This window comes from Cibotium barometz, chromosome 5 (genome assembly GCF_041138505.1).
Source record: "Cibotium barometz isolate CiBa-2024 chromosome 5, ASM4113850v1, whole genome shotgun sequence".
NCBI lineage: Eukaryota > Viridiplantae > Streptophyta > Polypodiopsida > Cyatheales > Cibotiaceae > Cibotium > Cibotium barometz.
In genome coordinates, this window is record NC_141050.1 from 37,311,262 (window position 1) to 37,383,350 (window position 72,089).

A 72,089-nucleotide genomic window follows, 5' to 3' on the forward strand; every position below is an offset into this window, starting at 1 on the left:
GTCCCCCGTAATGATCAAGTCATCTACATAGATGACAACAAGCACAACCCCTCTATCACCATGTCTCACATACAATGAGAAATCTGCATTGGCTACATGAAAGCCAATAGTGACAAGGTATTCAGAAATCTTGTCAGACCATGCTCTTGGTGCTTGCTTTAAGCCATACAAGGCTTTCTTCAACCTGCAAACATACTCGGGGTGACCCGCATCCTCATATCCAGGTGGCTGCAACATATACACCTCTTCTTGCAAATCCCCATGCAAGAATGCATTCTTTACATCCATCTGATGTAAAGACCATTTCTTTGACGCAGCCACTGCTATCACAACTCTCACCGTTGCCATCTTGGCAACTGGGCTGAAAGTTTCCTCATAATCAATCCCATATGTCTGCGCATATCCTTTTGCTACCAATCTAGCCTTGTACCTGTTTACGCTTCCATCACTGTTATGTTTAACTTTGTATACCCACTTGCATCCAATGGCTTTCTTGCCTTCTGGCAATTGCACTAAATCCCAAGTTTCATTTCCATATAGTGCATCCATCTCCTCATCCATGGCTTTCTCCCAACACACATTTCCAACAGCCTCATCAATGCATGTGGGCTCAACAACCTGCACAACCTTTGCCATATATGCATAGTGATGTGCCACATAACCATCATATGTAAATCTCTGCACAGGGTTCTTCACTCTCCCTGATCTTCACAGCTTTTCATTCATGGCTTCCATAGCCTTCTTTACACCAGGTGTTCTCATAGCTGGGATCCCAAGCTCCTCATCAAGGCTCATATCTGAGCCACTAGACTCTCCATCAACATGAGAATGCCCTGCAGAAATGTCAGGCATACCAAGGGGCTCAACCACTTTCTCTTTTCCTTTTCGTGATGTACTAACCACATTTGCAGGGCTGGTATTATGACGCAGCCTGCCACTCCATGGTCTATCAATAGACCCACTAGAGTGACTCTCCTGGTCCACTCAAAGACTGTGATTGCTGACCTGCATTCTGTGCAACCACACTTCCACTCACATCAGCCCCAACAGCTTCTTTTTCAGCAGCATACCAGCTGCTCATCTCATCAAAGACAACATCCCTGCTTACCCTCAACTCACGTGTAGCAGGGTTATAACACCTGTACCCCTTTTGCTCAAGGGAATATCCAATAAACACACATTTTTCAGCTTTCGGATCCAGCTTAGTTCTCAGCTCATCTGGCACATGCACATATGCAATGCATCCAAAAACTTTCAGATGAGACAAATCTGGTTTTCTGCCAGTAAACCTCTCCTCTGGAGTTACATTATGTATGGCTGCAGTTGGAGTCCTGTTCATGATGTATATTGCTGTAGAAACAGCCTCAGCCCAATAGCAATGCGGCATATTCTTCTCTTCCATCAATGCCCGCGCAATCTCAGCAATGTGCCTGTTTTTCCGCTCAGCAACTCCATTTTGCTGCGGAGTGTATCTGCATGTATACTGTCTCCGAATACCATTCTTCTTCAAATATTCAGAGAACTCATTGGAGAAGTACTCTCCCCCTCCATCTGACCTTAGGCACTTTACATATTTCCCTGTTTGCTTTTCAACCAAAAATCTGAAATTCTGAAAGTGAGTGAACACCTCACTCTTCTCCTTCATGAAATATACCCACACTTTCCTTGTGTGGTCATCGATGAAAGTCACATAGTACCTGCAGCCTCCCATAGATATGGTCTTCGTAGGACCCCATACATCTGAATGCACAACATCTAGTGCATTTCTGCTTACATATCTGTTACGTGGAAACACATGCTTTGTTTGCTTCCCAAATTGGCATGCTTCACATATTTTCTGCATACCTTCCACTTTAAATTTTGGCAGCCCTGTCACAATTCCTTTTGTCTGCATAGACTTCAATCTCTGCACATTTACATGTCCAATTCTTTTATGCCATATGTCTGTGTCTGCAACAACTCCTGAACCATTTGCAAACATTGCAGCACTCATTTCAGGCATGTCTACATTCAACGTAAACATTCTGCCCACTCTGTTGCCTTTTGCAACCAACCTGCACTTGTCTTTAAAATCTTCAACATAACACCCATCAAGGTTAAATCGAACCTGCAAACCCTGCTCAATCATCTGGCCAACTGAAACAAGATTCTTTGTTATGTTCGGTACATGAAATGCATCTGCAAGGTACTTCACTTTGCCATCATGCATAGATAATGGCACATCTCCAACGTGGGCAATTGGATGAGCAGTGTCATCCCCTGTTTCCACAAAACCTGGTCTTTCCGGGTTTTTCATCTCCTTGAACCACTCCCCATGACTCGTCATGTGGTTCGAAGCGCCTGAATCCACATACCACACATTATCTTTTTGTGCTGCATCAACATTTTCAGACATGGCATTCACGACATGCTGCATAACAAACAACCTCTCATTATCCTCATTATTTCTGCTTGAAGATGCATAGTTGTTTTGCTGCACTTTCCCATTTTGCATGTCAGCCTGCTTTTTATAACATTCTGACTGCACATGTCCTGGCTTACCACAATAGTAGCATTCACGTGCATCATTATATTGCCTTTGCCAATTTCCACGGCCTCTTTGACTCCCCCTGTCTCTGAATTTGCCTCTTCCACCTACGTGTTGTTGTTGTTGTTGTTGATTCTGGGACTGTTGTTGTTGCTGCTGCTGCTGGCCATAATTCTGATTACCTGTTCGGCCACCTCCTTGACCGCGTCCACGGCCTCCTCTACCTCGTCCTCTTCCTGAACTCGTGTAGAAGGCCTGTTGCTCTGAACTGTTTTTGCTTTGTGAAGACTGTTGGTCTTCACCCAAGCTCTTCTCTTCGATAATCAGCATAGACACCAAATCTGTAAAATTGGGAATGTTTTCCCGAGTCTGAATGGACGTCTTGAACGCCTTGTATTGTGGCCCGAGACCACGTAGACAGACTTCCACCTTGTCATCATCATCTACTGACACACCAATAGATGCAAGGGATTCCACAATGCCCTTTATCTTCAACGCATAGTCATTCACAGACATGCTCTTTTTCTCCACAGTATGAAGTTCATTCTTCAACTGTATCTTACGTGCCTTGGTGTTTGTTTCATAAAGCTTTACCAAGGTGTCCCACGCCTCCTTGGGGGACTTGGCATCCTGAATGTGCCCAATCATGGTGTCCTGTATACTAATGGAAAGCCAATACATAACCTTCCTGGCTCCTTGGTTCTAGTCTTTAAACTCTTTCACATCTGCAGCAGTCGGATTTATATCCGGTATCTCCGGTGCCTCTTCATGCTCACCTTCTATGTAGTCCCAATAGCCTTTTCCCATCAGGAAATTAGTCAACCTGAACCTCCAAGCATGGAAGTTATTCTTATCCAGCTTCTCAGCCACAATCTGTGTTATGCCATCATTAGACATCTTGCCAAACACACAATTTTACCAGAAACTGTACTCTGGTTTTTCCTGCACAACTGCTGTATTTTCTGCACAGCGGTACTGCAGTCCACTCAAATGTCACAACCAGTGACCTCAATGCACATACATACACCCAATGGCAACTGTAGACCTCTTTGCAGCACCCACAGTGTCTGCACAGTCAATCTGTCTTTCTGCAGTACTTAAAACAGAGTTCTGCAGAGAATCGATGACTTACCCGTAGTGCTCGAAATCGCCTGCTTTCTGAAAAACGGAGGTCCAGACGCGCCCGAAACGCGATTTCGGCCTGAAAATCTCAGTCCGTAGGACTATATAGTTGCCCTATAACTTCACTCCCGCGAAGAAAGCTCCTCAATCGGAGATCGTTTGCCGGTGCCTCCCGTAGAGCTCCCGACAAGGGTGTAGTCACCAACACAATAGGGAAGAGTAGTTGAAATATATTAATGGATTTTTGTAATTTTTGGGTCAAAAAATATATTTTTAAAGGAATTTGAATGGTCATGGGCGCCCGAATGGACACACCACATGCCAAACACCAACCCCACATTTTTCCAAAATTTAAAATAACCTTTGTCTAATTTTTCACTAATTTTCAAGAATTTTTAAAAATTTTTAAATTACCCCGAACGCATTTAGAATACGAACGGTCAAAAAATTTCGGAATTCCAATGGTTTTCCCGGAATACGGAAAGCCAAAAGTTTTGGGAAAATGAAAAGACAAAAAAAATTCGGAATGTGAAAGGTCAAAGGTTTTCGGAATACGGAAGGTCAAAAGTTTTTCCGGAATTCGGAAAGCCAAAACGTTTCGGGAAAACGGAAAGCCAAAGGTGTTCCGGAAGTTGGAAAGCCAAGAAATTTTTAGAGAATTTTTTACCCAAATCCCAAATTTTTCAGTAATTTTCAGGCTTTTTTCCCAAGATTTTTTCTTAAAAAAGATCAAAAAGCTCTTTTTTTAATAAAAAACTCATTTTTTTTAAAAAAAATGGAAAAAAATAAGCTTTTTAGCTTATATAGGATTTTGATTTTTTTAAGGGGGGGGGGCGATTTTTTTCGCTCGGCTGCAGCGCAGCCCCCCCCGGTCGCCTGCGCGTGGAACCGTGAGAGAGATGTGAGAGAGAATCTCTTCTCTCCTCTCCACCCTCTCCACCCTCTCCAATAACTTTCTCTCCAATTCCATCTCTTCTCTCTCTCTGCTAATCAGGATTAACTTAATCCATGATTAAGATTTTTAATTAAACTTTCTTTTAATCATAATTATGATTAATTATGATTTATGCTTAAAAATCATTTTAAAGAGATTTTTCCACGGAAAAAAGAAGGAAATATCAGATTTGAGAGGTGGAGAGGACCCCACGCACACGGGAGAGCAATTTATGCATCAACACGCTGTCCCCTACTGAATTTCAGTAGCAAATTGACAGAAATTTGATCGCATTCCCGCGGAAAAAACCTGCAAAAATGTATAAAAATATATTTTTAATCATAAAAATGCTCAAAAAATTCCTAAAAAATTAGGAAAAAATTTCTAAAAATTCTAGAAATTCAGGGAATCCATCCTACAAGAATATCCACCATAAACTCTATGGTATTTTTGTAAAAAATTCCATTAATGCTCGATTTTAACCATTAAAAATAGAGAAAAATAGCATTAACTCACGAAATTTCCCCGCAACGTCGATTCGTCCATTGAATTGTAGTTACACATGTTCCAATCACCAAATCGATGATCCACGTGCAATTCATCAACACAAATCAACAAAAAATAACATTTTATTAGTAAATATTAAAATTTACTAAAAAAATCAACAACAATTAAATAGAGATTGCTCTGATACCACTGTTAAAACCCTAAGATCTCTCTAGATAACTATTATGCATAAACATGCATAAACCAGGCATAAACTCAACCACCCAACCACCCCCGAGCCCAAGGGATGCACACATGAATCATAAATAAAATACATCATACCTCTACCTTGATGTCCCATACCATCAAGAGGTATAACACAATCCAATAGCATATAGCTATAGTGTGAAATGGTAGGTGAGTAGATATGGACCTCTACACAAGAGACCATAGCATAAGCCTCCAAGCCTCCAAGCTTCCAATCCCCCTTGAGTGTGCCCCATGCCCCTATTATATAGGAGGGCCCTCAAGTGACTCTTGACTTTCCATTCCTCATGTGTGACCCTTGGATGCCTGACCCTAACCTTAACCCTTAAGGTTAGTCCTAACCCATGCTCCACTAGACCTTGTTCCCATGCTCCCATGCTCACAAGTCTAATGTGGGTTAGCCTCCTAGTATATGCACACATAATGTGTATATAACATAGCACACATAATGTACATATAACAAAAACCCCAACCCATATCTTAACAGCATCATGGATCACCTAGACCTCTACCTCATCAAGGGTTATCTGTAGGGAAAATTCAACCAATGGTCAATGGCATATCATAAAAGGGATCACCATGTGGTGGATACATAAGGCTTCCATCTAGAGTTGATCCCATCATGTATGACATCATGGGGGAGAAACCTATTGTTGGCGGCGGCAAAACCACCACGGAGGATACATAAGGCCACCATCTAGAGCTAATCCCATCATGCACATGACATCATGGGGGAGCAACCTATTGTTTTGGCAATGGGCAAAACCATACCTTCTTAAGTCCAAATTGTGGAAGGAATATTGTTATACTCCCCCGGTACCTTTGAGCCAATCCCATTTTCTTTCCCATAATCGAAACATCAATGGGCCTCTCGGATCTCTTTGATACAAAGTTAGAGAAGGAGAGGAGATGAACCCAATGTTACAATTCAACTTCCCATTGAAATCTCTTTGTCGACCACTCACCCTTCTTAATGAGGCATGAATTCTCCACATCATCCACCAATTTATCCAATATTATAACCAAGTGCCCAACCCTGACATTGTAATCACCATTTTCTTCTACACTCTTTTGGCGGAATTTCCATACTAACACAGTTTTGATGAATGTCCCCATAGCCTTTCCTTCAACATCAATAAAGGCCCAACACTCAACTACTACAAGAAAATATAATGGATGCAAGTGGTTACTTATCTTCAAAGGTATGCGTGAGATAGCCTACTAGACCTCCTACAAATCCTTCCATCGTACCACCTAGTATTCAAAGTATTCCTTTGACGTTTACTAGAACTATAGTGGCTTTTACCATGCTAACTCATCCCCCCACTATGTTTCACTGGAGATTCCAAGGGTGGAGCCATGATTAGGGAGGATGTATATTAACACATTGGTTAACATTACTTCAAACATGAGACAGACTTTTAAGCTATACTTTTTATACTGCACAGAGCATTTCATGTAAATGATCATGAAAAACCTTCAATCTTATGGCTTGCATAACGCCCAAAGATAGTCAAAATCAATCTTACAACTTGTATGATGGTGGCAGTATATACTTAGACTAGGAAATTAGCCCATACAAGTCTTGTATATAAGACTTTTTGACTACTGAGAAAATACATAATTCCATTCTCACAATGAGCTTGAGTTTTTCTTTCTCTTGTGATTGATGCTTTCTTATCTTCTCTCTTCTCTTTAATGCGTGCCTGTTTGAGGATTGTGTGTGTGAGTGATAGTGTGATGATGCTAGCTTTCCTCTCTCTCCTTCTCTCCCCTTCTCCCACATGCTCTCAATACCAAGTCATTGAGGTAGAGCTTGAGCTTTCCATAGCCCTCTCCCCCATTTCCAAGGGTTCCGTGTGGTGACAATGAGGAAGGCAAGGTTGAGGACCCCTAGCTCTCCACAAGAGAGGGTTGCTCTACCAAGAGTGGCTAGAGGTGCAAGACGACAAGACGACAAGACCCTTGCATTCTTCATATTCTTCTCTCCTTTGTGCAAGGCTCAAGGGTTCCCAAATTGGTGAACATATAGCCTTGAATCTTGTCCAAACTTTATCCATGTTCTACATTTAGTATCATGGACACCACCATGACTTCCCCACATGACAAATTTGAAAATTGTTATTTTTTGTAAGTGATTTAATTCTAGCCAAATTTTCTAGTTGAAAAGATGAATCCATGATGTTCCTTAAATTTTTTCTCAACCTAATCATTACCTACACTCACCAAAAACTAATCACTATCTACACTCACCAAAACTTGTTATTTTTAGGTAGTAATTGTAACCCTTTTATCATTGTTTACTATTGACAACAATAAATCTAGTTAATAAGATTGTTTATCATTGTTTATCATTGTTTACTATTGACAACAATAAATCTAGTTAATAAGATTGTATTTGTAGGTTGTTTTTATTGATCTAATAAATGTGTACCAAACCAAGAGAAAAGAAATACAATGTCATTAAGTACCTGGTGTTTGAATAATCTACCCAATCTAAGTCATAAAACACACCATTGACTAGCAATAACTAGGTTAATAAAACTAGGTTAATAAAAGTGTAATTGTAGGTTATTTTTATTGATTAGCAAAAGCTAGGTTAATAAGAGTGTAATTATAGGTTGTTTTTATTGCCTAAAAATGACTAGGTTAATAAGAGTGCAATTGTAGGTTATTTCTATTAATTAGCAATAGTGAGGTTAATAAGAGTGTAATTATAGGTTATTTTTATTGACTAAAAATGACTAGGTTAATAAGACTGCAATTGTAGGTTGTTTTTATTGACTAGAAATTACTATGTTAATAAGAGTGAAATTGTGTTATTTTATTGATCTAAGAAATTCCAAGAGAAAAGTAATAACAATACCATGTCATTAAACACCTGGTGTTTGAATAATCTACCCCATTCTAAGTCATAAAATCCACTAAGAATCTTACCCATAGAATAGATGAATATTCCTAAGTACCTTGATGTACACTAACATACCTCCTTAATACCAATGATTCTCCTTGTTATTATTAAAGATCCTATGTAGAGTTCCCTTACTTGTATTATATGTGATATCTAGAAAGAATAGCAAGGATGGAAAGGAACATTAGCATACAGAAATAGCTAAATATGGTGCTCCAACTTGTGATCAATTTGTATGCCATGGGGAAAAATGGAATCAATGGACCCTAAATGAGATGTTGTCCTTGACATACCCTTGACAAGGGTACACTTTTTACGTTACATTGTTGGTTAGAATGGTAGAGAAATTAGTGTACGAGTATGTGTGTTTTTATAAAATGAAACCTGATTGTGATGTTGAAGCAACATGTAAGAAAATAGAACAAGTTTTATATGAGATAAGAATGCAACAAGGCCAAGTGAAAATCTAGAAGGATGAGAAGAAGTCAGGAGTTAGTGGAATGAAATTTATCTATGTACCAAGAAATGCAAATGGTGACTTGGTAGTTTGACAACCAAAGAAGTATGATGAATGAAAGCAATTGTACATGACCATTCCTGATTGGAGAAATGGAGGAAGGATAGAGATAGCAAAGGCAAATGTGTGGATTAAACTTGACAAATTGGTGTAACTTTTAGAGAAGATGACATTTACGTTATATAATACTTTGATAATGCCAAAGAATTTAAGGAACTCGTGACTACATTTTTTACAATTTGAAGATAGAGGCTTGGAATTCAAGTAGCATCACAATTTATATGGTAAGACTTATCTTGAGGATACACATGTTACACATTATATAATACAAATGGTGACTTCCTAGTTTGACAGCCAAAGAAGTATGATGAATGAAAGAAATTGTACATGGCCATTTTCAATTGGATAAATGGAGGAAGGACGCACATAGCAAAGAAAAATGTGTGGATTGAACTTGACAAATTGGCATAACTTTTAGAGAAGATGACATTTATGTCGGATAATGCCAAAACAATTTATGGAAGTGGTCACTTTATTTTACAAGTCTATGAGACGGACTTCAAGTAGCATCATAATTTATATGGTAAGAGTTATCTTGAGGTTACATAGGCTACACATTATATAAGATAGTCTTGGACTTCAAGTCACATCACATTATATGGTAAGAGTTATCTTGAAGTTACACATGTTATTTGGAGTCTAAATATGGATATGTTGCTTATGATTGTAGAGCACATCTTGGAGGCTCGTGGTCCTTCCTTTGTAAACAAATAAAGTTTAGCAAATTCGTCAACACAAAGCATGGAGCAATCTCATTAACAAGCATGCCATAGTTTCCAAAAGCAAATAGTTCATGGAGGTCGAGTCCATGATGTTAATCCCATAAGACAATTACTCTAATGGTGGTAGGTAAGATAGAGATAAGGCCTAGAGGAAAAGATGTCCAAGTCCAATGGGACATAGGCAATTCAGAGGGCAATATGTCTTGTGAGAAAAACATAGTTTGAGAATTCAATAGCTAGATAACACCACTTAAATTGGTTGAGAACTCAAGTGAAAGATGGTAGCAAATGGAAAACATGAGAGCAATGTCATGATAGTAGTCTCTCAAATGTGCAAATGTCAATGGATAAAGCATGGAAGATTATATTGGTTATGTATAAAAGCATAAGTACTTATCATATATATATATATATACATGTATATGTATATATACATATATATGTAGATGTATATGTATATGTGTATATATATATATATGTATATATATATATATATATATATATATATATATGTATGTATGTATATGTATATGTAAATATATGTATATGTATATACATGTATATATATATGTATGTATGTATACATGTATGTATATATATATGTATGTATATATATATGTATATGTATATATATGTATATGTATATATATATATATATATGTATATATATGTATATGTATGTGTATATATATGTATATGTATATATATGTATATGTATATATATGTATATGTATATATATATATATATATATATGTATATGTATATGTATATGTATATGTATATGTATATGTATGTATGTGTATGTGTATGTATATGTATATGTATATGTATATGTATATGTATATGTATATGTATATGTGTATGTGTATGTGTATGTGTATGTATATGTATGTGTGTATATATATATATATATATATGTATGTATGTATGTATGTATGTATGTATGTATGTATGTATATGTATATGTGTGTGTGTGTGTGTGTAGATAAGCATATTATAGCTCATGTTTGGTAAGTTATCATAGTAGTAAGTTTTGATACGTGATCATAGATAAGTTATCATGCTGATGATTTATCATAATATTGAAAAGTTATCATACTCTTATATATAAATGTGAAGGTGTTGCTCTCATTTCCTTTTTTTAAACCACCTTTGTCTCATTTCTCTCCACTCTTCTAGATTGCTTTCATTTCCTTAACTGAAGTCATGGTGCGGCCCACAAAGCAAATAGTAATCCCAACAAGGTGACCAATCTCCAACAACTATACATCAACATAATTATTCCCATGACACAGGGTAGGCAATCCACCTCTACTAGGGATTATATGTGCGTTGAATCTCCTCCAAACCTGCCATGGCATTAAAAGCGAGATGGAGACCAAGCACATGGTGTTACTAGGGATGATATCTATGTTGAATCTCCTCCAACCCTTCCATGGCATAAAAAATGAGATGGAGACCAGACACCACTACTACTACTAGGGATGATATGCATGCTAAATCTCCTCTACCACTATCACTCTTTGAGAAAAGCAAAGATGTAAAGCAAGCACCATTGCTGCTACTAGGGATTATATGCATGCTGAACCTCCTCTACCACTATCGCTCTTTGAGAAGTAAGGAAGTATTAGATCTGCTCATATTGAGGGCACCCTTATCAAGGTTGGTGAGAGAGGTATTTCAAGACCTAAAGCAATAGTCTCTTACTATGGTTTTTTTGGAGCTGATAATGGCGTTAACAAGATTGAGGGATTGACAAGCCCAGCCTTCAAAAAGTAGCAAGCTGAAGCTTACTTGATTGATTTGTTACACACAACAGCAAATTGGTAGCCAGCCATGTTGGGTGCATCATTCTCAACAAGGACAAGGAATTTGAGGATTGTTGGAAGGCTTCACAATAATGGTGGTGCCTTTAGTTTGACCCACAACATTCTTTGAATAGCAAGGAGGATGCTTGTCATTAAGAAGTATGTGCTACTCGATTTGTGTGTGTGTTCTTGTGAATTATCATTTTTAGTGTGTAGTAATTCTATGTGTGTTGTATTCGATGTAAGATGTAATATACTAGGTTTAAAATTATCAATGTGAAAGCAATTGTAATGTTTGGTGCCATGCATGATCTTTATTTTGAATCAATCTTTTAATTTTCAATCAAGTACAAAACACAATCCAAGAACACTTTTTTAAAGTTTTAATTAAACAATAAAAACACAATGCAATCTTGAGTTCTATTTCTTATAGATAACTAGCATAGTGAATACAAGAACGTTCTATGTGCACTACAGTAACATTATAAATTGGGAGCTAAGTAAATATATTATGGATTTACAACTCTCCAACTTAATTGAAGATGAGGTTAGGAGGTTTTACTAGTGGAGTGAGCATGTGGCAAGAGAGAAATTGGAGAGAGAGTATGACAGGATGCATGAAATCAAGTTGGCATACAAAACCTTGTCTTGAGATAAGTGGGCTGAGATTTCCTGCCTCTAATCTTTATGTGTGGTCTCATATTTTCTATTTACTAAAACAAGAAGATGGGCCTTACAGTTTTGAGGAAACAATATAGTAAATTTTCAACACTACTCGGGAGGAATGACTGAACTAGCAAAAGTAGCTAATTAGACAATAGACATGTGGCACAAAATTGTGCACAAGCCATCAAGGAATGAAATTAGAAAATTAGTGACTCTAATAATTGAAATGCTCCACAGTAGCTTAGTTGCATAAATAAGAAATCCATATCAACCACCCTAAATAGGATAATCCATGGCCTTGACTAGGTTTGGGGGAGTTTCCAACCACCCCCTTGGCGGGGACCAAGGGGCTGCTTAAGGTGCTATGTGTTGTATTTGATTCAAGCCACTTATTAGATTTAAAATTATCAATATGAAAGTACTCGTAGTGTTTGATGCCATGCATGTGATCTTTACTTTAAAAAGCAACATGTCATCACATATACGAGCAAATAGTATGATGTAATCTCAATCTTTTAACTTTTAATTGAGCACAAAACACGATCCAAGTAGTCTTTTATATTTTTGATAGAAAAAAAAACACAATGCAATCTCATGCTTTAATTTCAAGAAACACTAAACACGATCCAAACACAATATTTTGAATTTTTGATTGAACATGAGACACTAAACACAATCCACGCATAATCTTTTAAATTTTTAATCAAACATGTGACATAATGTAAGCTTGATTTTTTTAAATTTAGATTGAGCATGAAATATAGCACAAGTACGATTTTTTTAAATTTTTGACTAATAAACACAAAATATGACAAAATTCTAAGTTTTTAGACTTTCTCAAAATGGCATGAAAATTGATGTAGGGGCTCACCACCATTAGAGGACCATGCAACAATTGTTTTTGGCCCATCTAAGCCCTATACGGTCGATTTGCCATCCTTTAGATGAGGGCCCTATGGAGCTCAAATGGGCCCCAAAAACTTTTGTGGTGCATGGTCCACTCAATGATGAGCCCTAGAATCAAGTTTCAAACTATTTGGAGTAACAAAAAATTTTGGGTAATTTTTTTTAGCAATCAGATAAAAATTTAAAAAAGTGAAAATGGTTAATTTTGGGGCTATAAATGTGAGTTTTGGCTCATTTCTCAAATCTCCTTTGTAAGACTATGGCTCACACCAAGAAAACCACCAAGACTACCCTAAAGACCATATCATACCACAAACAACTCCGATGCATCAAAAACCACAGTGGAAACCCTCGGCATCATGGCTCTCTGGTAAATAAAAGTATGAAAATATGATGAGCACCTACTTATCTCAAAGGTCGCATTCCCTCATCTCGTCCATGGACAATTCGAGTAACATGTGGTTATGAAGATTTTGGTGCCACTCCTGCTCGGTGGTCATCCCAAGATTTGGAAGCTTTATACCAAAAGTGTACATATTGGACATGTTTGGTGACACTGTGTACACTAATGTCCATGCAAAGATGGTAACCATGTGGAATATAATATTGGATCCCCAAATTAAAAAAATAGAGAGGTAAGATATACCTTGTGTTCCTCACTCACAAAAAGTCACAAGTAATACTAGTGGAATTGAGGTACTTTGTTAATGGGTGGTTGCAAGATCAGGGTGCCCAGTTTTGTCCACTCAGGCACCTTGTAAACAGTAAAAAAACAGGCATTTGTTTACCTTTAGTGGCTAATCTCTCCTAGTAAATGAAGGAATTCCGTTTCAAGTTCTTTTGTTGGAACATCATATTCAAAGTTGGAAATATAGTTGCATAATTTGATTAAGCATTAGATACTCAAAAGTCCTCATTTTCTTAGGTACAAAGTCAATGTATACACCCTGTCCTAAATTTGAACTGATTTCATAAAATGCTAATATCTTTTACACATAAACTCATATGAGATTCTCACTTTGTACCTTAAATCTTCACATAATATGGAGCTTAACTTGATTTTTTGAGAAAATTTTAAGATATTTGTCTATTTTCTTTAAATATTTCAAGGTCTTGAAAGTGTTATAATATAACCCACTTTTTGTACCCACAATAGCTACCACTTAAAATCCTCAATCTTGTAGATCAAAAGAGTGGGTAGATACTGAGACATTAGTAGAATGTGGTGGTTAGTAAAAATTGCAAATCCAATGGTTGGATTTTTAATGATCTCTTTTTCAAAATTCTTCCAGACTATCAGAAGGCCTGCAAATATTAATAATCTAATTAGTAAAATTACATTTTTGATGTGAATCATCTAAAACCTATAGGGACTAGTGTACTTGTAATGGTCCATCTATGGAAAAATAAATTGGATCACTGTAAGTATGGAAAGATCATTTGTTTATCATTTCATCATATTTTTGATTAATTTTGATTAATTAGACTAATTTATATTAATTGAAGTTATATTGGGTTAATTTAAGGGCAAGCATATTTTTTATTATTTGCTTGATCTCATTTTAAGTACCTTGCCCCCAAAAATTTGCTCTCCAAGCATTGTCCCAGTCCAATCCAGCATAAACTGGATAAAACTGGACACCCTGATCTTGCAACAACCCTAATCCCATGTTGGATTAACAAATATGCTCTATTTGAGGGAATTAATAAGTGTCATGCAAAGGCACTATAAAAGTTGTACATTATGAGATACTGGCCATCCAAGGCCTTAGTAAGTTTTGGGTGCCCAAGTGTGAATAAGGGCCAACTGTATGTAAAGTATTTTCTCATAAATGAATGGACACAATCCCCCTTTGTGCTATGAGAGCTCTTGTCTTGTAATTTGAGAGAGTGAGAGAGTGTACACTAGTGCATGTGCCTTATCTATGCATGCTTCTGTAGAGGAGTGAGAGAGAGATTGCCTTTCGTGGTGGTGTAAGCGACTCTACGGTGACAACGTAGAGGTGGAGCTTGGAGGACTGGAGCTTTCCGAAGTGAGCTTGGAGACCTCAAGGGACACAAGCTCAGAGAATTGGTAAGCTCCCAACGATGGTTATTGTCTATTGCTCCATCCAATGGCGAATGTTATAATTCTCTCTTTGGAGGTGTGGTAGTCCATAAAATATTTGGCACCGCTGTGGGGGAAACACCATTGTTTCTTTTGTTCTCCTTGAGTTTGAGCTCCCACTATACAAGTTTCATCATTGCCTTTACACTCAGGAAGTGCATTGTGTAAAGAATGAATGGATAAGGTTTAAGTGGAAGTGAAGATTTATTAGAAATTGTTTGTTTTTTGTGTGTGGGTGAGCACTTGGGTGATCCTAGAGGAAAGCTACACCATTTTTTCTTTTGATTTTATGTTTGTATCACCAAACTTGCTGGCGTGAATGAGCAGGTGTGATACTTTATTTTTTGTTTTTTAAAAAAATCACAAAATTCACAAAAATAAGGAGCCACTGGTGAACTTGCATTACACTCCTTTACTACTACTAGCACAACCATTTTGGAGCATCTGGATAGGTAACGTACAACCAATCTTCACTCTGACGATGGAGCTTAACACGTGAAATTGTAAAAAAATTGTTCATGATGTGAACCATTCCTTGCTATCTCAAGGTGTGAACTGCTTTCACCAATCAGCGTTGCAATTTGTAGGATTACCTTGCTAAAAATAGGGTACCTTATCATGACACCTCTGACACAATGGATCCTATGGAATCTTATCCCCTGAATTAGCAAAGAATTGTTCACGACGTGAATTGTCTACCTTTTCACGACGTGAACCATTTTTTATCTCATGACGTGAAACACCTGCCTTTTCATGGCGTGAACTATTCAACACTTCACGGCATGAACTATTCAAGACTTCACTATGTGAACTCTTTCTTACTACATAACGTGAACTCTTTCTTACTACATAACGTGAACTATCTTCTATGGTTTCATGGTGTGAACTATCAGTATAACGGATCAAATTCACGAACCAAGGATTGTCATAATAAATTTAGGAAAGTGCTTTTGTTATGTAAATTGAGACTAACCAGCTCAGATCAGGTCAATGCGGACCTGAATTTCAAAGTAACTTTGGAACACGTGAAAGTGCAGAAAATAGTTCACAACATGAACCATTCCCTGCTATCTCAAGGCATGAACTCCTACCTGCAGTCTCACGTCCTTAAAATTTGATTGACACAACTATTTGAAAATTCAATTGGGATAGTGAATTATCCTATCAAGTTATATTTCTCATGCACTTGAGGTCTGGTAAACTAATTGTAGACAACCTTACTCCCGAGATGATAGTGCATCAAACCACCCAGGATCTTCCTATCAAAAGAGTGTTGGTTCAGGCCACTCTGTGAGTTAATTGAGTGTTTCAGCTCAGAGAAATCTAACTACCATTGATACAAACTAATGAAGAGTCCATGGAAGAAGGGCTATGATTCTCTAGGATTGGGGAGGAAGATAAACCATCTTCCCCTACAAGATCCAATGGTATCTTTGACATAGCTACTAGGAGATTTTTTGGTCTCCAACCTAGTAATGATGATGAAGCGTAATCTACGGGTATAGGCCTGTCAACCAGCACCAAACAATCTCCAAGATTGGAAGCACCTACCCAACCTTTGAGTTCTAGGCTATCTAACACTGGAACCCCCAAGCTAAGGAGAGATAGAGAAAGTGAGGCTAGGACCAGTTAAGTCTTCTTCCCAACTTGAGAAGAAGTAGAATTGGACTTGAAGAGAGCTGAAGTAGAGCAACAAGTGTGAGTATTGAGCTTAAGAAAATAAGATCTTGATACTCGAAGAACAAGGGCTGAACAAAAAGAAATGGAAAATGTAAATCCATTTCAATCACGTGGGTAAGGAACCAAAAATATTTAGGAATGCCACTAATGGTATGGAAATGGGTATGTCTGAGAGAGCAATCCAAAATCTAGAACCCATTAATGAAGAGCCAAGAGCGGAGGAAGGATTTAATACTCAAGATGAAGGGGATAATTTACCTAGGGAAACTTTTGAAGTTGAGAACCGCCTATACACAAAGGAAGACATAGAGCAAATGATCAATCATCCCACGTTCTTGTATGACATGGAGCTCTTAATTCAACAAAAACGGGCAGAGGTTGCTAATAATAAGCCAGGTCATAATGAGTTGACAGGACCTACCCATCGACCCAAGATGCCTAGAAGAGGCAATGCAAGAAGAGGACAAGGTCCAAGCAGGGGGGAGTAAATTCTCAAAGACTAATGGCAGACCCAAACGTAGATCTTAATTTGGCCACAAGAGAAGATTTGCTTAATATGGTTGTGGAAATGGGCTGAGGAATGGTTAGGGAACTAGCCACTGCTCTAGGATCTAGAACATCACACATAAAGCCTCACATCATTTCCAAGCTTATACAAAAGTTCTTAGGGGATGGTGACTCGATCCAACACGTTGAGATTTTTGAATCCACATGTGAAACCTGTGGGCCAGTGAGTGATCCATGCCTTTTCATTGACCTTGGAAGGAAAGGCTCATCAATGGTTTCGAACATTAAAGCCATAAGATAAGATCAACTTCACTCGGCTCAAGAATGTGTTCATGCCAAGCTTTTTCCGAAGTGGTGACAGATGGAGTCCTGTGGCATAGCTGCATAATATCAAACAAAAAGAAAAATAAGTCTATGCGAGACTATGTATCCTAGCTCAAACACTTGAATTCAAGATGTAAGCTATGGGAGAGGCTAACTGATCAGTTATTACCCTGCTTCCGTAGAGGAGTTCGAGATCATAAAATGCATAATTATCTAGTCTTAGCCCGACCGGCCACTTTGGATGAATGCTGTCAATTGGAAATCGAATATGAAGACAATATGCTTGAATTTCCACAACCTATGTCAAGGCAGCTACTGCAGCAACAACATCACAAGTCTTGAGTCACTAAGACACAGGAACCCCAGAGCAAACAAGTTGGGAACATGATTGTGGACAAACTTAGTAATGCCATATTAGATAAAATAAAAGTCAAGGACGAAAGAGAAGCATTAGGGCATGGGCATGCTCATATCTGAGAGATCTAGTATAGTGTTCTATGTGCAAAATAAATCACACCACTACCAAATGCCCTCAATTAAGAGTAAGGTTGTTACTCTATTGTGCTGATTGTGTGAAATTAGGGAACCATGACACTTCCATGTGTAGGTATCGGAGATTCCAAATTGTAGCACATCTACCGGCACCCAGAATGCCACTAGCCTTACCAGCCCCACCAGTACAAATCACTGCGGATGCAGGCTAGTCAAACCCATCCTATTTACTTGGAGGGATGTTTCGGATACAAGACATGTCACCTCTACTACTACATGTTATGCCGCCACAACCACCATAGGCTTAAATTAACCAAGTATTTATTAAGGAGTCATCGGCTGGGAGAAAGAAGAAGAGTTGGCGAAGGATTACCCCCACTTTGCGAGATGAGGACATCTCGTGTTTTTCAAGTGGGAGAGGATGTAAGATTCCTCCTCAACCTAAATATCAAATAAGCCTCTACTTCAATCCCTTGTAATCATTCTATGTTTCTGAATACAAGAAAATATCATTTTTCCTTGTTTTGCTAGTGAGATAAAAATTTCTAGAGTGTGGTGAATCAAAATTGGGATATTTTTGGATAAATAAATTCTACAAATATCAAAAAAATGTTTCCCTGAGATAGAAAATCAAAATAGATTTTCCAAGGTGCAATTGGAATTAACTAAAATTGATTCAGAAGAAAGACCTTAGCCTAAGGGTCCAGATTTTTGAAATTTTTTTTATTATGGTCCAATTAAGGTTCCTATGGACCAATAAGATTAATCCAAGTGTTGGGATAAGATAAATCCAAAGAATAAAAGAAAATACCCAAAAATGAGTAAATGCCCACATAAGATGAAGAGTTGACCAAGTACTAGGTTTATTAGTTAAAAATTATGAAGTATTCATAAAAAAATGAGATATTTTAGAGTAATCATTCATTTTTGACACATGTAAGGAAAAGGGAGACCTTCAAGGAGGCGCCTACTTCACATGCTTGGATGAGTTTAAAACTAAAAAATAATAGGATATTTTTATCTCTCCTCTCTCCTAAATCAAACCAAATCAAAAAAGGGAGCCAAACTGGTCCAAATCTTGTCCAAACTGAAGCTGAAAAATTCTAGAACTCAGTTAGACTCAGTTAGTGGCCTCCCTCTCCTATAAATAAACCCTCATTCCTTTGTATTATTATCTATGAACTAAACTATGCCGGTATTACTCTAAACTAAGCTTAATTTCTATTATCCTCTAAAAACCTCTACAAAATTGAAGAGATTGAAGCTTCTCTCTCTCTTCAATCTTCCTTGGTGACTCCTACAACATACCAAACCAATTGATTGGTTGGGGGCCTCTACTATGATCAAAGAATCAAGTAAATTAGAAGGTAAAGTGTGGATTATTATCTTTTTCTTATTAAAACTCCAAATGCTTCTCTTCTCAACCCCTCTCAAGCTTGAAAAGCTTTAATTTGAATGGCTTTTGATTACTATTGAAGTTCTTTTATGAATTGTAATAAAGAAACACATAAATTTTCATTTGTGCATAATTTTAATGGTTTTAAGCATTTCTCTCTCTTTCCCAAAGAAAGGTCATTCCTATGACCTATTCTCAATCCAAATGAAGCTTCTCATGAAGCATTTCTCTAATCCAAAAGTAATCTCTATGCTTGTCTAATTGGAGGCCAAAATAATGGCTTTTTAATGCTTTTATGATATTTATATCATAGAGAAATTGGATAATGATCCAATTAGTGGTCATTCTAATCATAACAATAATATTAAACTTCATTCTTTCAATTAAGTTGAGAATTATAAGTAATAGCAGCAAAGCTATGGCAGAATTTTTGTAAAATAAACACATAAAACATTTTCATTAATTATGAAAAGAGGACTTCCTACCATATTCTAGGAATTATCATCCTAGATTAATTGAATGATTCTCATTGTAATCATGGAGAAATTGATTTTTATGTTTCTGCATAATTAGTAAATTAGGAAAAAGAGAAATTTCTAGTAATTTATTTTTATAAAAGATTAATCCCCATGTCATAAAAAATCCATGTATTCCAATGATTTAGAGAAAAAAAATTGGAATGCTAAAATAATGTATATTTAATGAAAGATTTTAGTTAAATTTATCTTTTTGTATAGATAAATTTTTATGATGAAAGAGGAACTCCCACCATATTGAAATTCAAATATTTAAATGAAGAAAGTGTAATTCCTAGTGCAAAGGAATTAATGAAGATTTTTTTAAAATTTTAAGAGAAAAATTTAGTTAAATTTATCATTTTTCATAGATAAGTTAAATGATAAAAGAGGAATTCCCACTATATATTGGAATTTAAATGTTTAGATGAGAAAAGTGAAATTTTTAGCTTAAAGAAATTAATGGTTATTTTTATGTAATATTAAGAAGAATTTTAATAGATTTAATTTATGGAAAAGATGAATTTCCATGATAATTGGATTGCACTCATTGAATTGAGAAAAAGAAGGATTTCAAGTTTATTAAAAAAATAGGTATTAATATTTATGAAAAAGATGAATTTCCATGATAATTGGATTGCACTCATTGAATTGAGAAAAAGAAGGATTTCAAGTTTATTAAAAAAAATAGGTATTAATATTTTAGTTAAAAGATGAATATCCATGATATTTGAGAAAAGATGGATTTGAATTAAATTCTACTGTTAAAAGATGAATTTCTATCATAATTTGACCTAATGAATTAAGGTTGAGAATTTATGTGGAAAAAAGAATATCTTGGATATTTGAATTGGTAAAGTCACTAAATGGATATTTACCCAAAAACTAGATGTTTAGTTGAAAAGAATCCTGGTAGAACTAAACTAAATGAATTTAGTTAGACTATGTGAGGTCGGACAGTAAACCTAATTGTCCTTTCAAGAATTTAGTTAGACTACGTGAGGTCGGATAGTAAACCTAATTGTCCTTCTCTCAAACTAAATCAGACAAAAACTTTGTGACCAATTCCAGTTGCTAAATCCAAAGAATAGACTACTGGAACTAATCTAGTTTTTCCTTGACCAATCTCACCAAGAATCTAGTTGGATAAATGGATAAAATGACGGGTAGATTACCCTCATGAGAGATCAAGGATCCTCATTATGAAACTGGGAATTATTGGAAAAAGGGTCTTTGGAGCTGATCTCAAACTGGAATCTCACTTGCGTTGGAAACTCTATTTTTCATTCAAAGGACTATTTTATGCCAAAATCCTGGAGGAAGCCTTTGGCTTATGTTTTTCTAAAAGGAGATTCGTTGTGGAACAGCTGGCGAGGAGTCGTCAAGGGATATCGCGTGTGGCAAAGCCTGCCGAGGTCTTGACCAGCCTCGGTACGGTTAAAATGGCGCGCTTCCGGTACGATGGGTGAGGACCGACAAAGCGGTCCCTCAGTGAAGTGCTAGGACACCTAAGGAGGATCCTAGAGGGTTCTAACTAGGCAATGCATGGGCTCGCGGTTGCTAGGACACCCAGGTGTACGTCGAGGAAGATATCTGATGGACAAAAAGGAAAGGTTTTGTGAACAAAAATTTGATACTAGATCTCATTGGTTGGCCAGCTGGTCTTCAACGGAGAGTTCAGAGGATGCATTTGTAATACAATGGACTTGAAATTTTGGAAAATGATGATTAGAAATATTATGATTTTATTCAAAGCCAGTCGAATCTGTTACAAATGGCAATTTCATATTGGGTGTGTACGTGGTATGCCTAATTGATTTTTGCATGAATCGCCAGCTAGGGGGCCTCGAAACTCTTTTCCTCGATACCCGAGTAAGAACCCAATAAAATCTTTATAAAGGAATCCCACCAATTCAGTGGTCGGTGGTTGGCTAACCCATGGGGCGGATGGGGTTAGGCTAGATCGGAGGATTCCTGAGAAACAACTAGATACGATTAGTTACATTAATCAGTTTAAATCCTAAGAAGACCTTGTTCTGTGGGAAGGGATCATCGGGGCTATGCCTCGAAACTGAGGAAAAAAGCGGTGAGTCCATGGACCAAGTGCAAGTCTCTTCTTGATCTGACCATGTGACTTCAGGTTCGGTTAGATCAGTTTAGTTTAGTCAAGACTTGACTCGTTTTAGAGTAATCTCCTAGTTAGAAGATTTTTCCCAATTGGCAGAATCTCCCGTGCCTTCCCCGCGAGGGGAGTCTTCTGGGCCCGGTCTTGGAGGGACTGCCCCCCGGGCTAGCCTCTCGTCCTGGATAGGTCCCAGGTGTGCAGGACCCTCGCCCCACACGGGAGGCCGATGCCGCTTCTGCCGCCAGTAGGAGCCCCAAAGCGGGTGGGCGGGGACCTCACAAGGTTGTGGAACATAGCATTGAATATTATGGGAGAATTTGGGAGGCAGCCTTGGGAGTTAGGATTGCTCATGAGAAGCTTTTTGTCGTGGTGAGGTTGCCTTTGTGAATCCACCTCTGGTTTTTGTGATGTTTTGGGTAGCTTCATAAGGGCTTGAGAACATAGTGCCGAGAAAGTAGAATGTGTGCCAAACTCCTTCAAGCACATCCTTAGAAATCTTAAATGACCAAGTTGGGGGGTCACTCTAACGAGGTGTGCTCCTCGGGTGCCTGGCTATGACCTGATGTAGCTATTCTTTGTGGGTGTGTCCATCAAATTGGTTTCTACAAATTCCACATAAGAATCAGTGGGTGGGTGGCCATTGTCTCTTGATCCCCAACCTGCAACATAGTAGATGATTTTTGTATCATTACAGCTCCAAATTTTCATGTAGGTTTGGTGAAAATATTGTGCAACTGATGGTGGAAGTGGTCGGCCCAATTAACTTGCACCCCTTGCCTCAAATAGGTGAGAAGAGAGAGGTTGCACCTACTCTATATCTAGTTGTTAACCAAAGATTTGTGAGTATAGTTAGCACCCTAGTTGTTATAGCCATGTTGAGGTGAGAGATGTCCTCCCAAATTTACCCATCCTTGTTGGGGTGGACCTTTAATTACGTTATTGACCATTCAATATGCTCCATTGATATGCCTCTATTGCCCTAGGTAGCTGCTGCAAGGCTTCTTGGGACATCATCCAGAGTGAGGGTGAGGGTTAGGTCAACACATGTGGCATCTCAAATGGCGCTTGTGTAGAGATAGGCATTGTATGCATACATGAACGTGCAAGTGCTGATGTTTGGCCCCCATGTGGGAAGAATAACCAACCCACCAAGACCATAAACACCATAACCTTGTGCCTCTTGCTTCCCGTGGTAGCACAAGTGAGCTTGTGTTCCACCCTTTTCTTTAATTTGGGTGTGGTAAGTGAGCTTGTGTTCCACCTTTTTCTTTGATTGGATTTGGTTATGTATCATATGCTTGCCAAACTGACTTCTCTAAGCAACTCCACTGAAGTTGCTTGCAAAACCACTTGGTACTCCAAGAGCGTATGGACCTTGATGGCCTTCCCCTTATAGGTGTAGAGTAGAATAGTATGGTAGATGATGTGTCTGAGAGGCACTAGCTTCTCTGCAATGATGGTAATTGATGAGAGAAATTGATAAAGTACTTAAAGGGGGACTAGGAAGATGTGGACTTGAGTTTTGGTAAAAATTGGCAAGTATTTGGCTAGCAAGAGAGTGAATAGTGAAAAAATGAGAGGAGGGGCCCCATCTTATATAGCTTTTAAGTGGGAGCATATGTATGTGGGTTGAAATATATGAACATAGGCCATTCTTGGAAACATGTTTATGCAAAGAGCGGTGTACATATGCATGCACAACTTTGAACATGCATACACATCTTTTGATAGACCTATAAACTCGGGAGGTTCACTAGAAGTAAACCCTCTATATCATGTGTGTTCAAGGCCTATTTTAAAAATCTCTTATCTGTGATTTTTTCATGAATAAAACATACCCTATTTCTATTCAACTTGTGAATACCCCTTTAAATGGTACCCTTCTGTATGTAAAAAATGTGTAAAGAAGGGATTTTAAAAATCCCTTCTGTTGGACCCACGTGCTATGCTTATATATTTATGAGTGAACCCCAACCTGTGAATGTGCATATGTAGCTAGGAACGTGCTTGCATAATAGTAATCTCATGAGAATATGCATGCATAGATTGGAATGTGTACATAGCGTCAACTTAACATGGGAACGTGCATGTGTAGCTAGGCACATCTTGGGGCATGTATGTGGCTTTAGATAAACATGAAAACATGCATGCGTAGCTAGGAACATGCATGCAAAAACATGGAATATGCATGCGTGCAGCTAGGAATGTGTGTGCATAACTCAAGCATGTAACTTTTTGAGATTTGCATACATTCAGGCATGGTCTTTCGGGTGCCAGCCAGGGGTGTGTGTTTGAGCTTTTTCATGTAAAAAGGCCTTGATTGAATATTCAGGTACAATGCTGGGCCATGCTTCTAGAAGTGCATTTAAGAAGTGGTATTTTTATCATTAGAAATCTAGGTGATGGGCTGTACCATGGATGAGGTTTTCACCCAATATGGCCCCTCCATCTTGAGATGTACCTAGAAAGCTAATGATTGGAGAACCACTTACATTTTTAGTATCTTCTTCCATGGGGACCCTCGTTTGCACTTCTCCATCTCACTTCTACTTTCTTCTATTTTTACTTTCCTCCTTGTTCCATCAACACTACTTTCTTTGGCTCCTTGTGCTCCTTTCTTTGACATTTAATTATTTGGAGGTTATTTTTGGGATGGTTACCCTTCTTATCTGACAAGGGTGTGGTACTTGTGTTTGGCCCAAGCTAGGCTTGAGAATGATGCTAGATACGATAGAAAAGTAGTATTTTTTGGTCATTTTTAGGATGGGTACCCTTCTTATCTAACAAGGGTGTGGTACTTGTGCTTTGGCCCAAGCTAGTCTTGAGAGTGATGCCAAAGATATGATAGGGGAATTAGTAGTTTTTGGTTTTCAACAAATTGGTGGGCCATTTGTAAGTGGGTTTTTTTAGTGGGCCATTTGTAAGTGGGTTTTTTCAGTGGGTCGATGTTGCAACATAAGCTTCTAAGGTGGATGCAGCACTACAAGACAATGCTGCCATACACGCGTTTTATACACACGATAAATTACGGGCGCGTGTATGGTCGCGCATGCATTTGAATAGAATCGGACGCGTGTATTTTGGCGTTTAAATTCGCGTGTATTTTGGCGTTTATAAGCGTGTGTATAAGCGCGTGAAAATACACGGAATAATACACGCATTAATACACGCTTGGTGAAAAAAAAGTGAATTCCTTTACAAAATTAAAAACTATTTTCTTTAAACCATCTCATAGTACATTACAGTATATATCATTACACAATCCCACTACATGCATTTACAACAATGAAATATATTCAAAAATAAATCATGAGATGATAAATAAAAGACAACACATACAATAGAAATGTCATCAATTTAGAACGATACAGTGACGGACTGGTTAGGGTTCGATATCATCTTCAATAAGATCCATCCTTGCTAAACGATCAACATCAATATCCATTTGATCAATTTGTAAGGCTACAATTAAATTTATTCCACTATCAATATTCTGTACTCCATTGATAATGGTATCGATGTCCTGATCATCCTCATCAACATCACCATCATCCTCAATGGTAGGGTCATTCTCATGATTATGAGAAATGGCACGCTCATCCTCATTATCATGATCATCTCTTATTTCTTGATTATCGATCACAACATCTTCATTGGCATGTTCGACATCATCTTCATTGCGGCTTGTTACATCCTCCATATGCTCCATATCAATGAATGTATTATACATCACTTTGGAACGTGGTGCAATAGGGATGACGTACCACCATTTAATGTCATGCACCATTGGTAGATAGATAACCTACTCAAATACACATACTGCAATAATTAATTAGCATATCAAAAGTCAAGGGGTACACGAGCTTAGATATATATGTACATGAAACACATTAGTGAAAAAATGCATACCTGCTCACATTGTTGTGGCAATACGAGCCTATCTTTCTTTGTTTGCCAAAACTTTGTAGAGTCAATAGTTACATAGCCACTTGCATGGCGTTTTATCGTTGCATTAGGCCCTTTTTTCCACCACATTCATTTGCCATTTGACATCCAAAACATACACAAAGAAGCGACGAAAGTCAAGCCTAAATATGTCTTGGATTGTGCCACAATAATCATCCATTTTTCCATTAGCTCCCTCATAGCTACTAATGACACCGCAATCTTGTGTATTCCTCTTTTCATCAATTCTTTGTGTTTGAAAATGCTTGCCTTCACACCATATAGCATTGAACATAGTGCACTGGACCAAAATAGAAGCAATATTTGTGTAAGCAATGTGAATAAATATTAAAAGCAAATCACTTACAACTAATGGAAAACATTAGTTCTATGTTCCTTTAACATGCATCCTCGTGCATACTCCCATTCTTCCGCCGTGATATGCAGCCCCTCGTCGCTCTCTGCTCTCTCCATTTTCTCATGCAACCAATCAACATGGATATCATTCGGAAGTGTTGCTAGATGCTTAGGGTATGCCTTACCAGAGCCATGTTGCCTCTGAAAGAGAGCTCTTTCTGCTTGTCTTTTTGTCTTTGCATCCTCATATCTTGTAACCCATCTGCTCATCACATCACTATTAAGGATGCAAGTGAAATTGAGATCATCAATCAATGTTCTGTCAATTATTTTACTCTGTCCTTTTCCTTGAGGCACAATAGAGGTCATCCTCAAGTCCTCTTCATTGCTCCATAGTCGTGGCAAAGAGCTGTCCACCTGACCAAGAAATTCTGAAATATATACAAGAGACTCTTGTATCAACCAACCCTCGGCCATGCTTCCTTTAGGCCTTGCACTTTTCCTCACAAAGTCTTTTAAGGTCTTCATGAAGCACTCTAGGAAAAACATCCAACATGCATGCACAGTGCCACATAAAGCGATTTCTTCCACTAAATGCACAATGAGATGTAGTTGACTTGTGAGAATGGTTCGCAAAAAAGTCTCCTCTATCAAACAAACCACCTCCACTGCCATAACACGCGCATCATCCAACGTGGCTGGATCAATTGCTTTGGAACTAACATATCTAGAAAAAAAAATAGTACGTTATACCTCATGCAAGTTCATTTTGCAAGCTATAATGAAGGGTGATTTGACATGGGTTTTACATACCTCACAAGCTCGCCCATCTTATAAATACATTTTTTCAAACTCTTATTTGCACAATGGTCGATGCTAGTAGGTAGTATGAACTACGCACATAAGAGCACATGTATGTATGGTTTATGGCATTACAAAATTTAATTTCAACGTACAAGACTTGGAAAACACTTACTTGGAGCATCTTTTGCCAATCGTGGGACTTCAACCCATATAGTTGCTCAACGCCTCTTTTCTTAGTGGTTGTAAAGGCTCCCTTCAATGATCTCATGCATCCAGTGGGAGTACGCAAAGTGGTGATGGCCTGCTTTACCTGCTTCTCCTCTTTCTTTGATATAATCCATGGTGCAGGCAGAAGACGAACGTGCCCACCCTCCTCTCGTGGCCAAGCTTGACGCATACGTCCTGCGACCCGCAAGTCCTCATGTACGCTAACATTATCTCGTTTACCAATAATATGTTCCCAAATACCAGATCCCACATTCTTGAAGATGTGCATGGGATCAAGAAGATGGTTGATCTTAAGATGGGTCCAATATGGTAGCCGAAAAAAAATGGAGTACCTACGCAAGGGATTGCTCTATGTGACCTTTAATCCAATTAGAGACTACACAAAACAAGATTGAAAAACATTACTATACCTGTTCATGCCATCTGGAGGAAGAATATTTGTAGACTCCCAAATACGCTTCCAATCTTTTGCACGAAGTGTTTGTGGAGGAATGTTACTCTTACTAGCAACATATTTAGGATGATCTGAGGGGAGAAATCGATGATGATTATCGAATATGGTCTTACACAAACCGTCAGCATACTCATGTACTAACGAAGGGCCATAAACAGGACATGCATGTTTACCCGATGTTTTCAAACCTGTTAAAATATAAATAAAAGTTAGAATAATAAAGTCAATATTTATAATTAATATAGCCAATAGTATTAGAGTAGGGAGGTAATTAGAATTCTTACCAGAACAATCGCTGTATCCTGGAAAGTCATGCATTGTCCACATCAACACTGCTTTTAAGTTGAAGTGTCGAGAGGAGGGAGGCCTACTAATGTCCACCACCACAACACCTCTCCATAGTTCCTCCAACTCATCAATCAACGGTTCGAGATAAACATCCATATGCTTGACTTTATGTTTCCCTGGAATTAGAAGGGATAACATAAGATGTCCCTTCTTGATCGCCATTGATGGTGGAAGGTTGTAATTCACCAACACAACTGGCCACACGCTGTATGCGGTACTTTTGAAACCAAATGGATTCACTCCATCCATACCTAGGCCAAGTCTCAAGTTTCTGGGCTCTATTTTAAAGCTGGGCCACTCATCTTCAATATGCTTCCAAGCAGGAGTGTCTGTGGGAATTCTCCACATGCCATCATCCGATCGATGTGAGGAATGCCATGACATGAGCTTTGCTATGGATTTGCACTTGAACATGTGTTTGATGCGAGGAATTATAGGAAAGTGTCGCAAGACTTTACGAGGTACATCAAAACTCTTCACATCTATTCTATACCTTGCTTCACCACAAGTGGGACAATGTCGAGCCTCCTTATGCGTCCCACGAAAGAGAATGCAATCATTGACGCATGCATGTATACGATCATAATCCAATCCTCCAAGAGATGTCACATAGCGTCTTGCTATGTCTCTTGAGGTGGGGTCTATTTTCTTTTGGAAGCATGTTTGATAATAGCCTGCATCCAATATCATCAATTAGTCCTAAATCTTAAACCTTAAACCACTAATTCAAATTTGCAAGTTAGAATGCTTACTTCAATAATGCGTCAAGACTTGCATTGCTCCATCCATAAACTGTTTGTATATTGAGTAGTTCAAGTGAAGCACGTAAAATAGAGAATGTGCACCCTTCAAAAACCGGTGTCGATGAAGCCTTATAAAGATGCTCTTGTTCCATATCATCGTCGTCCATACCTTTGGGATCATCCTTAAAAAGATTCCGCACCATATCATCAAACACTTCCTCTTCCACAACTTCGTGGGGTGCAGGGCTATTGTCATCCCTTTCCCACTCATCTCTGACAATACATCCCGAAGCTCCAGCATCATCTCGTCGATGCTTTGCGTGCTCTCGCCATGTGTAGGGCACCATGTTAGGGTGTGGTACTGCATCCTGCTTCAATTAGAGTTTATATATTATAACTCCATTAATTTAATTTGGATACCATGAGTCATTTGAATACCATCAATTTACATCTACTCACCTCTAAACCTGTTTGATTCCATTCTCCATACATGGAGATGTGATTTAAGGTAATTCGACGTGCTCGTACAATGTATCCTGGACATCGATTACACATACATTTGATCTGTTGTCCCAACAACACATCATGATTACGATGACGCATTGTCTCATCTTTCCCAGAACTGCTTGAGGAGGTTGATGACATCCTATGTGTAAACCAAAAAACACAAAATCATGTCAATGTTTTTAATGTGGAGAAAAAAACGCGTGTATAAACGCGGCTATTTCCCAGAAATTGCGTGTATTAACGCGGCTATTTCCTAAAAATTGCGTGTATAAACACGGGTATTTCTTGAAAATCACGTGTATACACGCGGCTAATTTACTGTACACGCATAAATACACATGTTTCTACACGCGGCTAATTTACTGTACATGCGTAAATACACGCGTTTCTACACGCGACGACTGTTTAAACTAAAAATAGCCCGCCTTCCCCAAATAAACATTTTGAACTAACATATCTGTCCTCTTTCATTTTTGCCTCTTCCAACAGACACTAATAATGCAAGGAGGGAGCAGAGAAGGAGCACACACGGGTGAAAGAAACCGACCAAGAAAGAAGACTCACTTTTTCAAAGGTGAGTCAGTTTGTCCTTTGCCTTGTCTCCTTCCTCAGATTTGTTCTCAGATTTGTTTATGCTATTTTGTCTTTGCTTTTTGGGTTTGTCTCCGTCCTTTTGCTTCTATGGTTGCGATTTTCGGTGAACGATTCTGACAGGGGCGACAGTGGGTCTTTTATAAGGACACATTGTCGGAGGTCGGTCACTTTCAAAAATTTTTTTTGAATAGGTCGTGTGTAAAAACGCGTGTATCCTGTCTGCATAGACTGTTCATGCGGATATACACGCGTTTTTGACCGAGTGTATACACGCGTTTCTGGACGGGTGTATACACGCATTTCTAGTTGGGTGTATACACGCGTTTCTGGCTGGGTGTATACACGCGTTTCTGGCTAGGTGTATACACGTGTTTCTGGCTGGGTGTATACACGCGTTTCTGGATGGGTGTATACACGAGACTGTGTTTCCTGTTTCTATGATTTACAGGCTGATAGGTGACTTGAATGATGATATTTGTGTGAGTCAAGAGACAACCCATGATGTACATGAGGATTATTTTTGCAGATTCTTTATGGATATTCCAGGTTCTTCATCCGATCCATTTGCATACAGCAATTGGCTGATGGAAATGCTAAATCATTTTGGGCGCCATCCTCGTCGAGTTGAGCTTACAGAGTACATGTATGCCCATCCCCCTCCTTCCATGCCTGGTGTCTATACCCCTACCGCGAGTATCCACCAGGGCACTCCATTGCCGTCTATGCCTACGAGTCCGATGAGACGGCATGCATCTCCTCTTCCACGCCCACCGAGGAGACATACCTCGTCCCAGACACACTCACGCACACCCTCCCAAGCACCGTCACGTCAGGGATCATAGCCACCATCACGTACTCCCTCAGAGCCACCGTCATGTCAGGGCTCACAGCCACCGTCACGTAGACAATCCCCCAGTCGTGACTCCACCCATAGCAGTAGGAAGAGTGGGAGTGGAGGATGCGGCGGGTGCTTTGGTGGGGGAGGTAGTAGGGCACGCGGTGAGAGAGGAGATAGAGGGAGAAAAGTTAGAGGAGACAGTTCGGAAGAGGAGGAGATGAGAGAGGTGGAGGGAGTGGCCTGCTATGATGGACGGATAGGGGCGGGATAGTGATGGATGCGAGGGGGAGGGAGGTAATGGAGTACATGCGTGGGGTAGTATCAAACTTGTATAGAAATTGTTTTATCAAATTTAAAGATCAAAATAGCCGATTAGTTGGGGAGGTGATAGAGGCTATACATAGTCGGTACCCCAATCCCCCACATGCTACATTCTCGGATGTATGGGGAAGGACGCGAATAAGGGAGATCTTAAGTAATAAAAGATCTCACCTTAAAAAACTCACGTACGATGACCGGCTAAATGTAGATGCGGGTGGTTATCCTGCCGAGAAACCTGCCATTGCGCACAAACGTGAGTGGAAGGAGGCAAAGAAACGAGCAGAGGGTGGCATGAAGAGCAGGCAGCATGTGGAGGCACGACGGATCCAGATGGAGACCATTGGATCTTTGCATTTCGGATCTGGCGGCATCTAGTCATGGGAGGCAGAGTTTGTAAGTATCTTGCCACTTTATTTGATTGTTTACTTAATTCATTGATTCTATGATTGTTTTAATCTTACAAATTGTGTTGATTATGATACAGCGATGGGTTACGAGGAGGAAGCCCACAACCCACGATACTGCGTATGCTCGCCGGCATAGCAGACGTGACACGTGGGCCATCTTCAGAGCCGAGGGACGTATTACGGATGCGCAGTTTGAGATGGCCATGAGACCATACGGTCGACAGGTACTTGAAAACTCTAAACGAATGATTATGGTTTATTGAATTACATATATATATACTTATATACTATATATTACTTGAACAGGCACAAGTTGCTGGTGATGATCCACCCGCCGCCACTGCTGCTGCAGAGGGTGGACGTGAGCACTACTCATCGGACATTCCGACCATTGTGAGCTCATCTGAGCATGGAGGGAGCACCGAGTCATCATCTGGGTCTGAGTAGTACTCAGACTTATAGTATCACATTCCATATTGAGGATGTGGTTATATATATTTTTTTGTAAACTGAAGCCATGGGCTACTTCGACATATGGACTCCCTTGTATATATGTGTGAAATTTTGATAGTAATATTGAATCGTGAATCGATAGTATTGCATTCATGTCTGTCTTGAATCGTGTATTGACAATGTATGCATTCATGTCGTTCTTGTCTTAATCTTTCTCATGGATATGTTCTTCATGGATGGTCCAATGTACCAAAAAAAAATAATCTAGAGAGTGTTATTGGGTGCTGGAATGCTCGAACAGCATTCAAGTACTAAAATAATCTAGAGAGTGTTATTGGGTGCTGGAATGCTCGAACAGCATTCAAGTACTAAATAGCACTCTCTAGATTTTTTTTTTGCTCGCTATTCGTGTGTATAAACGCGTCAGAACTGCAAACAGTCACGTGTATATACGCGGATACTCTGTAAAATACGCGTGTATAAACGCGTCAAACCTGAGAATTACGTGTGTATAAGCGCATCTAAATTCAAAAAATGCGTGTATATACGCTTGTATCACCGCGTTTAAATGCAGCTGGATCTAACAGAACGCGTGTATACTCCCGTGTATCAGCGTGTCTGAACAGTCCTATACACGCACTTTTACACGCGTGTTTGTGGCCGCGCTGATACACGGGCCCGCTAATTTTTTTCACAAGTCATTTTTAGCGGCTAGGAGCACGGGTATAAGCCTGATCCCTTGTAGTGCAGAAGGAATCTCCTATTCAAAGTGGGTTTAAGCTATGGTCTTGAGGTTCTATGCATTCCTCAATCTTTTTCTTTCCCTTTTCCTAAGGTCGAGCATGAGGTGCTAGCTTTGTTAGTAACCTCTGGTCATCGCCACCATTACCACTTTGGAGTGGTTTCTTACTTGTTGGTACTTTTCTTGTTGGCTAAAGAAGTTGGGGGTAATGATGTTATGATCTTAGATACCCAAGTTCTTGTCTTACCTTTGTAATATCCTTGTGCCACTAGAAGATCTTTAGGTACACCCACCATATTTGGTTAGCATGCCTCCATTTGGGATTCCTTATTTGATGAGATGGTTTTGACTCCATTGCGCTTTAACCTTCTTTATTTGTATTTGACCTGTGTAAAATCCTTGGGCTCCCAACAACTCCTTCTTGACAAATGATGTCTTTTGTTTACAGTTGGTTTTGCTACCTTCTCCATTGTGGTTTGTGTGGTGGTGTGGCTATCATTAGCTTGTGGTGTTCCTTTCTCTTGGGTATCCATATTTTCTTTTTCCCCTTATAGTATCCTTGTGCCCTTAGTATTTCCTTTGTCACCCACCATCCGTTATATTTTGGGTATCCATATTTACTTTTTCCCCTTATAGTATCCTGATAGTATCCTTGTTCCCTTAGTATTTCCTTTGTCATCCACCATCCGTTATCTTCATTATGGAAAATTTCTTGTTAATGGTGGGGAGAGAATGGGGATTGGTGGGCTTGAGTACCTAATGTTATTATGGGTCATATTCTGTGGTTATTAGCAAGGGTTTTAATTGGGTTACTCCTTGGAGAGGCTAGTTATGTGGGGATACATGATGACAAGGGTTGATATGGCTTGGGTGAGGCTTTCGAAGGAACTTGGTTACTTACCCTTGTAGGAAGGGAAACTAAAGGATCAACATCTTTTTCAGTGGCATGGTTGAAGTAAGGGTTCTTTTCGGTGGCTCAATTAGCTTTAGCACTTATTTAGTGGGAGAATAAGCCTTCTATTTGGAGGCTTTACTTGAATGGGCACTTCTTTTGTCAGAATGATTACCTATCCCAAAGCTAGTTGCAAGGTAGTAGTTCTTGAGTCCCAATTGATTTGCCATCAATTATGCCTCATTCATCCTTGTCCAAGAAGTACTTCTTCATGTGTATAGTACCTACAAACATAACATAAAGCTTTCCTTCCAAGAAGAACTTCCTCATGCATGGTACTTGCAAGCATAACATAAAACTTCCCTTCTAAGGGGTTATTCCCAATGTGAAACATGGCAATTAAAGCTTCCATGCATGTGGTCGATAATGAGTTCGTTCCTTCTACCCATGATTTTATGGAAGTTAATGATGGTTTTTGTAATGCGCACCAAGTCTCATGAGACATTAGGTGACTGGCTCCCATGTCCACACTAGCTTTTGTTTGAGACCAGTTTTTGTGGTCATGTTCAATAAGATTCTGATAGGCTTCACCTCCCAATCTTCCTCTTCTAGGTCATGTCCACACTAGCTTTTGTTTGAGACTAGTTTTTGTGGTCATGTCCAATAAGATTCTGACAGGCTTCACCTCCCAATCTTCCTCTTCTAGGTCAATGACTTGGGCCATGTTAACATAAATGTAATAGTTCCTTAAAGTATTTGAAAAGTTAAGGGACCATAGTAGCATCTAAGTTTGCTACTATTGAAGAATCCTTTCATTTCCAAACTGTTAAGTGTTTTGATGCATGTGTAGATTCTTGAGAGGTGAGTTTTCACACTAGGAATGGTCCCATTCCCTGGTACTTTAGCTTGCACTTTTAGTTCTTGGTGCTATACATGAGAACCATTTATCCAACTTTCATTTCTTTGTCTTTGAGATTCTTATCAAACTATTCCTTATGCCATGGCTTTTCAATGATCTTTCCATGGACTACACCTAGTTTACTTCTCCTAAGCTTCAAGCTCAAATAATTGATCAGTCCTCATCATGATGTTTCCTATTAACCTTTCCTTGATTGAAATCCTTAAGCTTGGTACTAAAAATCCCATGGGCATGATGTCATTAGTTCTATATGCCAAGTTGAAAGGTGTGGTGTGGATGGCTAGCTTGTAGGCGGTTCTATATGCCCATGGAGAAGCTCATAACTTCTGTTCCTAGTCATTATATGTGGCTTCAACTATTTTGGTCAAGATAGTACATATAATCGTTTTGATTCTTTTAGCCTACCCATTAGCTTGGGGATAGTAGGGCGAGGATTTATAGTGTACTACCATAATATTGTTGGTGCTTTCAACCTAGCCATTAGCTTGGGGATAGTAGGGTGTGGATTTATAATGTACTACCACAAACTTGTTGGTGCTTTTAGCGTGGGGATAGTAGGGCGAGGATTTATAGTGCACTTCGTTGTGCAAGGCTTATTGACAAAGTAAGGAAGCATCTGATGGTCTACAGAAATTACAAAACATGAATTTTATCTTGCCAAAAAGGAAAAAATTAGGGGCTATTTATAGCCAATTGGCTATTTTTCAAGGGCCTCCAAAATTATTTGGCTATTTTAAAAATCCATTTTCTAAAAATTTGGCCAACTTTTTAAACTTTTTAAAGGTTTTTAAGAAAGATTAGCCAAAAACACATTAGGTACTACCATTTCATTTAATAAATCCAAAACATTTGTCCCAAATTTCTAGGCCTACATAGAATATATATTCGCCAACCATTTAAACTTATAGATTCTTGAAGGTGCCTCATTGTTTACCTTGAACACTTCTTTCCTACATAGACCATGGAAAGCTGTAAGATTCCTCCCTCCAGATTTTGAGGTGTAAGAACCTCCCCTTCTGTTCTTGTAATCATCCCCTCTCTGAAATAGAAGAAAGATCTTGTTTTACCTTGTTTTGGCCTAGAGAGAGAAAATATCTAGAGAGAGATAATTCAAAATTGAGATATCTTTGGATACAAAAATTCTCCTAGTGTCTAAAATGGATTCCCTTGAAACAGAAGTTCAAAAAAAACTTTCCAAGGTGCATTAGGAATTAATTGAAAATGTGTATGAGGGACCTTAGCGTAAGGATCTACATTTTCAAAAAAAATTAGATTATGGTCCAATTAAGGTTCCAATGGGCCAATTGGATTAATCCAAGTGTTGGGATGAGATAAATCCAAAAGAATAAAATAAAATACCCAAAAATGAGTAAATGCTCACATAAGATGAAGAGTTGAATGAGTACAAGGCTTATTAGTTAAAAATTATGAGATATTACTAAACAGATGAGATATTTTAGAGTAATGATGCATTTTTGACACCTTGGTAAGGAAAGGGGGACCTTTGAGGTAGGAAACTTTTTCACATGTGTGGAAGGGTTTTTTAATTTAAAAAAATGTGATATTTTTATCTCTCCTCTCTCCCAGAACAAACTAGATCAAAAAGGGAGCCAAACTAGTCCAAATCTTGTCTAAAATGAGTCAAAATGAAGTTGGAAAATTCTAGAAACCAGTTGGACTCGGTTAGTGGCCTCCCTCACCTATAAATAGACCCTCATTCCTTTGTATTTTCATATTGGAGCTATACCATGCTAGTATTATCTTAAAATAATCATATTTCTATTATCACTTAAATTTTCCTCTCTCTTGGGAGCTTGGAGATTTTGTCTCTCTCCAATAAATCTTGAAGTTTCTCTTCTCCTCTTGGTGGACCAATTGATTGGTTGGGGGCTTCACTAAAGAATCAAGCTAAACTTGGAGGTAAAATTGATTTATATGGTTTTTTTAAATTATCTCAATGACTTTCTTCTTCTCAACCCCTCTCAAGCTTGAGAAGCTTTCAAAGCAATGGGTTTTCTTCAAATCAAGCTTTCCCTAGTCTCTTAATGTCTATTTAGATTAATGTTGAATTTTATGCTTAATTTTAATGTTTTTCTTTAAGAAAATCTCTCTTGAAAAGATAAGTCATTCCTACAGCTAGATCTTGAGAAAAAGATGATTCTATTTCATAATCTCTTTATCTTAAGCTAATCTTTAAGCTTGTCAAGCTAGAGAAAGAGGTTAGTTATTTTTCATGATTATTAATCTAGGAAAAAGAAAGATTAATTCTCTTAATCTTGTTTATGGTATGAAAAATCCTATAAATTCATCCTAAATGGAAAGGAGGTTACGTTGAAATTTTAAAAAATGAGGAATGATTATTTTGGGTTAATCTAGATAATTAATCATAATTATGCATTAATTATGATGATAATTATGCTATGACTGCATAAATCTAATTTCAAGTTTAAAAGAGAAGTTTCTATCATATTTTCATTACAAGCTTTTATTCTTTTAGAAAAATTGAGAATTATTAGTATAGTAGTAGCGAAGCTATGGTAATTTTTTCAGAAAAAATTACATATCTTTTTTTTATGCATAATGCTAAAAGAGGACTTCCTACCATATTCTAGGATTGGACATCCTATGCAAAAAGATTGATTTTCATTATATTCATGTAAAATAATTTTTTTTGTAATTATGCATAATTAATTGATTATGAGAAAAGAGTAGTATTTGGTAAATTTATTTTATGCAAAAAGAGGAATTCCCATGATAATTGAGATCCAAGAAATTAAATGGTAAAAGAGGAAATTTTGGCATAATTCAAATTATGAGTATTTATCAAAACTGGAATTTTGAGTATTATTATTTTTATTAAGAAATATGGGTAGAATTGATTTTTGTAAATCCCATGAATCTTTTACTCAAAAAGAAGAATATTGAATATATTTCACTTGAGAAATTTGAGAAAGAATATGAAAATATCTATCAAGAAAAAGTACCTTTAACTAGGCCAAGCAATTGGAAGAAACTTAGAAAAGTCCCATCGGTATCGAAAGTAGAAAACAGTACTAAATGTGAATGCGATTTGATAAGATGTGAGTGGATGTGATGAGATGTGGATGAGATGTAAATAGATGTGGATATGAATATGATGAGATAATATATGAAAGGATGTGATGGGATGTGGATGTAAATGTGATGTGATAAGATGTGAGTGGATGTGATGAGATGTGGATGAGATGTGATGTGATGTAAATAGATGTGGATGTGAATGAGATGTGATGATATGTGAAAGGATGTGATGGGATGTAAATGGATGAGAATGAGATGTGATGGGATGGGATGGATGAGAATGAGATGTGATGTGATGTGATGTAAATGGATGAGAATGAGATGTGATGGGATGGGATGGATGAGAATGAGATGTGATGTGACGGGATGTAAATGGATGAGAATGAGATGTGATGGGATGGGATGGATGAGAATGAGATGTGATGTGATGGGATGTAAAATGGATGAGAATGAGATGTGATGGGATGTAAATGGATGAGAATGAGATGTGATGTGATGTAAATGAATGTGGATGCATAATTTTTTCCATAATAAACTGAAAATAATGCTTAATCAAATGAACACATAAGTAAGCTAATATACATAATAATCACCATGACCAAGAGCCCACCCAAGCTCTGATACCATGTTAACAGTCTAGAAATGGGATTGATCATGGTGATAAACATAGATTAAGCAACATAATTAAGGTGGATTAAACCACACTAAAAACTCCATTTGAGAGAGAGGGAGATTGCACACTCAACACTCAATTCTATTCCCTTGCATATCACAATGAACCATACAATGATATAGGCTCTCTAGCCTTATCCCACTTTACATGTCATCATCCATGTGGCAACTCCTTTTCCACTCTTTAGTCAACTCTCACACACCATTCAATATTACATGTGGCATTCCTATCTTACCACAATATCTTGCACCTCTAGGGTGCTTTCCCACTTACACACATCACCGCAATTACATCTTACAACACTGATGAGGATGAATGACACGTGATGTGATGAGGATCTAAATAGATGTAATTGGATGTGATGAGATGTGATGTGGATGAATGTGATGTGATGTGGATAGATGTGGTGTGATGTGGATAGATGTGATGAGCTATAATATGATATGATTGGATGAGAATGGATGAAGGATGATGGGAATAGATATGACTGGATGTGGAATAAGCAAAGTAAATTGATTTAGAAGAATGTGGAATAACGAGAAATGATGTGGAACAATGTGGAAAGAGGAGAGTTTTAGAAACTATATTTATGAAACCTGTTTTTAAATGACTGTTTTATGTCAAGAATGCTGGGGAAGCATTTTGACCATCTTGTGAATGAGGTCGTGGTGGGGAGACCTAAGTGATAAAGTTGAACACTTGACAAAGAGTCAATGGAGGATGTCTCGCGTAGCAAGGTCGATCAAGGTCTTGACCATCCTTGGTTCGATTTAAATGGTAAGCTTCCGGTACGGTGGATGAGAGACCAAGGAAGCGGCCTATGAGTGAAGCGCTAGGTGACTTGTGAAGGAGCCTAGAGGGTGCTGACTATACGATGCTCGGGCTCTGGGTCGCCAAAGATACCCATGCATGCATCGAGGAAGAAAACTGGAAGCATGAGTTAGAGTTGTTTTTTGAACTCGAGCATGGATCTGGTTGATTGGCCTTGCTAGTCCTCAACGGATGAGTCCATGGCTTTTTTATATGGATATGTTGGTTGATCTTGCTGGTTGATCTTGCTGATCTTCAACGGAGAGTCCCTCTGGATTTTCTTATGTGATTATAATTACAGGTACTATGAGCTAGGAACTATTGAAAAGGCCCCTGAGTGAGCAAGTGGTGAGCATTCTAGTTGCCAATGATGCCATAGGTATGCTGAGGACGAAATGAATGGAATACTTGATTATATTTCCGGGTACTATGAGCTAGGAACTATTGAAAAGGCCCCTAAGTGAATAGGTGGTGAGCGTTCTGGTTACCAATGATGCCATAGGTACACCGATGAAGGAATGATTGGAAATTAGAATTCAAGCTGGATACTTTGGAGGATTATGATCAGTGATACTATGGTTTCATTAAAAGATTGTTTTAAAGACAACTGAATCTATGAAATAGGCAATTTCATATTGGGTGTGTAAGTGGTGTGACTATCTTGAAGTTTGCTTGAAGCGCCGGCTAGGGGGTCTCAGAACTCTTTTCCCTAGTACCCAAGGCAAAACATAACCAAATTTCTAAATGGATCCTATCACTACAGTGGTTGGGCGGTTGGCTAACCCATGGGATTTCGGATGGGATTAGTTTGGACTGATGGATCCCTAAAATGAGACTCAATTCTGTTAAGTTACGATAGTTGAAGTAAATCCCGGATAACCCTTGTTCTATGGAAAAGAATCAACGGCTGTGCCTCTTGATGAGGAAAAAAGCGTTGGACTTTATGATCCAAGTGCAAGTCTCTTCTTTGATCTGACCATGAAACTTAGGGGTTCGGTCAGATCAGTTGGTTAGTGATGACCTTGACTACGTTAGAATAAAATATCTTGGAGGAATGCTAGCACCCCCAAATTCATTGCGTGGAGGGGGTAGGGATCTTTCAAAATCCCTTATCTTTTTATGGTGGTGTAGTTATGTTCCATGTCGTTGGCGAGTGGAAAAGATAATGTTATGCTCTCCTAGTTTTGTGCCATGGTTATGCCAATATGTAGTCAATTGCAAAGGCTGAAGCATCAATGTGCATGTGGAAGATAATATCCCGATTGGGAGATCTTAGGATTGGTGTTAACATGCTAAGGATTTCTTGAGAGCATCATAGGCTCTTTGATACTCATCTATCCATTCAAATATACAAGGGTCTAGCTATGTTGGTGTATAAGAATCTTCTATAGTAAGCCAATGTGTCCCATGAATTTGTTAGACACCCTTGAAGTTTATCGGTGGTGGGAGCTTAAGGATAAGTCTCACCTTACTATCATCCATTGAAATGTAATATTGGGGAAATGATGTGGCGAAGTATTATCCCATCTCTCACCCAAAACTGCCATTTAAGCGGGTTAATGTAGATTCGATATAATTTGCGTTTCTCAAATACCTTCTTTAGGCACTAGGAAACACGCTTTTCATTTGGCAGTGACATAAAGGTCATCCATGAAAACGTCGAGGTGCTCCCTAAGGTATTCCTTGTATGCTATGCACATAAGCCATTGGAAAGTGCCCGAGGCATTAGATATGCCAAAACAACATAACTCTGTATGCATAAGTGTCCCATTTTGTGGCAAATGCTGCCTTATGTTGTTCATTCTACTCCATCTTCACTCAAGAACCCATCAAGGAAGTTGTAGGACTCCTTGCCTACTATGCATTTTAATACATGCACAATAAATGGTAGCAAACAATGATCTTTTACCATGGCTACATTAACCCATCAAGGAATTTGTAGGCCTCCTTGCTTGCTATATGTTCCAAAACATGCGTAGTGAATGGCAATAGGTAATGATCTTTTACCATGGTGGTTACATTAAAATTTTTGAGGTTAACACACAAACTTGTATTTTTGCATTCTTCTTAAGAACTATGGCTATTTGCAATAGCCATTCCATATGCTTTATTTCATAAATGAATCTGGCTTGATGAGTTTAATGATTTTGTCCTTGACCATCTTGGAGTATTTTAGATTTATCTGATAGGCCCTATTTTTTCATGACTTTTCTCCTTTAATAATAGGAATAAAGTGCTTGATCACCTCTAGACGTTCACCCTTCATGTCACTATATTTCCAAGTGAAGCAACCTTGGAACTTTGTGTGAGTAGGTTGACTAGGTCCTTTTCTTCCTCTGGAGCTAGGTATTTTTGGTTTTGGATCTTTGTTAAGTCTTGCCTGACCTCCTTAACTTTAACTAGTCCATCATAAGATGTTCTTGATTTTCCATTAGGGTTCCTTTTTTGCTTTTCAAAATATACAAGGCAGTCACCTATGCCAAATGTTTTGAAGTACTCAAGAACCTACCTAAGATCTTCCACCACAAAGACTGTAAGATTCCTCCCCAGCCTCTCAAGATGTCCAGCATCTTCCCGTGTAATTAAATCCCTCTTCAGAAATATAAAAGATCTTGTTTCTAACTATTTTAACCTAGAGAGAGAAAATATTCTAGAGAGAGAATATTTAGATTTTGAATATTTTTAGATAGAAAAATTTCTCATCTTGTTGAAAAAGATTATTATTTTAATGTAAAAGTGTTACTTTTATCATATTTGGATTTCATGCATAGAGGTATGTGTCAGGCTTTTTTCTGAGAGGTTTTTATGGTTCGTGTATATATGGTGTGCATGGCAGTTGTGAAGGATTTGCTTTGAAATGCGTCTTCAGGTGTTCAGGGTGAACAGTTTGGTGTTGAGCTTGTTGCAGGCTTGTCCGGAGTAAGGTCAGCAGATGGAGGTGGTTTCAGCTGTCCGTGTGGCAGCTTGGATGTGTGCGTGTCCTAGAAATACAATGGCACTAAGTTGTGTTGAAGGTATGAAGGCATGGGCACTAGCAGATTTTATTTTGAAGGTGGCCGGAGTGGACATTCGTAGGCTGCATCTGGAAGAGGTGTGGAAGGCATGGACAATAAAAGATTGGAAGGGGCCAAGGCAGCTTTGTACATTTGTGTGTGAAAAGGAGGTGGCCATCTTGTAGGCCTCACAAGAAAAATAAAATAAATAATATTTACGTGGCACTAGTGAGAATGGCCATGTGTAACTTTATGCTGCTGCCAGCTTACGCATTCTGGAAGCTGGCGAGGATGGTATACGTAAGGCCGTCGCCTTGTTTTGTTGTTGATGGGGCTTCTCGGGCAAAGAGTGCTGCAGGCGTGAGGAGAAGACCGCCTGGCGGGTGATCTGCAGAGCTGACGTTGAAAGCAAAGCCGCCTTGTTAAAGGGCCTCTCAGGTGATTCTGCAGAGGAGCTGAAGCACCGTGTGAAGGGATGCGCAGCTGTTGCAGGTGCGAGAGGAGAAGGCCCTTGAGGTGATAACGACAGCATGGAGGTGCCCTGGTCATAGGCTGAGAAGTTAGGTGTGGAGGGCCGCCTTGTGGTGGTAACGGGACGTGCAGGCGCAGGGCTGCTGGTGAAAAACCGACAGGTCAACGAGGGCTGGCCGTGTGGGCTGGGAAAGGAAAACGTGGTGGTGGCGGCTGATGTGTGAGCTGCAGGTAAAGATAGCCGCCTTGTGAACATACCGGGCTGGAGTGAAGACAGCCGACGTGGTTTGTGGATCGCCTTGCAAGAGAGTCTGTAGTAGACAGCATGCGAAGGCGTGGAGACGTTGGTAGCCGCCTTGTGAAGAGCTTTGCGGTTACTGTTGCAGCAAGAGGCTGGCGTCAAGACATTGGGGCTGGTAAGCTGAAGCAAGGGACAGGCTGGCACAGGCAAGCAGAGCCGCCTTGGTAAGGGCCGATGGACTAGTGACAAGCGTGGAGAGCACGCGTGAGGAGAGAATTTAAGGCTGGCGTTACAGATGGTAGTGTGGCGGGCTGTTGAGAGAAGCCGGATTGGTGAAGGGCGCCGATTGGCGAGCACAGAGGGTTCTGGAGAGCTAGCGAAGAAGGACAGATAAGCTGTAAGTGGGTTTGTTGTGAGGCTGGCAGAGGATCAGCACAGAGAGAGTGAGAGAGAGATGATGGTGTAGCTGCTGCTAACGACACATGCAGAGTAGATGGGCTGCAGAGAGACTTGAGGGTTAGCTGGTGTGGGCGCCTTCTGAAGTGAGAGTGGCCGGGTTCTTTCTGGTGTGATTGGTACAGCAGGCAGGCGAGAGTGTTCGTGGTGATTGGGGATGTGGTGTATCCTCGGCTGACAGGCCTGAGTGTTGTGTTTGTGGTTATGTGAGTAAGGCTTTTGTGTCGGTAGAAGCTTGTATGAAATGTTTGATCTGGAAAAATAAATTGCTGGGTGTTTGTTTTGTCTATGGTGCCCCTGTTTTTTGCTGTCTGTCTGGCGTGGGTTGGGTGGTGAAGTGCGAGAATTGTTCCAGCCGGTGGCTGGTGGTGCCCCGTTCGTGCGTTGTTATTCAAAGTTTGCGAGGTGGAAGGGCTGTAGAGGCAGGGTTTTCTTTCTTTTTTTCACCTCACATCCTTCTGGTGCCCCCACTGAGGAGTTGCTCTGGCATTGTTCTGTGCCTAGAAGGGCGTATGTTCCGCTGAGGAGAGCTCAGGGATTGGTACAGGTTGTCATGATGTGGTCTTATCCAGAGAGGCGGAAGAGGACAGGGCTGCTAGGAAAGAGACGGAGGCCTCTCTTGGTGAAGGGCGCCGACGAGCTACGCAAACAGTGGAGAGCATAGCTATTTGAGCAGCTGGCGGGCGTAAGAGGGTGCCGATTGGAAAAGGGTCGCTTTGTTTGTGATGAGGGCAAGGGGCTCTCTTGGGCGTAAACTGCAGGCCACAAAGGATGCGCAGCAAAAAGGGTGGCTGCAGGTGACTATGGGGTGATGCGCAGCTGAGGAGCGCAGTGTGGCTGCAGAGAAGTGTTCTAGGACGTGTTTGGCGGCTGGTGACTGGCGATGATAGAGAGAGGGGCCGACGTGTGAAGCTGGCCGCCTTTGAGATGTAAAAGAGGGCTGCTGCTGGTTGACAGTGGTGAGGCGAGCACAAGTGGACGTGTGGGCTGACGGGCTGACAACGTCAGAGTAGTTGAAGCCGTTTGAGCTGCTAGCATGGACAGGCTGGCTGGTGGGGCTGATGGCACGTTAAAGATAGGGCTGTGGACAGGTGATCTACGAGGGCTGGTGTGGGCCGCGTAGGTGAAGCCGACTGTGGACACAGAGTGGGTGCCGAGTGAAGAAGAGATAGGGACAGGTGTTGCTGCTTGGTGGTGGGCCGGTATAGCAGGGCAGATAAGCTGCCTGGGTTTGTTGTGAGGCTGGCAGAGGATCAGCACAGAGAGAGTGAGAGAGAGATGATGGTGTAGCTGCTGCTGACGACACATGCAGAGTAGATGGGCTGCAGAGAGACTTGAGGGTTAGCTGGTGTGGGCGCCTTCTGAAGTGAGAGTGGCCGGGTTCTTTCTGGTGTGATTGGTACAGCAGGCAAGCGAGAGTGTTCGTGGTGATTGGGGATGTGGTGTATCCTCGGCGGCTGGACAGGCCTGAGTGTTGTGTTTGTGGTTGTGTGAGTAAGGCTTCTGTGTCGGTAGAAGCTTGTATGAAATGTTTGATCTGGAAAAATAAATTGCTGGGTGTTTGTTTTGTCTATGGTGCCCCTATTTTTTGCTGTCTGTCTGGCGTGGGTTGGGTGGTGAAGTGCAAGAATTGTTCCAGCCGGTGGCTAGTGGTGCCCTGTTCGTGCGTTGTTATTCCAAGTTTGCGAGGTGGAAGGGCTGTAGAGGCAAGGTTTTCTTTCTTTTTTTCACCTCACAGTATGCATAAAAGATTATTATTTTAATGTAAAAGTGTTATTTTTATCATAATTGAATTTCATGCATAGAGGTATGCATAAAAGATTATTATTTTAATATAAAAGTGTTACTTTTATCATATTTGGATTTCATGCATAGAGGTATGCATAAAAGATTATTATTTTAATATAAAAGTGTTACTTTTATCATATTTGGATTTCATGCATAGAGGTATGCATAAAATATTATTATTTTAATGTAAAAGTTTTATTTTTATCATAATTGAATTTCATGTATAGAGGTATGCATAAAAGATTATTATTTTAATGTAAAAGTGTTACTTTTATCATATTTGGATTTCATGCATAGAGGTATGCATAAAAGATTATTATTTTAATGTAAAAGTGTTATTTTTATCATAATTGAATTTCATGCATAGAGGTATGCATAAAAGATTATTATTTTAATGTAAAATTATTACTTTTATCATATTTGGATTTCATGCATAGAGGTATGCATAAAAGATTATTATTTTAATGTAACTTTTATCATATTTGGATTTCATGCATAGAGGTATGCATAAAAGATTATTATTTTAATATAAAAGTGTTACTTTTATCATATTTGATTTTTATGCATAAATGGGTGCATAAAAGATATTTTTTATACTAAAAGTGTGATTTTCATCATGATTGGATTTTATGCATAAATTAGATGCATAAGAGAAATTCTTTTATTCTAAAAGTGTAATTCCTACTAAATTGGATTCATGCATAGAAAGATGCATAAAGAAATCTATTTTTAGTTCAAAAGAGTTATTTTCATCTATTTTGATTTTATGCATAGGAAGATGCATTAAAGAATTGATTTTTAATTCAAAAGTGTCATTCTCATTGAATTTATGCATAGGAAGATGCATAAAAGATTGATTTTTATTTCGAAAGTGTTATTCTTCTTAAAATGGAATTTATGCATAAATAGATGCGTAAAAAAATCTTATATCAAATATAAGAATTCTCTTGTATCCTATAAATAGATATTAGGATGTGATAAGATGCGTATGAGAAGTGATAGGATGTGATAAGATGCGTATGGAAAGTGATAGGATGTGATAAGATGAGTTAAGATATGATAAGATGTGTATGGGATGAGGTAAGAAGTGTATTTGATGGGATAAGATGTATATGGGTTGTGATAGGGTGAAAATGGATGTATGCATGTAGATGTGGATGTACGGATGTGAATGTGGATGTGGATGTGTATGTATGGATGTATGGATGTGGATGTGTATGTATGTGAATGTAGATGTGGATGTATGGATGTAGATACGGATGTGGATGAATGTATGTAGATGTGGATGTGGATGTATGCATGTAGATATGGATGTATGGATGTGAATGTAGATGTGGATGTGGATGTGGATGTATGGATGTAGATACGGATGTGGATGAATGTATGTAGATGTGGATGTGGATGTATGCATGTAGATATGGATGTATGGATGTGAATGTGGATGTGGATATGGATGTGGATATGCATGTAGATATGGATGTATGGATGTGAATGTGGATGTGGATGTATGGATGTAGATACGGATGTGAATGAATGTATGTGGATGTGGATGTGGATGTATGCATGTAGATGTGGATGTATGGATATGAATGTGGATGTGGATGTGGATGTATGGATGTAGATACGGATGTGGATGTATGTATGTGGATGTATGCATGTAGATGTGGATGTATGGATGTGAATGCAGATGTGGATGTGGATGTATGGATGTAGATACGGATGTGGATGTATGCATGTAGATGTGGATGTATGGATGTGAATGTGGATGTGGATGTGGATGTATGGATGTAGATATGGATGTGGATGTATGTATGTGGATGTGGATGTAGTATGAATGAGGATGTGAAATTGGAGGTATGCATGGAGATGTGGATGTATGGATGTGAATGTGGATGTGGATGTGGATGTGGATGTGGATGTGGATGTGTATGGATGTGTATGTATGAATGCGGATATGGGATTGGATGTATGATGTGGATGTACGAACATGGATGTGTATGTAGAATAATGAATGTGAAGGTATATGTGAAATAATGTGTCGTCGATATGAGTGAATGGATGAGAATGAGTACACATATGAATGGAATGTGGAATAAGTAATGTGGACTGAGGAGGGATAATGTGGAAAGATGAGAGTTCATTATAGAAATTGTATTTGTAAACTGTTTGTAAATGACTGTTTTATGTCAAGAATACTGTTTCATTATAGTAATGTGCAAATATGAGAGTTCATTATAGAAATTGTATTTGTAAACTGTTTGTAAATGACTGTTTTATGTCAAGAATACTGGGGAAGCATTTTGACCGTCTTGTGGATTAAGGTCATGGAGACCTAACTGTTAAAGTTGCAACTGATGACGGAGAGTCAATGGAGGACATCTCGCGTAGCAAGGTCGACCGAGGTCTTGCCTCGGTTCGATTTAAATGGTGAGCTTTCGGTACGGTGGATGAGGGACCAAGGAAGTGGCCTACGAGTGAAGCACTAGGTGACCTGCGAAGGATCCTAGAGGGTGCTGACCATACGGTGCTCTGGCTCTGGGTCGCCGAAGAAACCCACACATGCGTCGTGGAAGATATTGGAACAAGGAGTAGGAGTTGTTTTCTAAAACCGGGCATGGATCTGGTTGACTGACCTTGCTGGTCCTCAACGGATGAGTCCATGGCTCTCTTATATGGATCTGTTGATTGATCTTGCTGATCTTCAACGAGGATTCCATCTTGATTTGTCGGGTACTATGAGTTAGGAAAGATTGAAAAGGCCCCTTGTCATCAGTGACATAATGGTTTCATTAAAGGATTGTTTTAAAGTTAGCTGACGCTGAGAAAAAGGCAATTTCATATTGGGTGTGTAAGTGGTGTGACTATTTTATGTTTGCATGAACTTCCGGCTAAGGGGCTTGGGAACTCTTTTCCCTGGTACCCGGGACAAAACCTAACCAAATCCCAAAGTGGATCCCATCACTACAGTGGTTGGGAGGTTGGCTAACCCATGGGACTGGTGGATGGGGTTGGGCTGGACTGATGGATCCATAAATCGAGACTCAATTTTTGTTATTACGATAGATGAAGTAAATCCCGGACATTAATTGTTCTATGGATAGGAATCAACGGCTGTGCCTCTTGACGGGGAAAAAAGCGTTCCAATGATCCAAGTGCAAGTTTCTTCCTTGATCTGACCGAGTACCTTTATAGGTGCTATCGGATCAGTTTGATCAGTAATGGTTTTGACTACGTTAGAGTAAAAAATTATCCTGGTGGAATCGCCCATGCTTTCCGGATAAAGGAAGTTTTTCCGGGTTCGGTTTTGGAAAAACCGACGGATTAGTCTCTTGTCCGGATATCCGTGGACGAGGCCCCGAGTGTGGGACTCTGCCCTGCGCGAGAAGTGCTACTTCCGCTGCTAGTACCCCGAATCCGTTGCTCGGTGGGAACAGGGATCTCACAAAGACACTCTCTTATAGACTTCTCTTAGCTTCTTTTTTAGCCTCTAAGGCTTTCTTTCTTGCTCTTCTTTACATAGCCAGAGAGTTTTTTAGTTTCTCCTAAACTTGAGAGTTTCTTTCTCTATGTGGCCATTTACTTGACCGGAACCTCAAAAATATTGAGCTCTTTTTACTATTAGTGGTAAAAGTCCACATGAGAGTCTGCCTCGATGTATTGAAGCCAATGGTATTTGTTCCCTCCTTGTTGGAAGATATATAAATCTTCTCACCCCAAGCTTCCAATTCCTAGTTGTGGATAGCCTTCAAAATTGGGCATACATTACATTGCTCAAGATATAGACTGAAGCAATTTATTTGCCATCCACTTTGGCATCTCTCGTGTCTGCTCTAGTTGGGAGGATGTCCAAGATTTCAAATATGTGCATCCAATTCTTAGAGTCTTCTTTCCTTGGGAGAAAAGAAAACTCTTGGTTCTCACACTCCTCATCCAACAATTTATGACATGTAAGACACATGCTTAGCTCTACGGTGTTAGCTATGGGTGACTCAGTCTTCAAAAAAAGGTCCACCACTCATGGGATGAGTTTTCAATGTTCTCACACTCCTCACACTCTACATTCTCACACTCCTCATCTAATGTTTTATGACATGTGAGGCACATGTTTTCTATGGTGTGTTCTTTATGTGGCAAGGGAATGAATCTTGGAAAAAAGGTCCACACTTAGGGAATGGGTGGTTGTTGTGGCAACACTAGAGCCAATAGGGATACCTCTAGAAATATTAGTGCTCCTCTTTGAGGCACATACTACTCATATAAGGTGCGTAAGACAACATGGGCCTTTCCTATGGTGTAGGTAACGCTAGATGATGAATGGATGAAGCTAGTGTTGCTAGCCTTGCTGCCTCTAGGGTTGATTCTTATAGCATTAATGGGTAGGATTGTGGTTTTCTACCGTCATGCAATATACACATTAGATTCCTCCTCGTTTGTGTCTTAGGTGGGGGAGATTTGTGCTTGTGACATATTGAACACTAGACTAACTCACCTCTAGGGTATAGATAAGGTTATCCCATGTAGTGTTTTCTTAGCCCGCTCCACTGCTCAATCATTTGCTACATGAGTGTGGCTACTAGGTCTTCTATTTGTTGGTGTGGTTTGTGGTTCTTTCCCTTTATCGTTGTTGAACTTTGGAGGCATTGTGCCAAATGAAGTTCTAGATAGGGTTTCTTTCAGGAGATTCCTTGAAGTAGTCATCACAATCTATGGCACTTCTATGACATGGCTCAAAGTTCTTATGTTTTTCAGAGTACAAGATGTTGTGCAAGGTTGAGTCAATGATTTCTTCTAGGAATATTCGAATTAGTGGAGGTATCTCAATTTGTGGATGTAGTCTCTGATTGATTCTTTCTCTAGCTTATTGACATGGTAGAGTTGCATTTGATTATGATACCATTAAGGCCTTCTTTCTACTAGCAGTAGTGACTTTTTATAAGGGAATACCTCTAGAGAAACATGGCTTCTCAGCCTGTTTGAATAGCTTGGAAAAATAGCAGTTTTTGCTCAGAATGATTCAAGATTTACTATATGCCTAGCCTAGGATTTGTTTCCACATATGTGATGCCATGCAGCCAACTGAGATCATCTGCCCCCTCTTTTCATCAGGCATGGATAGACAATAGCTCTATGGTGTTCTTGCAGACTTGGAACATGTATTTTCACCTATTGAATTGCCCACATTACCTGGAAATTACCAAAATTTGGTATGCATGTAGTTCCATTGCATATGAACATATATTTATGAGTGGGGTAGAAACTGATGAGGGAAGGTCTAATTTTTACCAAGCATGGATTTCTCCTCCAGATTTAGCTCCAGGTGTCTAGCTCCCAGTTTGATTATCCTAAAAACATGCCAAGTTTATCAGGATTGGAATGGGGTTCGGTATGTTCCTAGAACAAATGTTTGGAAGCAAACATACCACTTTGTGCATCAAATAGGGAAGTGGAAGGCTGAATTTTGATTAGGCATGGACATTTGTTGGGGTCTGGTGGCTACTAATGTCTAGCTAGTGCGTAGAAGTTGTTCTGGCCTCCATAGCCTTGCTTACCTAAGTGGAAATGGTTCAAAACTTCATTTGCATGTGAATTATGATTAGATTGTGGATTTTGAAAAAGCTTGCTAAAAACTAAATAATTAATGCCTACCAAATGTCCAGGTGTGTACAACTTTTTACCTTTTTTGACCTGTTTTTAGTCTAACTCCCACATGTTACCTATTAGTGTAGCCATATGATGTAGGCACCAAATAGTGTGAAAATTTATGTGCTTGAGCCTTTTACTCAGATAAGGTATTGGACGAGACGGGATCAAATTTGGAGCATCAGATGACCTATTTTTGGTAGTGATTGGACCTTTACCCTAAAGTGGCCAAATTTGGCCATTGTAGTAGTAAGTGGCATGCCATTACCCAATCAAAAAACTTCTTAAACCATGGTTAGCACACATAATTTCAAGGTTGTATGAAAGATTTTGATTAGTTTTGAGCTTAACTTGCCCCTGATATGGCTAGGTATGATAACTTTTTATCGTTTTACGTGACTGGACCAAAAAGAGTATTTTTTTGCCTAAAACTTGGCATCCTTTTTTGTGTGTGCTTATTCTGTGCTAAAGAATCCATGCATTAAATCTTAACTCTAGTTAAGCATGGGACCACCTAAAAATAGTAAATTTCCAAAATAAAACAATTTCACTGTATTTTGTGGTGTTAACCCTGCTACCCAGGTAGCCCCTAGCTAGAGTTGTCTAAATGTCACGAGACTTGCTATGCTTGAGCTCCTTGATGAGATAAACTACCATACTAGTTCTTGTTTCATTATCAGATGATTTTCCCATCTTTTTGTCCGGGTGTAAACTAGTTGCGACCCTATGCCAATCTACCAAAGCTTTGTCAGGTGGTCATTTTGAAGAGCTTCAAAAATATAACAAACATATACGAAATGAGCCAAGATTTGGTATGCATCAAGCTTAGACATTGTTCTAGCCAGTGACATTGCTAGGCCCCTTTTTGAACCAAGCGTGGACATTTGTTTGGTCCCAGACACTTGATTGCTCCAGAAATAGCCCCAACTTGCCGAGATCATAACTTGAGTTGTACAACTCCAATCGAGGTATTCTTGTAGTCTAAATTCATCTAATGATTCCAAGATTTCCATTGATTTTATCATTTTGTAAAATTAGGCACTTATTTTTAGAAGTTATTGCTATTCACAAAAATTTATCCAAGAATTTGTTCTCATAGGGCCCAGTATGCAACATTTGTCAAGAGGGGTATTGGAGTGCTTCAAAAATATAGCAAATATACCTGAAATGAGCCAAGGTTTGGTATGCACCAAGATTAGACATTGTTCTTGCCACTTGTAACTCCTTGATTACATCTGACATTGCTAGGCCCCTTTTTGAACTAGGCGTGGATATCTGTTTGGTCCCAGACACCTAATTGCTCCAGAAACAACCCTAACTTGCCGAGATCATAACTTGAGTTGTGCAACTCCGATCGGGGTGTTCTTGTAGTCTAACATCATCTACTTCTTCCAATATTTCCATTGATTTAATCAATTTGTAAAATTGGGCAATTTTTTAGAAGTTATTGCTGTTCAAGAAAATTTATCTAGGGCCCAGTATGCAACATTTGTCAGGAGGGGTATTGGAGTGCTTCAAAAATATAGCAGATATACCCGAAATGCGACAAGCTTTGGTATGCATCAAGCGTAGACATTTTTCTTGCCACCTTTAACCCCTTGACTGCATTTGATATTGCTAGGCCCATTTTTGAACCAGGCATGGACATCTATTTGGTCCCAGACACCTGATTGCCTCAAAAATGGCCCTAACTTGCCGAGATCATAACTTGAGATGCACAACTTCGAACGGGGTGTTCTTGTAGTCTAAATTCATCTACTAATTCCAAAATTTCCATTTATTTAATCAGCTTGTAAAACTGGGCACTTTTACAGAAGTTATTGCTATTCAGGGAAATTCATCTAGGAATTTGTTCTCAGAGGGCCCAATATGCAACATTTATCAAGAGGGATTCTACAGTGCTTCGAAAATATGATTCCCAGTGTGTCCAATGAACATGGGGTTTGGTATGATTGAAGTAAATACAATTGATAACACACATATTTAGTCTCATATGATACTGACCTCATCTAGTTGCTCAAACTACTAGGCATGGACATCAGTTTGGCCATAGTTGCAGTTTGTGAGAAAACTCGGCCAAGATAGCCCTAACTTGTTGAGATCATAACTTTTGACTCACAGCTCCGATTGGGGTGTTCTTATAGTCAAAATTATCTATAAAAAGCAAACTTTCTATTTCTATAATTAGTTTGTAAAACTGGGTTCTCTATCAAAAGTTATAGCTATTCAGGAAAATGCCTTTTTTTGTATATCGAGTTAATTTCAAGAACATTTTTTATGATTTCTTTGATTTTAAGCATTTTATCAACATTTGTGGTGTTTTGGCTGTTGGTATTACACCTCTTAGACTCATAGGATGGTTGGTTATACCAGAAGCTTGAGGGTAGGCTTTTATCTACCATAGAAACTTATGCATCCAAGCTCTTTTGCCTCTGTCTTTTTGAACCATGGCTGTAGTTTTGTATTCCTCGAGAGGAGAAAGCCATGTGGGTTCACACGTCCTCCCAGTGGATCTCCATTGTGACATGAGGTAGCCTTCTCCCGACTTGTAGCTTTTTCTGTAGCCACTTCCCTTATCACTTTTTGTAGCCATATTTGGTAGTGATGTATGTGAACACACTAGGACCAGCCGGGGCTCTTTTTCCCTCTCTAGGAGGTTTTCTCTGGTTTTAAAGTTTTTAACCATTTGGCAGCCTTATTCTCTAGGGTGAATCGAAATTCTCTAATCCTTGTGGGATCATATCATTAACATTTAGAGCCTCACATAATTCCTCAAAGGTTTCTAAATAGTCATGGCCGCCATCTCCAGTTCCACTGAGTTTGTGCATAGCCTTGGATACACTCTAGACTCTAGAGTTTCATCTATCACATTCCCTTTCTTAAGGTCCATGTGGCAAAGGTGCCATAGGAGCTAGAGGTTCTCTGGCCACAACTACTCTTGCAATAGCTTCTTCTTTCTTTATGGCATCCTCAACCGATACCATTCTTGGTGGTGGTGCAGGATTACTAGAGGTTCTACTGAAACTAGTCTATCCACCAATGGTGGAGGAACATGAGTCCTTCGCTACTATACCACTCCTAACTAGCACTGTGTGCACTCTTGGGTGAGTGTAGGTGGGAACAGGATGACATAATCCTATGTTTGGACCAGGACCTATTGTTGCATTTATTGGCCCAATTGAGGAAGTAGCGGTAGTTGTAAGCATAGGCATAACTCTTGCTAATGAATGAGCAAACGAGTGTTCACTCAAAGAAATAGGTGGTAAGTTTTTGCTAAAGAATTGAGAACTACAAAGTCATTTGAGGAGTAGTGGGCAGGATTCTTTCATCATGGGTGCTATGGAAAGTGAATTCTAGGAATCCACTTGAAGCTCCAATTTCCCAGACTCCTCTTGAGAGTACTTCATCCTCCCCTACCTTTGCATTTGCCTCATTGGGAGTTGAGTCAACACCTGATGGGTGTGGCTCATGATGAGGAACAAGATAAGGTTCTTTCTCCCCCTGCCTAAGCTCTTCCATGAGTTCTTCCACCTCTTGCCCATTACAAGGAATGTAATTTATTACGCCACACATCCTTATAGAAGTAGAATCCCCAATCAAGTCTATGACTTCTAAATGCATTAGGGTTCTTAGGACATGGACTAGAACTTGTTCCCTGAATAGAGATGATATTGAAAACTCTATTTTCAAAGTCCATGTATACGTACTTTGCCAAAGATAATACAAATAATCTTTTCAGATTTGAACCTCCTAAAGATATCTTCTCCCAATCTCCATGGGATGGTTCACTTAGCATTTGTCTGCAGAGCAGGTGATAGGCTGTTTGCCTAAGGATGCTCTAAGGAAAGGATTAATATGGTTGCTTGACATGGCTCTTTCCTTTTCTCCTTCAAGGGGAATTTCTTGAAACCAAGAGTCTCCACTCTCAATTGATATGTGGTTTAACTCACTACTCGATTCCTCAATAAATCTTGTTCTCAATTTCCTTAAACCTAATGGTCTGAGTTTCACTGCCTGTAGTGGTCGTGTGAGAAGCCCTGTCTCATCGAGACTCTATCGCTTCTCAAGTTCATAGCATAGATGCACAATTGAGTCTAGAACTTTAAAGGGCCAATAACCATACACCCTAGCTTTTGGTAAGAGGAAAATCAAATATTACTCTTTTCTTATTTTTTCTTCAATCCCTTTCTCTATTTGGTTTCTATTGGTTTCGTCAAATGAGAATGGTAACCTGTTGCTTAAATTTAGTAAGGGACTAAAGTCCTAAAAAGACATTGTTCCCAATTCCCCCAAAATAATCTCTAGTATACCAATCCCGAGAATAACCAAAATTGGAGGTAACAAATTCAACATGTTTAGCATACCCTAGTATGCAGCACAATTGAATGTATATAGGTTTTCTTCCCAACCCTGATCCCAAGTGCTTTGCTGATAGCAATCTATGATCAAAGTACTACCATTAGCTCTACTGCGTATGATCATAAAATAGATTGCACACTTCTAAATTGAATACTCTCGTGCAATTCACTAATGCGTGCAAGCAATGGATCTGCTATCGCATTGTTCATTAGTTAAAGCTTTAAGCTTTAAGTTTTCAATGAAACAATCATGTAGATTCCTTTCTCGGCCAATCTGTTTCCAAGTTTTCAGTTCTAGCTTATTCTAGACTGTACTGACTAAAAATGGCAAGTTTTTAAAGTAGTCAAAATAGGCTTAGATCTCGTGTGTGGATTCTTCTTAAGGTCCAGAGCTGAGCCATATGCTTTTTTCTCAAAATGGATTCCTGGGGAGTGCCCAACCAGTTTTAGGAAACTTACCTCTCAAGACAGCTATTTTTGACAAGTTCGTACAAGCTTTCTAAGGCTCTTTTTAAGATGGTGAGTTGACAAGCCTGAACTTCAATGAAAAGACTATCACCGTATCAAACTGTGTCTAAAATAGATATTTGAGAGAAAAGATATAGCCTTGTCAAAATTGTTTTTCCATTCCCAAATCAGCTTCTCAAAGTTAGACAAATTTTGAGCTTTCCTCTCTTAAAGAAACCAAAAATGGGCTCCAACTGGTCAAAAACTAATCCAAACTACTGAGCCAAACTTGATAGAATGAATATTTAGAGTACAAGGCCTGATGTGGATGCTTCAAATCCAGTTTCTATTCAATTTTTGCTAATTTTAGCAAGAACTGCTAAAAATAGGTAGTAATCTTACCATGTCAGAACTGAACCAAATTTGGCATGAGGGTAGTCCATGATAATTTTTATAATTGTTTGTATTCAGTTTTTGAGAACACTACCTAGATAGGAAATTAGAGCCAGACATGGACAAGTAGGAAGAATCTTGCTTCGTTTACACCTGGGCGCTGTCGTCGTTGATGACACGGAAGCGGTAAAGCTGTTTACGCCTTTATAGAGTGCCACACTTCCATACACGCATACAAACACACCTAGAACATCAGACCCAAGAGCATGAATAAGAATTATATTTCAGAATAGAACTTCATCTCTACAGAGTTGGATATCCAAGATATCCTCAGAACCAGCTTTATCTAGCACCCACTTGCAATCAGCCCACTCTAGCTCCTGGTCGCTCCCAATCTGTTCACTCTTGCTTCTCTGCACAGCTGACCTCTTTGTTCTCTGCTTTGCACCTCAGCTGAAGACCACTCTCTCTCTCTTCAGAGGCGGTCACCTCCTATACGGTGAACTCCTCTCGCTTCTCTACCTGTAGGCAGCCTACTTCACCAATCAGCACCATAGCACCAGCTAACCCACTATCAAAAACCCGACAACCCCTCTATCTTTGTTGCCAACCCAACATCTAGCCCAAACAAAGATCCTGCTCGCGTGCTACCAGCCCCCGTCGGCTTCACAGCAACCCAACTCTCTCTCTGCCTCTCGCCTATGCACAGCCCTCCTTTTACATCTCAAAGGCGGCAAGCTTCACACGTCGGTCCCTCTATCTATCATCACTAGTCACACTAGCCACCAAACACGTCCTAGGCGGCTCCCTTTGTCATTCGCAGTCCCTCAGTTGCCGCCAGCCTCCAGTCATGTCCGCAGCCAATTCTCTCTCTCTGGTATCGCCAAACACCGCCAGCTCCAAGTCAGCTCCCTTGCTTTCAACGCTCTCTCCTCTGCGTTTCCAGCCATAGCACCACTTAGCTCCCTCTTCTGTTCGCTACCAGCCACCGTAGCCTCCTAGGCGGCTCCTTCCAGTCGTTGCCGTCCCCCCAGTCGACATCAACACCTACAGGCGACCCAGAGCCAAATCCAACGCCACGCCTCCTATTCTCCCTTGCTCACACCAGAGGCGGCCCCTCTCCTTCCTGTGGCCTGCAGTCAGCAGTCTCCTCTACATCCCCCTTCTCTCCCTGTTTGCAGACGACCCTCTCCCTGTTGTTGCAGAGCCACCCACTTCTCTTTTCTTGGTTGCGATTACCTCTCCTGAAGGTAATCGTCTCTTGCGCTTTTAGCAACTGCGCCTTGGACGTCTTCTGGAAGAACCCGCCAACTTGGACAAATTCAGCTTCTTTCCTTCCACCGTTAAAAATTCTTGTGCCACCTTACTTCCATGTCATCACCTTCCATATTGCTTAAAGCCTCATTGCCGCATCCATGACGCCCACACTGAGTCAATGGGTGCTCCCATGACTTTATCACAACACGAACATCACTCATGTACACATGTACAAGTTGAGTTTGAGGTTTTCACAAAACTTCACACATATTTAGAAACCCCCTTTTTTCTACTGAGACATTTATGTCCAGCAGCAGCTGCACAAACATAAACCATTTATCCTCTTGGATCAAACAGAAATCTTGGTGCACATATCTTCCAATCTTTCAAGCATTTCCCTCTGTCAAATAACCATTGATACACCCTGTCATAATCTTCCACTTTCAGCCCCCTGGGTTCTTCATATATGGCCTCATCAATATATACTGTTGCATTTCCTCCTCCACACCAGCTCACATAATCTTGTGATGGAAACATCCATTCCTCACCTCTACTCCCCTCTGACACATCTGAGTCCCACTCATAATCATATACTGAAATAACAGACATCTGATCATCAACTCCCATCTCATGGTCATCCAATTTGCAGCCTACATCATTGATTTCCAACTTTTCCTCTGGACAAACTGCCAGACTAAGACTATAACCAAACCACTCATCCTTATGTTGAGCATCAACATGAGGTGTATCCACCATAAAATCATTTCCCTTCAGCCCATCAACATCAAACACAGCAACTTCATGCACTGCAGACTCATCATTGTCACTTCCCTGTAGTTTCTCCAGCTTTAAGACCATTGGTGATCCTTCAAGATTCTCCACATCTTGCACAGGCATCCCTACCAAGTCTAAGCTCCCCAAACTCCCAGGCAAAGCATCTTGGTCCCCTTGACCAACAACAATAGCCTCACATGCATTCTCACTACTCACAACCGACTCATTCTCTTGGGCATGACAAGGAACACACACCTTATGATCAGCAATCGCACCTGCGTAATCTATCACGTCATCTTCCAGAGTAGCATCCAACTCATCATCCGTCACACCATCACTCCCTTCCTGCACAACTGGTATGCCAGTATCCGTTATCTTCTTCAAGGAAGCCAATTCCAACAGATCATCCAATGCATTATCAAGAATACAGTTCAGCTCACCATCCACAGTCTCACAGGCTGCAATATCCAACTCATCACCCGGATCATCCATATGTACTCCATCCATAGTATCTTCATTAGTAACATTTTGATCATCACATTCCACCTTGATTGGCTAAAGTACTGGCACATGCAAGTCATTACTCTTTTCTAAATCAAAGAGATCATCCAAGTCATATCCATACTCAAACACATCAGGTTCTTCAGCGTTAGCATCACTTTCTCACCTCCACAGCACCATCAATTATTCCATCCTCCACCTCCTCATTTACAAGGCAGAAAAAAATAATTCAAGCTTGATTTGTCGAACAAAGAACACCTCTTGATTTTGATAAACAAGAGCAGGTGAATCCATTGGCTTTGTAATACTTAGAGAGAAGGGTTTGAAGAAAACCTCATAGAAAGGTTTAAAGAACCTCTAGAGAAAGGTATAAAAACCTTTAGAAAGAGTTTTTTTTCTTTAAAAAAAAACTTGGATGAGAAAAAAACTTCAAGGTTTTGAAACCTTTGGATTGCGTTTTTTTTACTTTCGGTTTGTTGAAAAAAAACGCTACTACGCGTTAATGTGCTCATTGATGTTCGTGACGCACCGCAGCGGCTGCTGAGGTTGCTTGTCGCTTTGAGAACACTCAGCATAGGATGATGAGCTGCAACTTGCTGCTGTTGGACGGACGGTGACGATCAGTAGAGTGACGGACGTTGATGGAGGTTGACGGATGGAGCCTGCGTTTTTATTTTGGATGCGCCTGCGTTTTTGATTGTTGATCCCGACGCCTAAAGCTCATGTTGTCGAATCTTGCCAACCGTTTCTTAAAACAACGGCATACACATTCAAGGCAGGCAAGCTAGGTTACCAATTTTTTTCAAAAGAAACAACCACCATATTACGAATGACGACGGAATCTGCGGAGGCAGACGGGGATGGATAGACGTCAACGGAACCTGGACATCAACGGAACAGCGACGAAAAAAACTGAGCTGCGTTTTTTTTTTTTAATGACCAACTTCCGGCCTCCTTTGACAACAAGAAGAATGCACTTAGAAGCTTCAGAAGTTCAAATAGAAACTCTCCTACCTCTTCTTCACGGCTCCAAAGCTTTGGAGAGATCATCGACGCAGAAAAAGGATGGAATTTCTTGACGAAAATTTGTGTTCTTCTTCTTCTTCTTTTTCTTCTTCTTGGTGATGATAGACTCTTCTCTTTGATGAAGCTTTTTTGTTGCCTTCCTTCTTGATGCCTTTTTGTTTCTCACCCTCTTCTACCACCATCCTTCTTGATGAGGATGTGAATGGCTTATGATAGTGAGAGAGAGAGAGAAAAGGGGATTGAATGGGAACTTAGCCTTTGCAAGTCTTTGATATCATGTTAACATTATGGGGAGTATGCACAACGGAAGCAATAGTTGATGGCAAGATAGAGCAACACATATGAGAGAGAAAGAACACAAGATGTATAGAAAGCTTCTATATTACCTTTTATTTCAGTCACTCCAAAGTTGGCTTGACCTTCACCTTGTGAATGTCTTGATTGTGCTACAAAAAGTGACGCCTCCTTCCTTTTATATAGGGTCCACCAAGGGATAGGGTTGGGCCAACCCTAGATCCCTTTTCCACCCACATGCCCACTTTATTTGGGGTACGTTCACACCTATATGACCTCTTTCTCACACCCTTTATCACTTGTTCATCATACATTTCAACAGGATTGTCCATTAAGCATAGGTGTAATGGGGAAGGGAAATGATGCTAAAACGAGTATACCAACATCAATTTGCTGAGTGTTTAGGATGGATTCATCCACACGATCCCTTTGAATGTAGTTACACGAATGCAAAGTAGGAGGAGAGTCGCATCAGCCCATGTTATTGCTACTACTGATGTGTCTACTTCATAGAAGTAAGAAGCCTTATGACATATAAGGATCTAATCTTCTAAGGAGGTTTCAGAACAAGCATGAGACATGTTATCATAGAAAGTGGATCCGACAAGAGGACAACTACCAATGTGTCATCCTCCTCATCTGTTCAAGAAAAGATATTATCATCCACCCCTTAGGCAACAGGAAAAATAGACCCCACTTGTCTACCCAGGAATTTAGCTAAATATCCAAACTTGATTGAAGAGAGGAGGACGCTAAGGTTGTTCAAGAGCTAGTCAATAATTGTTAAGCTCAAATGGAGGAGAAACCTCAAGGAGTTCAAACTACGGGAAGTTCCTCTATGCCTAACCTAAAATTAACCAAGGACACCCAAAGAGCCTAATAGAGGCCTAAACCATCAAGAAAACTATGTGGATGTTGGGTGATGGCCTCTATAACACCACCAACAGACACACAAGAAGAAAATGTAAAGCGATCAGAATTGAGGGACTCCCAAATCCCAGCTCCAAGGGCACCAATCAACTCTGCACCTACCCTTCAATTAACATCTTCAGACACCTATACACACCCCAATCTGACTCAGTTGATTCCTCTTGATGTCCTCCCAAGCTAGATCTAACTTCCAACACCTGTTATTTTCAACCTATATGCCACAACTGAACTCCTCTCACAGTCTATTGACCTAAATCCTCCCCTAGCACAGAGTTGACTGAAATGGACCCAGCTAGCTCAGCTTAATAAGAAACTTTCTCTTACTTGTCCCATGGATTCTCCTTGACTCTCAAGCTACTCTATCTCAGAACACGATATCTCCACTAATGATAGTAAGGTGCGACTCATTCTTGAGCTACCACCCCCTACCAACTTTAAGGGAGTCCAACGATTTATGGGGCATGTAAATTATTATTGATGTTTCATCTTTATGTATGCCAACATACCTCGTCCCCTTTATGGGCTCCTGGTGATTTTCAAATGGATTGAGGAGTGCCAACTAGCATAGGATACCCTAAAAAAAGCATCGACAAGTGCTCCGAGTTTGAGATCCCCTTGTTGGGGAATCATATTGCATGTGCACATAGACACATTTTCTTTTGCACATTGGTTGTGTGCTGGCACAACCTAGAGAACACAATAGCGACTTCCCTATTAGATTTGCAAGTTTTCAATTAAACAAAGCAAACAAAATTATACCACCATGGAAAGAGAAGGGTTAGCCATGATCTATACAGTTAAAAAGTTTTGTCATTACCTTTTGGGGCCCCATGAAATTTGTTTTCTTTGTAGACCATTAAGATCTTCTTTATCTGGTGAATAAACCTTGCACCATGGGTAGGACCATCACCAGATGGCTCTTAATTTTGTTGGAATTTGATTTCACCATCACAGTATGCAAAGGTTCCCAACATGTACTAGCCAACCATATGTCACACATTCCTAATAGTGAACCATCGGTGAGAGCTGATGATGACTTGTTAGTAGATGCCCCCATTGTTCCGACTATGCCGAATTCTTGAATGGGGAGAGGAAGTTGCACATTTCCTAGCTAATGGATGACCCCATACCAAAGCGCCAATCAATAAGGATCGGGCAAGATGACTTATCAAGAAAATTGCCCCCTATCAAATGATTGCAGGGAAACTTTAAAAACAAGGAAAAGACGTAATAATGAGACGTGGTGTCCATGTGGATGAATATGTCTCTATTTTGGAACAATCCCACTAGAGTTGAAGACGGACACTTCTCAGTGCGACGAAAACTTCTCAGTGCGACGAAAACTTCTCAACAGCAGGCAGACGGGCACTTCTCAACAGTGAGACGACAAACACTTCTCATCCAGTGGTTCCCAACGGTTCTTAGCAAATGAACACTTCGTAGTAGACACTTCTTAGCAGATGATGCTCAATAGAGACAAGACACTTCTCAGTAGACAAACACTTCTCAATAGAAGATGGATGAAACTTCTCAATAGAAACTTCTTGCAAATAGACACTTCTCATCATACGGACACTTCTCATCATACTGACACTTCTTTGCAGATAGACACTTCTTTGCAGATGAACACTTCTCAATAGATGGACACTTCTCAGTAGATGGACACTTCTCACCACTTCTTGGAAGACACCACTTCTTAGCAAGAAAGACACTTCTCAGAAGACGGACACTTCTTAGATGGAAACTTCTCAATAGATAGGCACTTCTCAGTAGACGGGCACTTCTTAGTAGCATACACTACTTCTCAACAGAAACCACTTCTCTGCATACGAACACTTCTCAGCAAAAGGACACTTCTCAACAGACACCACTGCTTAGAATATTCTTCTGGGTAGCTTATGAAAAGATGCAGGGGAGAAGAGAGCTTGAGCTCTTGTAGCTTGAGCTCTTGCAAAGCACACACACACTCACAAAACCCTAAAAGAGAACACACAAGGTGAGAGGCTGAAAATCTTCTTCTTCTTCACACAACACTCAACACACCATATGAAAATGTACTCAACCAAATACATACTAGGGTTCTCTATAGTGTGAACCCAACTAAATGAGCTGGCGCTATAACGATGCTAGTCTCTAGAATGGCTGTCACACAGCTTGTCATCCCACTAGACATATATCACCCATGATCTCACCAACCGTGCTAGTGGTGTAAGTGTGGGGCCTATCCCCCAGGCGGCGGGTCATCAGTGTCCATCACCTCACTAGATGAGCTCGATATCTCAACACTCCCCCTTGAGCTCAACTCCATCTCATGCACACCAAGCAAAGCCTTGAATCTGCGAAGCTTCTCTGTACCCAATGCTTTGGTGAAGATGTCAGCGACCTGATCCTGTGTGCTAACATAAACAAAGTCAACGTCTCCTACCAAAACCTTCTCTCTGACAAAATGGTAGTGGACCTCTATATGCTTCGTGGTGTGAGCATGAAAAACTGGGTTCCTGGCCAACTGTATACTGCTAATGTTGTCACAGAAAATGACAACTTGTCTATCCACCACTGATAGACCCAAATCTGCAAGTAACTTTCTCAACTAAGCTACCTCACATGCTACCATAGCAGTACCTTTGTACTCGGCCTCTATACTAGATAGAGCAACCGTAGGCTGCTTCTTGCTGCTCCAAGTCACAGCATCACTCCCCAAAGAAAACATGAAGCTACTAGTAGATCTTCTATCTGAGATACTACCAGCCCAATCAGCATCTGTGTACCCATGTACACATATCTCTATCCCAGTTTCATAAAATAGTCCACAATGCAAAGTAGACCTCACATACCTCAGTATGCGTCTCAATGCATCCAAATGCGGCTTTCGAGGAACTTGCATAAACTGACTTACCAACCCAATAGCATAGCTCAAATCTGGCCTGGTGATTGTCATGTAGATCAAGCTTCCTACTATGCGTCTATACATAGTAGGATCCTCCAAAATCTCTCCTAAATCTGCACTCAACTTGCCATTCTAATCCAATGGCACTAAGATAGGCTCACAGCCTGTCATACCATACTTGGATAACATGTCCAAGCCATACTGTCTCTGCAGTAATCCAATACCATGTGGTGACCTAATCACCTCAATGCCCAAGAAATATCTGAGCTCCCCCAAATCCTTCATCTCAACCTTCTGTCTAAGCAAGATCTTTACATCAAAGATCTCTGCATCATGGCCCCCCGTAATGATCAGGTCATCTACATAGATGACAACAAGCACAACCCCTCTATCACTGTGTCTCACATACAGCGAGAAATCTGCATTGGCTACATGAAAGCCAATAGTGACAAGATATTTAAAAATCTTATTAGACCATGCTCTTGGTGTTTGTTTTAAGCCATACAAGGCTTTCTTCAACTTGCAAGCATGCTTGGGGTGACTTACATCCTCATAACCAGGTGGCTACAACATATACGCCTCTTCCTGCAAATCCCCATGCAAGATTGCATTCTTTACATCCATCTAATGTAAAGACCATTGCTTTGACGCAGCCACTGCTATCACAACTCTCATTGTTGTCATCTTGGCAACTGGGTTGAAAGTTTCCTCATAATCAATGCCATATGTCTGTGCATATCCTTTGGCTACCAATCTAGCCTTGTACCTGCTTATGCTTCCATCACTGTTATGTTTTACTTTGTACACCCACTTGCATCCAATGGCTTTCTTGCCTTCAGGCAATTTCACTAAATCCCAAGTCTCATTTCCATATAGTGCATCCATCTCCTCATCCATAGCTTTCTCCCAACACACATTTCCAATAGCCTCATCAATGCATGTAGGCTCTACAACTAGCACAACTTTTGCCATGTATGCATAGTGATGTGCCACATAACCATCATAGGTAAACCTCTGCACAGGATTCTTCACTCTCCCAGATCTTTGCAGCTTTGCATTCATGGCTTCCATAGCCTTCTTTACACCAGGTGTTCTCATAGCTGGTATCCCAAGATTCTCATCAAGGTTCATCTCTGAGCCACTAGACTCTCCATCAACATGAGAATGCCCTACAAAAATGTCAGGCATACTAAGCGGCTCTCTCCTGGTCCACTCAAAGACTGTGATTGCTGACTTGCATTGTGTGCAACCACATTTCCACTCACATCAGTCCCAACAGCTTCTTTTTCAACAGCATACCAGCTGCTCATCTCATAAAAAACATCCCTGCTTACCCTCAACTCACGTGTAGCAGGGTTATAACACCTATATCCCTTTTGCTCAAGGGAATACCCAATAAACACACATTTTTGAGCTTTTGGATCTAGCTTAGTTCTCAACTCATCTGGCACATGCACATATGCAATGCATCTAAAGACTTTCAGATAAGACAAATCCGGTTTTCTGCCAGTAAACCTCTCCTCTGGAGTTACATCATGTATGGCTGCAGTTGGAGTCCTGTTCATCATGATGTAAACTACTATAGAAACAGCCTCAGCCCAATAGCTATGCGCATATTCTTCTCTCCCATCAATGCTCGTGCAATCTCAGCAATGTGCCTGTTTTTCCGCTCAGCAACTCCATTTTACTGCGAAGTGTATCTGCATGTAAACTGTCTCCTCCGAATACCATTCTTCTTCAAAAATTCAAAGAACTCATTGGAAAAGTACTTTCCCCCTCCATCTAACCTTAGGCACTTTACATATTTCCCTGTTTTCTTTTCAACCATAACTCTGAAATTCTAAAATGAGTGAACACCTCACCCTTCTCCTTCATGAAGTATATCCACACTTTCCTTGTGTGGTCATTAATAAATGTCACATAATACCTGTAGCCTCCCATAGACATGGTCTTCGTAGGACCTCATACATCTGAATGCACAACATCTAGTGCATTTTTGCTCACATTTCTGTCATGTGGAAATACATGCTTTGTTTGGTTTCCAAATTGGCATGCTTCACATATTTTCTGCATACCTTCGACTTTAAACTTTGGCAGTCCCGTCACAATTCCTTTAGTCTGCATAGACTTTATTCTCTGCACATTCACATGTCCAATTCTTTTATGCCAAATGTCTGTGTCCGCAACAATTCCTGAACCATTTGCAAACATCGTAGCACTCACTTCAGGCATGTTTACATTTAATGTAAACATTCTGCCCACTCTGTTGCCTTTTGTAACCAACCTGCACTTGTCTTTAAAGTCTTCAACATAACAACCATCAGGGTTAAACTGAACCTACAAACCCTGCTCAATCATTTCGCCAACTGAAACTAGATTCTTTGTTATGTTCGGAACATGAAGTACATCTACAAGGTACTTCACTTTTCCATCCTGCATAGACAATGGCACATCTCCAACATGGGCAATTGGATGAGCAGTGTCATCCCCTGTTTCCACAAAACCTGGTCTTTCAAGATTTTTCATCTCCTTGAACCACTCCCCACCATGACTTGTCATGTGGTTCGAAGCACCTGAATCAACGTACCATACATCATCTTTATGTGCTGCTTCAACATTTTCAGACATGGCATTAATGACATGCTACATAACAAACAACCTTTCATTATCCTCATTGTTTCTGCTCAAGGATGCATAGTTGTTTTGCTGCAATTTCCCATTTTGCATGTCAGCCTGCTTCTTATAACAATCTGCCTGCACATGTCCAGGCTTACCACCACAATAAAAGTATCCACGTGTATCATTATACTGCCTTTGCCAATTTTCACGACCTCTTTGACTCCCCTTGCCTTTGAATTGGCCTCTTCCACTTGCGTGTTGTTGTTGTTGTGGATTCTGAGACTGTTGTTGTTCAATGCTGCTGTTGGCCATAATTCTACCTGTTTGGCCACCTCCTTGGCCGCGTCCACGGCCTCCACTACCTCGTCCTCTTCTTGAACTTGTGTAGAAGGCCTGTTGTTCTAAACTATTTTTGTTTTGTGAAGGCTGTTGGTTTTCACCCAAGCTCTTCTCTTCTATAATCAACATAGACACCAAATCTATGAAATTGGGAATGTTTTCTCAAGTCTGAATAGACGTCTTGAACGCCTTATGTTGTGGCCCAAGACCACGTAGATAGACTTCCACCTTATCATCATCATCTACTGAAGTCTGAAACGCCAATAGATGCCAGGGATTCCACAATACCCTTGATCTTCAATGCATAGTCATTCATAGACATACTCTTTTTCTCCACAGTATGAAGTTCATTCTTCAAATGTATCTTTCGTGCCTTGGTATTCGTTTCATAGAGTTTTACCAAGGTGTCTCATGCCTCCTTGGGGGACTTGGCATCCTGTATGTGCCCAACCATGGTGTCCTGTAGACTTACAGAGAGCCAATACATAACCTTTCTGGCTCCTTAGTTCCAATCCTTGAACTCTTTCACATCTTCAGCAGTCGGATTGATCTCCGGTATCTCCGGTACCTCTTCATGCTCACCTTCTATGTAGTCCCAGCTGTAACCCTATCCCATCAAGAAATTTGTCAACCTGAACCTCCAAGCATGGGAAGTTGTTCTTGTCAAGCTTCTCAACAACAATATGGTTTATGCCATCATTTGACATCTTGCCAGACACACAAATTTACCAGAAATAGCACTCTAGTTTGTCCTGCACAAACTGTTGTATTTTCTGCAGCGGTACTGTACTACACTCAAATGTCACAACCAGTGACCTCAATGTGCATACATACACCCAATGGCAAGTGTTGACCTCCTTGCAGCACACACAATGTCTGCACAACCAATCTGTCTTTCTACAGTTCTTAAAATAGAGTTCTACATAGAATGGATGACATACCCTCAGTGCTTGAAATCGCCTGCTTTCTGAAAAACGGAGGTCCTAACTAGCCCGAAATGCGATTTCAGCTAGAAAAATTGTTGTCTAACAGGATAGTAGTATGCTAGTCTCTAGAATGGCTGTCACACAGCCTATCATCCCACTGGCCGCATATCACCCATGATCTCACCAACCATGCTAGTGGTGCAAGTGTGGGGCCTATCCCCCAGGCGGGTCATCAGTGTCCACCGCTTCACTAGATGAGCTCGATATCTCAACAACTTATGGTGGCCAACCTTGTTTGGAGATGCATCCAAATACAGCAAATGATGTGATGAATGCCAATGGACAACAATTCCATACAGTAAGGATACGATTCCCCTCTACCCTGACATGTCCTTACAACCATTTGAGCAATGGGGCAACAATTTTGTGGGTCCCATTAGCCCAACACACCTAAGCATGGTATATGATAGCAGCAACAGAGCACTACACAAAAAAGGTTAAATCTTGAGGCATAAGTAAAGCTGATGCAAGGTCCAGGATAAATTCCTTTATGAGTTTGTGATCACTCCCTTTGGCTATCCCCTTAAGCTTGTTAGTGAAAATGACACTCACTTCATAAATAAGGTAATACAATTATTGCTAAAAGAAATCTTGGTTACAAAAACCATAAATTTTCACCCTATTAGCTCCAAGCCAATGGCCAAGTAGAAAGCACTAAAAAGACGACCCTATGCACCATCTTGGCCAAGACTCTGGAGGCGAGTCGCCAACTGGGAATATAATTTGCTGGCTACACTCTAGGCTTATCGCTTAGCATATAAAGTGGCCATTAACACAACACCCTTTAGCCTAATGTATGGAACTCAAGCAGTTATGCCTATGTAATCCTTGGTGCCAAGCTTAAGGGTAGTCATATAGGAATGAGTCATTGCAATGGTTTGAGCAATCGGCTCCTTGAGTTTGAGAAACTTAAAGAAACCCATCTAAGGGTAGTGTATGGTATGATTGTCAAAAAACTAAGGTGCAAGCAAATAATATAATGACCAATGAGGGGGACATGGTCCTTCTCTATAGCACAAAAAATCACAAGAAAAGGCTTAAATCCAGAGGACTAGGACCCTTCCTAGTGACTCAGATAACCCCTCAAGGTACAATGCGCATTGAAATGCTGGATGGTGTCGATATGGCAGGTTTTTTCAATGGTAGCAAATTGCAATGCTACTATGGATTGCCCATGCAAAACACCTTGGAGGCAATTTTCCTAAAAAAGGAGGAGAAACAAAAATAGAATGAGATGAAAAAGACAACACAATGAGAAGCCAAGGAACAATAAGAAAAACTTAGAGGCCAACAGGTCACCATAAATATGGCTCAATAAGTAGACCTTGAAGAAGAGGACTAAGAAGTGAAACGTACCCATTTGTGTGGTTAGGCATGACCACTCCGAAAAGTTTCACCCAAAAGTTAGCACTTGTAGACATGGGTGCTAACCATAATTTAATGTCCTATGACACATGGAACTCTATTGGGAGACCAACTTTATTCCACACCCCGGCCCTATCACTACTAATGTTGCTTTTCATTCCGTTAAGTGCTTAGGTGTTTTTATAATTCTATTCCACATTAGAAATAACCCCTTGGAAGGAAAGTTCTATGTCATGCTTTCATGGACAATGCAAGAAGAAATCCTCCTTAGATGTCTAAAGCATACTCTCTACTGTGATAGCCAAATTTCCTCAAGTGTCCTAATGACCTCAATGCCAAGAAAGTATATAATCTCACTCAAATCCTTCATGTCAAACTTCTTCTTTGAGGAGGCCCTTCACATACTCAACATCTTGCTCATTGTCACCCCTAACAATCAAGTCATCCACATAAATGGTAATGACAATAATCCCCTTATCACTTTTTCCCATATAGAGTGAATGATCTGTATATGCCATATGAAAGCAAATGGTGACAAGATACTCTATGATTTTGTCATGCCATGCTCTTGGTGCCTATTTTAGACCATACAAGGCTTTATGTAGCCTGCCCACATAATTTGGGTGACCCAAATCCTCATAATCAGGTGGCTAGTCTAAATACACTTCTTCTTATAACTCATCATGCTTGCAAGAATGCATTATTTAAATCCATATGATGTAAGAACCAACCTTTTTATGAAACCACTATAATTACATCTATCATGGTTCCATCTTGGAAATGGGGATGAATGTCTCCTCATAATCAATGTCGTAGGTTTGAGCATAACCTTTAGCCAACCAATCTAGCCAATCTAGGTTTGTACACCTGCTTATGCTTCAATCTGAGTTGTGCTTCACTGTGTACACCCACTTACATCCAATGGCCTTTTTACCCTTAGGTAAAGGAAATTCCCATGTCTTATTTACATCCAATGTAGCCATTTTGTAAGATTCCTCCCTCCAGCTTTTTGAGGTGTGCAGGTGTAAGAACCTCCCTCCAGCTTTTTGAGGTGTGCAGGTGTAAGAACCTCTCTCCAGCTTTTTGAGGTGTGCAGGTGTAAGAACCTCTCTCCAGCTTTTTGAGGTGTGCAGGTGTAAGAACCTCCCCTTCTGATCTTATAATTATTCCCCTCTCTGAAATAAAAGAAAGATTCTGTTTTACCCTGTTTTACCCTGTTTTGACCTAGAGAGAGAAAATGTCTAGAGGGGGGAGGTAGTCCAAAATTGAGATATTTTTTTATATAAAAATCCTCCTAGTGTCTAAAATGAATTCCCCTGAAACAGAAATTCAAAAAGAAATTTCCAATGTGCAATTGGAATTAATTGGAAATGGGTATAAAGGACCTTAACCTAAGGGTCTAGATTTTCAGAAATTTTTGGATTATGGTCCAATTAAGATTCCTATGGGTCAATAAGATCAATCCATGTGTGGGGAGGAGATAAATCCAATTTGTAAAAGAAAAATACCCAAAAATGAGTAAATGCCCACATAAGATGAAGAGTTGACTATGTACAAGGTTTATTAGTAAAAAAAATTGAGTATTACTAAAAAAAAGAGATATTTTGGGTATAATGATTCCATTTTGACACATGTGTAAGGAAGGGGAGTCCCTTCAAGGAGGCTCCTACTTCACATGCTTAAATGAGTTTTAAACTAAAAAATAATGTGATATTTTTATCTCTCATCTCTCTTAGATCAAACCAAATCAAAAGGGAACCAAACTAGGTCCAAATCTTGTCCAAATTCAACCAGACTGAACCTGGAAAATTCTAGCAATTAGTTGGACTTGGTTAGAGGCTCGCAATTAGTTGGACTTGGTTAGAGGCCTCCCTCTCCTATAAATAGATCCTTAGCTCTTTCCAAATTGAAGAAATTGGAGCTTCCCTCTTTCTTCAATCTCCATTGGTGGCTCCATCAACATACCAAACCAATTGATTGGTTGGGGGCCTCTACCGTGATCAAAGAATCAAGCAATTTGTAAGGTAAAGGGTGAACTTTGATCTTTTTCTATAATTTCTCAATGTTTCTATCTTCTAAACCCCTCTCAATCTTGAGAAGCTTAATTGGAATGGCTTTTTAATGCTATTGAAGTTAATTGATGAATGGTAGTAAGGAAATACATAAATTTCCATTTATGCTTTATTTTAATGGTTTTTATGTAATTTCTCTCTCTCACTCAAAGAATGGTCATTCCCATGACCTATTCTCAATCCAAATGAAGCTTTTCCCTAATCCAAGAATAAATTCTATGCTTGTTTAATTCGAGGCCAAATTAATGTTTTTTTATGCTTTTAAGTTAGTTATTTCATGAAAATTTATGATTCAATCCATAATGGGTTAATGATCCAATTAGGGATCATTCTAATCATATCCATAATGTTAAAGTTCATTCTTTTAGAATAAATTGAGATTTATCAGTAATAGCAGCGGAGCTATGGCAAAATTTTTGTAAAAATTACACATAAAACATTTTCATTCAAAGTATGAAAAGAGGACTTCCTACCATATTCTAGGAATTATCATCCTAGATAAACTGATTGATTCTCATTGTAATCATAGAAATATTAATTTTTAGGTTTATGCATAATTAATGGATTTTTAGATAAATTTATCTATCTATGAGAAATAATTAAATGTTAAAAGAGGAATTCCCATTACATTTGGAATTCCATGATTGGATGGGAAAAGAGAGTTTCCTATCATATTGGAATTATGGGATAATTCATTTAATTTCAAAAATGGATTTTTAGATAAATTTATTTATCTATGAGAAACAATTAAATGTTAAAAGAGGAATTCCCATTACATTTGGAATTCCATGATTGGATGGGAAAAAGAGAATTTCCTATCATATTAGAATTATGGGATAATTCATTTAATTTCAAAAAAGAATTTTTAGATAAATTTATTTATCTATGAGAAATAATTAAATGTTAAAAGAGGAATTCCCATTACATTTGGAATTCCATCATTGGATGGGAAAAAGAAAATTTCCTATCACATTGGAATTATGGGATAATTCATTTAATTTCAAAGATGAATTTTAAAATAAATTTATTTATCTATGAGAAAAATTTAAATATCAAAAGAGGAATCCTTACGACATTTGGAATTCCA